Source organism: Vulpes lagopus, chromosome 2 (assembly GCF_018345385.1).
Source record: "Vulpes lagopus strain Blue_001 chromosome 2, ASM1834538v1, whole genome shotgun sequence".
In the NCBI taxonomy this organism is placed as follows: Eukaryota; Metazoa; Chordata; class Mammalia; order Carnivora; family Canidae; genus Vulpes; species Vulpes lagopus.
The window spans coordinates 176,230,004-176,301,475 of NC_054825.1; the positions used below are offsets into that span (position 1 = coordinate 176,230,004).

The 71,472-nt window shown below is 49.4% G+C and overlaps 1 long non-coding RNA gene across 1 annotated transcript; it reads left to right on the plus strand.

Moving 5' to 3' along the window:
• Window positions 1-15,543: 15,543 nt before the first annotated feature.
• On the plus strand, window positions 15,544-57,372 carry LOC121484361. The gene is made up of 3 exons (XR_005986009.1): window positions 15,544-15,663; window positions 56,376-56,460; window positions 57,166-57,372. It is a non-coding gene; the product is annotated as an uncharacterized LOC121484361 (long non-coding RNA).
• Window positions 57,373-71,472: the final 14,100 nt, after the last annotated feature.

Here is a 71,472-nt window from a genome sequence, read left to right on the forward strand (position 1 = left end):
GAGGCACAGCGCCATTGGGGCACCCTCTTCGGTAAAAAGGGAGGGATGGACGGAACCCACCCCAACTGTGATGTTTGACTCAAAGGGCCACGACACTGAGGGATGGCTCCTGCAGAGGGCGAGCTGGTCCTGAGGCAGGGCTAGAGGGGGCACGGGAGTCCTGCATGGTACTCAGAGACGCCCCCCCCACCCCCTGCCCAGAGCCCAGCTTTTCTGCAGGGCCCTTCCCCTGCTAGGACACCTGGGACAGAATTCCCCAACCAAGAAAGGGCCGAAGAAGGTTCTGGGAGTGGCTAGGCTTGTCTCCCAGGAGGTTATCTTTGGAGACCCCATGAGCAAGGGTAGGTGGCTTTGGTCCCCTCCAGCGCTGGGGCACAGGCAGGGCTGGAGGGGGGCCCTTGGTGGGAAGTCAGGTGTCTGGAGAGGGGAGAATGCAGGCTAGAGCCAGCTGGGTAAGGTGGGGGGCTCTTGCCCTCGCAATAGGACGTGGGTCGCCTGGTAGCCACCCCTTTCGAATAGATGTAGGTCCTGGATTGAGAACGTGCATGGCCTCCTCGACCAGTCCGGCTTCCTTTTCCATCTTTCTAGAACTCTGGCAGGCTCTCCCTGCAGCTCCAACAGGACCTACATGGGGTGGGGGTGGGGGGCAATGTCCAGCTCATTGCCACCCTCTGGGTCCCCCTCTCTGAGGCTTTGCTGTACCGAGATCTGAGCGCATCCGTGTGGCCCAGGCAGGTGTTTGTCATATGTAAACAGGCACGGGGTGGGGGCGGGGCGGGAAGGCCCAGAGGAAGGGGCTGCACGCCTGTGCCCGGGTGGTGTCTGGGGACCAGCCTGCAGCGGGCACCGTGCGCCGCGTCCCTGTGATCCCGGAGGAGCCCGGACGTGCCGTCCCCTTCGCGCGGGGACTCTCTGCTCCTCCTGTGGCTGAGCCTCTTCGCTTGGGGAGCCAAGCTGCTGGCGGGGTGTATGTGCATTGAGCCAGAGCTGCAGAATGGGGTCCCCCCAGCCACCCTGCTGCCCCTCACCGTGGGGGGCTCCGCGTCCCGGTGCAGAGCGGCGTCCGGCCTTGGAGCCGCTGGGCCTGCGCTCACCTTGGCGGGTCCAGGCCAGTACCACAGACCGGCCCTTAGTCCCGCGTGGTAGGTAGCGCCCTGGCTGCCTGTTCCAGCAGCAGAGGTGAGAGATTTAAGGGAATATTTTAATCTGAAATCTTAGCAGCACGGGGACGAGAGTGGCGTGGTGGCCGGGGCTGCAGCCGACGTATTTATGGTCCGGGGCTGACCATCCAACGCCTGAGTTCTGGTCGTCCCTCCCGACGGGGAGCTCATCACTCTCCCTGTTTATGATTTCAATTCCTGTCCTTCCATGGGGTTGCGGTGAATTAGCTCAGTGCCATTTTCTAAAATATCAAGCATTTTTATACATTAGGTATAGTGAATGGCAAATACTTGATGTAAAGTCTGCAGTTTTACTCCATAACCAGATTGTAAAATATGAACTGAATTAATCATAACTGCGAAGACTAATGGTACGTTTTCTCTTATTTTATCTTTAGTGCCTTTCAGATCATGTTTTAAAACCTTCCACGCCTGGCGTTGGGAACGCAGCCGCGGCTTGGTGGTGGATAGCAAGAGGCAAAGGTCAGACCGGAGGCTGCGCAAATATTGTGTGCTGGATTTATTGTTTTAATTAAGAGCGTGGCAGTTCATCATAAACTGTTTATGGCGTTTCTGCACAGTGCAGCATTTTGAAATCAGCTGTTTTAATGAAAACATAATGTCATATCTGTCAAAGTTCTAAATATTTTGAAAGTGAAATATGGAAACAAGAACTTTAATTCTGGGTTTACTGAGATTAGCTCATTGAATTGCTTTTAAATCCCTTAAGAGGGTCACATCATGGGTACCGTATGGTTTCATGTAGGTGACTGGGGAAGAAAAAAAAAATTCTAGGAGGTTCTCAGGCTGGTTATTTAATAGTGAAAATACAAGTTGAAGGTTAATGTATCGAAAAACAAGACCATTACGGTTGGCGTTGGGGTTTTAGATTAAAGATGCAATCACGGGTGTGCAGGGGTCTTGATGCCCAGTTGTTTGGGGAGACCTAATTGTGTCGAGAGGGAGCCGAGAGCCTCTCAGGGCGGGAGAGAAATGGAGGCGCCCCTGTCCCTTCGCCAGTGGTGAAGCTGCCACACTGCCGTGTTTGCAACTAATTATTTATAATGACCTCAAAGATGATGAGGTTTCATGGACTTTTCAGGCTGAGCAGTTTGCAATCCTAGTAATTCCCGCTCATGGTCGCTGGGCATCTGTGTAGACATGTCAGCCACTCCTGGTTACATTTGTTAGGGAGTCGGATAAAATATTTGTCTAATCTGGAAATTGTATTTTTAGCTGTACCCTCATTGGAAACAGAAATTAAGCTTGTCATTAGATGCCGGGCCACAGGAGTTGACTGAACAGGGTAATGTATGTTATATTCTGTGCTATACTTGGTCAAGTTTCATATATATCGTATTCCACATTATTTTATTAACTTTAATATCTGCACTTCCTATTACCAGACATGCCCCTCATTCAAAGCACAGAGGCACAGTTCTCTAATCAGAAGTGACAGGCTATATACTTTCTCTCAGCCATTACTCGGTAGCCTAGAGCAAAGAACTCTGTTTCCTTGAAAATGTTTTGAATTGGGTTATTTTTATTGAAGTATTAAAGTAATTCTTCAGATTTTAGGCTATTATTTAAGTACTTTTGGGAGAATACAATAACCTCTGGATTCTATAGGCTTTGTTACTTTAACAATCCGAGCTGCTAAATGCATCTTTTTAATGCTAGTTATATAAGTATCTTGGAACTCATCTGACCGGAGGAAGCTGAGCGCATTCAGGTAATTATAGAAAATTAGTAGGCTAAATTAGTTTAGGAAAGCACAAAAGTATAATATTTAAACTGCTTGCAAAATATAGGCCCTGCTTGCCAGATCTGCAGTGACAAATTAGCATTCCTAATTATTTTATCATTGTGTCTTTGTAATTTGTGTATCGGAATGACCGATAGACTGGTTAAGAGAGCTGAACTGGGCGCAGGTTGGTCCATTCAGATTTCTTTCTTTTTTTTTTTTTAAAGATTTTATTTATTTATTCATAAGAGACAAAGAGAGAGAGAGAGAGAGAGAGAGAGGGAGGCAGGCAGAGACACAGGCAGAGGGAGAAGAAGCAGGCTCCATGTAGGGAGCCCGATGCGGTACTAGATCCCAGGACCCCAGGATCACACTCTGGGCTGAGGGCAGGTGCTCAACCCGTGAGCCATCCAGGGATCCTGGTCCATTCAGATTTCAATAAAAATCTGATCTGCGATGTTGGAGGAGGCAACAATAGCAAAGGCAAGACTCCGACTCGGAGTGTTGGGCAGGAAAACCCATGGTTGGATGGGGAGGGCCTATTGGGTGCTGCTGGGGTCAGAGTTCAAGCCACGAGGGCATGTTTCTGGAAGTGGCTCCGTTTCACCAGCAGAGAGGTATAAAGAGGAGACGATTCACACGTATGCCCTGAACCAGCGTGCCCGTGACACACGGGGGCATTATGCACTTTGGATGTCCAGGGGTGAGTGTGTCACCAGAATTTTGAGGAAGAGAACTGGATTTCACTGAGCACTCCAAACACACCAAGCCATTGTCTTTGGCGTGTTGTCCGTGGAACCCTCCCTATATCCTCCCCTGCCAGGAGAGGCCAAAGAAAGGGCGCCATTTGCTCAAGACCAAGTTAGCAAATGGTGGAGTTAAGATTGGACCCCAAGGTCGAAGCCAAGATTCTTCCACTGTGCCATGCGGTGCCATCTCCACTGAACCAGTGAGAGAGGTTCTATGTCATCGTTTTCCTTGCATTGAGTCTCAAGGTAGTTTTGTTTGCAATTGGTCATTTCTGATGTGACCTAGAGAGGATATGGTGTCAAGAAACTTGTAGGAGAAATAGTTTATAATTCATGGCTAACCAAAAAACAAACTCCCAAAAAACCCATTGAGAAAGTCAACATTGGACTCTTGGAAAAATATCTGGGCCCCGTGTCCTTCTCACGTACCCATTAGAATTAACTTGGCCAGTGTGGGAAAAACGAACAAGATTAACCATGTGCTAAGGGCAAATCTAAGAACCCAACGGGGGATCTGAGCTGCAAGGTATCCTGGGAAAGTGTTGGAACTCATTAAAAAATGCAAAATTTTGGCCAGCAGTCTAGGCATTCTGCTATGGGATCAAGTATATGGAACCCAGAATTTCTGAATTTCAGTAGGAACTTGTATATAGAAGACCGGGGGAGGAGGTGTGAAAGCAAATGGGAATACAGAGGGCATTAAAAGCAATGTGGTTTCCAAAGCAACCAGCTAAACAGCAGATAGAACTGACTGTGTATCACCATTTGGTGACCACTCTCGGTGCCTTGGTTCTAGTCATCGAACCAGGGCACGGCCCGACATGCCAAAACGCTCACCAAAGGGCTACGGATGTTGTTTCTACTAACCTGTATGGGTGCACTCACAGTGTATAACGTAAAATTCATGAGGTCTTAGGGGTCCCTGGGTGGCTCAGTCAGTTAAGTGCCTGACGTCAGCTCAGGCCATGATCTCAGGGTCCTGGGATCAAACCCCGTGGTGCCCCCTCTGCGCTCAGCAGGGAGTCTGCTTCTCCCTCTGCCCCTCCCCCTGTTTGTACTCTTTCTCTCTCTCAAATAAATAAATAAAATTAAAAAAATTCATGAAGTCATAGATCTTTAGAATAGCCTATTAGACTGGCATCGTTACCCCCATTTTATAAATAAGGAATCTCTCAGCCCAAGGAATCCAGCTAAACCAAGCACAGTTTAGTCGGAGACAAAGGGAAAAAACAGATTTTTTAGAAAAAGTGCTTGGAATGTCCTTCATGATATGCTCTGCTTAGGAACTGTCTTCCTTCTACGATGATTGATTCTCTGTGAAATCGTTTGCTAGCGGTGGTAGAGATACCGGCGTCCACCAAATACTCCCTTCTGTTCTCCCAAATTTCCCAGCGTCCTTGCAAACCCAGAGGGTGTATCTCCTGCTTGGCCGGAGGGCTGTTTCCCCATGAAAGCATAGAAGAGCCTGTGTGTGGCTCACTATGGCCCTCTGGCTCTCTGGCTTCCTCTGCTCATACAGGCCTCATGCTGGGCTGCAGGAGCCACAAGATCAATACAGCCTGGACCACTGAGTCACGTGGAATGTAATGCAGCTGTCCTAGGAGCCTCCCAGACTCTCAGTGGAGAGCGGGAAAACCCAGTTGTTGTTAAGCCACTGAGATTCTGGGATTGTTTGTTAGAGGAGCACAAACCCATCCTATCCTGGCTTACACCTCCCTCCAGGGACTTGCGTTGGCAACTTCTCCCCTCTTTCCAGGGCCCAGAAGTGGAGGCTCCTCTTCCTCCTCCGTCTACCTGGTTGACTTCCCATCCTCTTGGGTTTAGCTCAGTGATGACTGACTCCACGAAGCCATTTGTGATCTTCATATTAGGGATGTGGTATAAAAATGAATTGTATTGTTTGTGTGGATGTCACCATTGGCTCCTCCTTGCTGAAATTGACTGTAACAAGTGGTTGGGTTTTCCACTGGAGGGTAATTTATATTTATTTGAGCTGCCACCAACTCTTATTTAGTTTGCATAAACTACCCGGGACAGAAGAGGAATCTCCCTGGACCCTGTTTATCTTGTGAGAGTGGAGCTTGCTCTAGAGAGTGGGTCACTCCTCACGTGGACCTCCCTCCATCCCTTTTAGCGATGAATAATCAGTCATCAGGAGAGGGGATTAAAAAATAGATTTATTGCTATTTCTAAAAGTCAGAACTAGAAGATGAGTAAACACAACAACAGATGTATAAGAACGTAAGTAGAAACACTATTTTACAATAACATGTACTGAAACCCATTTATGTACTGGAAACTATGAAAAATAGCTCTCTTTAAATGATTTAACATTTGCTCTTCCTTATATACAGTCGAATTTCCAGTGGGAGAACAAAGATGCTCATGGCTCTCTGGGCCTGCCTTCGTGAAAAAAACCTTCTGGAATGCTCCGTGAAAGCGAGTGTGTGGCTTAGCGGGGAATAGGGGCTGCCTTGAGTCCACACGTGTAGGCGTGTTGTCCTGCCTTCCTGACTTCCCCACACATGGGGGGTCCACTGGGGTTCAGGAGACCCCACAGACAGTCAAACAAGAAAGGCATTTGAAATAAGGCTGGTAATGAAGTTCCCTTCTGGAGAAAAAAGAGAGTGTGCCTTTTCATGAGGACACCTGCATCCTGTGTCTTTGGCTGCTCTCCTATGGGAAGTCTGTATTTAGGGTGGCTCTGGAGAAGTCATTTCTTCTGGCGATGGGGATGCAAAGCATTGGTTGACAAAAAAAAAAAAAAAAAAAAAAAAAGCTGATTTCACGGCTTTGGCCCTTTTTTTTCAGAGGCCTCATCAGATGTCCATGTGATTGGCTGGATTGATAATATAGAAAAGACTCTAATCAAAGGTGCTGACCTAAGGGCACTGGGGTGGCTCAGTCCATTAAGTGTCCGACCCTTGACTTTGGCTCAGGTCACGATCTCAGGGTCGAGATGGAGCCCTGCATCAGGCTCTACGTTGGGTGTTGGGCGTTGGGCATGGAGCCTGCCGAAGATTCTCTCTCTCTCCCTCTCCTACCTCTCTCCCCACCTCCCTCTCTTAAAAAAAGAAAGATGCTGATCTAGATATCTAGACAAAGTTCATAGTCCTTGAAAGTGGGTGATGTTTCTGGTGCCTTAAAAGTGGATTGGTGGGAAGGGGTTGGGGTTTTTGAGGACCCTAAAGACCAGTGGGGCCTGAAGCTGGCAGAGTGACCTCTGGAGTGATACGGCCCAGAGCCGGTGATGGCAACGCAGTGTCGCAACAGCGTGGAAATGGAGAGCTGGCTGACCAGTCCGACTTGGTCCACATGCTGGGGATGAGCATCTCTTTCTAGAAGGGCCCTCTTCTTTAATGGCATCAGCTGCTTGTTTTGGCATCTGGGCGGACTGTGTAGTCTCCTTTAATTTGATCCAACCCAATAAGTAGAGAACGATAAGGGAACAGAGCGGTTTGGAATAAAAGAGGACGTTGAGGCCTCGGATCTCAGATCCCTTTGATATCAACGGTGGCTCTTTTCCATTCTCTTCCGGGCAGGCTTGGATGCTGGAGGTCTGGTGTTTAGGACCCTTTTCCCTTCATCCCGTGTAACCAGCCAAACCTTCTTTCCCTGAGAAAGTGACCTGAGTGACATGTGATCACCAAAGTGCCCTCAGAAAAATAAGGACAGGATTGGCAGTATTTGGAAGTGAGGAGTAAAATGTGTGGCTCGTCATCTTTGTTTTTCTGCGTGCCAGTCACGGACCCGTGTGTGCGTGCGCGTGTGCGCGTGTGCACGTGTGTGATGCCTGAGTTTAATTGCCTGCCTCGGAAACCTGTGACAGAAAAATAAGATCACATAGGTGTGCGTTGGCTCCTTGCGTATGTTGGGTCTCTGGTTTCGGCGTTACCGACCCGGCTTCCGTCTCTCCCTCTTCTGCCGTGGCGCTGAGCAACCCCCATGCTGATGCAGTAGTAAGGACCTCGTAATTAGCCACCTTAATAAATTTTCCCAAGATGGATAGGCAATGTTTGGCTCTCTTCAGAAGAAAACACTCCTCTAATAGTATTCTGTGGGAAGCTATGCAGAGAACAATGAACAGAAATATCTGGAAATATATTAAGATATATGTGCATATATTGGACATTAGCACCATACACTAAGCATATTGGGAATATGCTTCAAAATATTTCAAACATTGTTGACCTTTGTTATATAATCCCAGGCTCGGGGAAACATATTTGCATAGACTTAGCAATATATTGTAAATAACTACGTAGGACAGTGTGTATTTTTCCTTAAGATGCAGTATTATAAGCAAGACATTAAATTATGCCTATCAGACAAAGCAGCCGGATCTCTACATTTTTTTATAGCACATTCTATTGGGAAGACATCCCTGCTTCTAAAAAGCACATGCATTAACTGCCTGATTCATGTGGTGACATGTGGCATATCCAAATGCATTATGGATCTCTCAGGAATAAAAACAACATAGCAAAACCATCACCTTGGGATGTTCATTGAGTGAATATTTTACAGACACACTCCTTTTATATTTATATAATAATTTAGTGTTATGACAATTTTTTTAGCAGAGTTGGCAGTTTTTCTTTTTTATAATGGTATTATATTTGTGAGCCTATTAAGTGCATATGGGATAAACTACAGAAAAAAGTATTTTTCATAATTCCTCAGGGTGCTTGTAGCAAAAAAAAAAAACATATTGGTTTAGAAAAATGTTAATAAAAGGTCAAGCAGAACTTTCCAGTGCTTAGCATGACAGCGATGGCAATTTTGAGGCCTTTTTTGAATTGTATATCGAGGAGACATGGGGATTTATGAGGCTTCCAGGAGGAAAATCGTACCTAGTGACCCAGCGTCCTTTCTGAAAGGGAGACTGACCCTTTGGCAGGGCTTGTGAGTCTTCAACAAAGAATCACAACCTCACAACAGCGTTGTTGCTTCTCCCTCCTGCATCCGTCCCCCGCTCAACAATGAACCAGGCTGCTTTCCGGCTTGGCTTGGGTCCCCAGAAGCCGGCAGGGCCGGGCTGCTGGCATCAGGGGCTGCGCATGGGCACCTCTCTAGCTGGGCACCTTTCCAGGAGCCAGGGGTGTGTGGATGGTGAAGATTGAGGTGCTTCTCCCCTTTTCCGTCCTCCGAGGCAGAAAAGCACAGCCGCTCCTGTGGACCAGGGGCAGAGGCAGGTGCTTGCGGCCGGCTGGGTGGCAGCGGCCACCTGCAGAGCAGCAGTGTCAGTGGGCCGGGGCGCTCGCCTTCCCAGGCTGCCCGGGTGGGACTCCCCCTTGCCCCCCTCCTCCCCCGCCTCCTGTGTCTCTTGCACCTGGGACATCAGGTAGGGACACGGAAAAAGTCTGTGTTTCTTAATCTCTCTTTTTCTTTTTCCCCCTTTTTCCTTTCAGAGAAACTTGTAAAAATGCAAAAATAGAGCATGGTTATTTGGGGATTTTTTATGTAGCAGTTGTCTGGATGTTAGCCTGTTTCAGGCAAACCTATGCACTGTGATTCCAGGCCAGCCTCAAATGGCCCTTGGTCAAAATAGAAACGTTGTCTGTGAAGACGCGGACAGAGGGGGAGTGCCTTGGGAGGGCCCAGCCTGGCTCCCCAGCGGCAGGACGCACCCTCCCACGGCCATGCGGTGGCGGTGGTCCTCGGGAAAGGTGGAGAAAAGGCTCAGGACCCACGGGACACCCGTCACGCATTTTCCCTGGATTTGCCTGATTGCTTTCCCAGCCTTCGCTTCATCCATCCCATCAGCTCTGTGTTTAGGATGTTGTTGAGCAAATGACAGCCAAGGGCTCCTGCCTTTGAGGAGAGGGGGCTTGCTGGGCCGCAGTGGCCGGTCCGGCGGCGGGACCGGGGGCGGGGGGACAGGCTGGGGAGCCTCGGGCCTCCCGGCACAGCTTCCAGGGCCGCGCCCCACCTGCGATGCTCGTTCCGGGGTTCCTGGGCACCTCTTCCCCGACGCCGGGTGCGCGAGGGCTGGAGAAGCACTTGCCCTTGCCCTTGCGGGGACAGGGACTAATGCAGCCACCACCCCAGCGGATAAACGGTCACAGCCATGGTGAGTGCCATGGGGATGCTGGGCTGTGTGAAGGGGCGGGGGGCGGGTGCGGGAGGCAGCAGGTGCAGGGGTGTGCTGCACCGGCTCAGACCCTGTCTTTATTGAAAACTTTGAGATTTCTTGCGCAGATGAATTTTTTCCCCCATCCATTGTGACTTTTAAAAATATTGCATTTCCCTTGACTGTTGAGTATTTTTGGGTGCCTCAAATTTCGAGGTGAGTGCCTCAGTTTCCCCACCCTGGACCTGTCCCTGCGAGGTGGGAGACTAGGGTCTGGGGGCAGCAGGGTGGAAGAGGTGCCCCTGAGGAAGCGGGGGCGGGTGACGATCCGCAACCCAGGGCATGACTATAACCGGGGAGAAATTTCTGGAGAGAGGGGACAGGGCGCTCGCCCAGTTGTCGATCAGGAGGAGGGCCTGGTGTGTTCCATGTTAGGTGGGAGCCGTGTGGGTGGGGAGGTGAACCCCCAGACCTAGTGACCACCCCCCCCAGCAGGATGGCCTGTCACTTCCGTCTGCGACCTGCTGCGAGCCCTGGTCTCCAGAGGCTGGAGACAGAAGGCGGCGGCCGGCGGGTGCAGCCGGCGGGTCAGAGGGCTGCACCCCCAGGGCGGCTCCGGCCCCCAAGGAGGCCCGGCTCTGTGCTTCTCAAGCTCTTTATTACCGAGGAGCGACCTGGGGGCGCCAAGCCAGCTCCCCTGGGCCGTTAGGCACCGTCCGGGTCAGCGAGTCTGCAACGAGCCCCTGTCTCTAAGGCTGCTCTTGAATCGGACCCCCGTGGGGTGAAGCGGCAGAAATGCAGGGCCTGCTCCCCCGGGCCGGGGGACAAGCCACCAGCTCCCAGACAGGCAGACAGAGCCCTGGCTTCGTCCGGGTCACCCCGCAGCCCAGCGGGCCACGGTGTCCCCGGCCAGCCCGCCTGCAAGGACAGTGGTCACGTGTCTTCTGGAAGGTGACTCCTGCTCCCCAACGGTGAGACTGAAGGCCCCGGAAGGGCCATGCTGCCTTGGGGTCCAACCTGGGGGGCCACAGGCACTTGAGGGGTGAGGTGTCCGCCTATGGCTTGGGTGGCGATCCCGGTGTCCTGGGGTCGCACCCCGCCTGGGACTCCCTGCTCCGCGGGAAGCCTGCCTCTGCTCTCTCGCTTGCTGTCCAAAAGAGCTTCCAAAACCCCGCAACGGCAGAGAAGCCAGTGGGTTGCGACTCCACGTCATCCCACTCCCTGTCGCCCATGCTCCCGAGTGGCCAGGTGGCGGCCGGTGGCGGCCCGGTGCGGCCTGCGCAGAGGGAGGCGGCCGCGGGAGTCTGCTCGCTCCTCCCTTCGCTGAAGCAGGCAGGCGGGTGTGGAGGCCTCCCGGAGGGTCCCCAGGGAGCTTTGACAGAGGCGCTGTGCCCAGAGGACTCTTTTGGGGGCGCCCTTTTCTTATCATGCATCTTACTTGGGACCGATGGAGGCTCGGTAGGCTGAGAGGGCCACACCCTGGAGTCCTCGTCCCTGCAGCCACACAGGTACCTCCTCTCTGCTGCCGTCACATCTACTAAACCAGGTTGTCCCTGGGCATTTTGGAGGCCGACTGAGCTCCCGAGCTGTCTTGCACAGAAGAACCCCTCTATCCCCCCCTCCCGAGTGCATGGTCCTCCAGGGATGCGATGAGCAGCCGGGCCTAGCTTTGGGCGAGGACGGTGGAAATCACGAATTCATCTCTGATCTATTTGCGCAGAGGTGATGGATCCTTGCCCGGGACTGACCTCACAGCGGCCCTAGGCCCCAGCTTGCGGCTCTCATATCCTCCAACACCCCAAGGGGACTTTCTGGGTACAAAAGAACAGCTTTCCCAAGCGAGGTAGCACAGAGCTCTTCAGGGCCCGGGGAAGCAGCACGCAGAGAAAATGGGAGCACGGCACCAGGAGAGGCAGCGGCCTCCTCCCACTGGGGAAGGTCGTGAACACGCACCTCGATTTAGAAGAATAATTTTGAGCAAAAATTTCGATGCATTCTTATCCTACAAATGATGATAACGACTTTTAAAATATTTACCAGGGAAACCACAGAATCCCCTCCCTCGTACGAATACAGTGGGCTCCCACCGGAGCTCGGGAGGAAAGAAGTCACGGCAAACCATTAGGGATCTCCGAACCCTGAAAAGAGGCGTAAGAGCACATATATTCCTCCTTCCATCACATGAGGCATTGGATGCAGGAAAACTTTCGATTCATATTTCGGGGAAAGTGTGATTTCTATGCTGGCCCGTGTGGCGGGCGATGGACACAAAGTAAGGGGTAGATGATTCAATGGGTCAACAATTCATGTCCCCCTTTCTTGGCTTAGCTACCAACTGGTCAACATTTAGGTTGAGCCCAAGGCCCATTTATAGGATGATTTCTGGCTGGGGAGGGGTGGCAGATGATGTAGCTTTGGTCAACCCCCTTGGCCTGGTTCTCTTCAGAAATGTCCAGATCTACGGAGGGACCAACTGCCCGAGCATCCTTGTTGTCTAGGGGCCCCGAGGAGAAACACAAAATCCAACCCCAAGATGCTCTCGTGGTTGCTTACACAATTAGCAAGTGTGGTGGCCTATCCTGGCAGCTTCTCAGGAGCGAGGCCACTCCAAGGCCACCCCAGTTCAGGCCCAGCATCTGCAGTGACCTCCGGACCCTACCCAGAGTCGCGAGGTCTGGGGAAACGAAATCCGATCGCATCCTTCTGCACAAAATCCTCCACTGGTCCCATCACAATTATACCCAGGGGAGAATCCAAACTGTCTTCCGTGGCCCAGAAGGTTCTCCGGCATGCTTCCACTCATGCCCCCAGCTCAGCGTCCCTCAGCCCACTCAGGTTTCTTTTTTTTTTTTCTTTTTTTAAATTTTTATTTATTTATTTATGATAGTCACAGAGAGAGAGGCAGAGACACAGGCAGAGGAAGAAGCAGGCTCCATGCACCGGGAGCCTGACGTGGGATTCGATCCCGGGTCTCCAGGATCGTGCCCTGGGCCAAAGGCAGGCGCCAAACCGCTGCGCCACCCAGGGATCCCCCCACTCAGGTTTCTGTCCTTTGCTCACCTCCTCAGAGTGGCCCTCTCCGCATCCCTCCCCCGGCTCTCCTTCTCCGCTGGGGAGGAGGACCAGGCCCGTGTGTCATCCCAGCCCTGCTTCCTCGCCCTGTTCTCTGTCTCTCTAACCTAGAGCTCCATGGGCGTTTATGCGTGTGGCTTAGCTTCTAGAATGTGCCCTCGCCTGAGTATGTGTTCCGAGCATATTCCACGAATATACCCACAAACACATCATGCACTGCTGGCGGGAATGATAATCAGCACATTTCTAGGAAACCACTAAAAACGAATTTTCTCATTAACAATTGATAAGAAATCATTAAATGTAGAAAGTTGGAAAATACCAATCAGCAAAAAGAATATTAAAGATTACTTATAACCTCGCACGCTATTATTATTTGGAGGTGTACCTTTGCGCTTTTTTTTTTTCCTGTGCAGGCGGAAAGCACAGTTACGTTGCTTGTAATTTGCCTTTTTTACTACTATTATGATAAATCCTTAAATGTTAATAAGTACGTTTCTGTAGCATTACTCTTGAGGACTCTGTTGGATGGAGAATTTTTATGGATGTACATGCACATCTACTCTCTGTTCACTTTTCTATTGTTGGACATAGGATTTGTTTCCAAAAGCAATGAACAACCTGAGCTAAATCTTTATACACATCCGTGAGTGATTCCTTTGGAACTAGAATCTTTGGGTCGTGCATTTTTAAGGATTTTGATACTATTACCAAATTACCCCGCATAAAGGTTACCCAACTTACCCTGTCACCGGGGGTGTCAAAGGGGTTCATTTCATCGCCCTTGACAACACTCTCTATTATCATCGTTTCTATCTTTACCAATACAGGCGCCCAAATGTGATCTCGTTTTTGTTTAAATTTGCATGTCTTTGATGACTAATAAGGTCCGGCGTCTTTTATAGGCTTATTTGTTATTTGTATTTATTCTTTGTGAATTGGGGATCCCTGGGTGGCTCAGCGGTTTCGCACCTGCCTTTGGCCCAGGGCGCCATCCTGGAGTCCCGGGATCGAGTCCCGCGTCGGGCTCCCGGTGTGGAGCCTGCTTCTCCCTCTGCCTGTGTCTCTGCATCTCTCTCTCTCTCTGTGTGTCTATCATAAATAAATAAAAATAAATCTTTAAAAAAATATTCTATTCTCTTGTGAATTGCTGGTCAGGTCCTCAGTAACAGTTTTTCCTGTTAAGATAGATTTTCGTTATTCGTTTGCTAGAAAGCTTTTTTACAGTAGGGGAATTAACCTCCTATTATATGTATTAAATTCCCCCCCCGGTTTTGGTTTACTTCTCAGTTGCAAAATCGCATTTTTCACGTGTGGATATTTTAAATTTGTACAATTCAAATTTAGCTTTTTCCCCTCTCTAGCTCCTGCCCTTGGAATTGGATTTAGGAAAAGCTTCCCCATTACAATTTACATAGGTGCTACTTTTTAAATTTCACTTAAAAATACAAATCTTTAATTCCTGTAAGATTTGCTCTAATACGTGGCATCAAGCAGGGTACTAATTTTATATTCCGGATGAGTGGCAGATTGTACTTGTATTAGTATCGGTTAGCCATCCTTCCCTCATTGATATGAAACGCCTTTGCATTAAAAATAGATATGTATGTGTATTTGGGTCTTTCTGCACTCTTTATTTTGTGCTTCACTTTTTTTTTTTTTTCACTGTAGGCTCCACACCCAGTATGGAGCCCAGCATGGGGCTTGAACCCTGAGATCAAGACCTGAACTGAGATCAAGAGTTGCATGCTTAACCACTCATAAAAAATATATATATATATATTTTTAGATTTTATTTATTTATTTGTTGTTTATTTATTTATTTATTTATTTATTTATTTATTTATTTATTTATGAGAGACACACAGAGAGAGAGGCAGAGACACAGGCAGAGGGAGAAGCAGGCTCCATGCAGGGAGCCCGACGTGGGACTCGATCCCGGGTCTCCAGGATCACGCCCTGGGCTGAAGGCGGCGCTAAACCTCTGAGCCCCCTGGGCTACCCTGCAATATGTTTTAATATCTGGTTGAACAAATCACATTTTCCTCTCTTTTCCTTTTTCAATGAAAATATTCCTTGGCTATTTTTTAAAAAAAACATATTTATCCAATAAAAAATAAATTTATTATTAAAAAATAAAATAAAAATAAAAAAACATATTTATACTTTCAAGTAGAATTTGCATTCAGTCTAACAAAACATGAACAAAGCTTTGAAGGAATTTTTTTTTTTTTTGGAGTTGCATTTGGTTGAAAGATTAGATGGGAGAAGACTGACGTGTTGACGGTGCAGAGCCTTCCTGCCCGAGACCCAGCGCATCTGCTTCCGTTATTCGTTTGAACTGTTTTGTGTCCACCCGTCATTTCTTGTAATATTCTTCATATGGGCATTACACGCCTAGAAAAGAGTAATGTCATCAAGAGCCTTAAAACTATTTTCTTAGTAATCCACCTCTAGTGGCCTAAACAACGTGAACACGAGTTTGTGCGTAAAAGCTTTCAGCTACAAGGTTGAACCTGGAACGGTCCAAATGTTAGAAACACTTAAAATGAACAGTAACTGGGGGTTTGGGGGGGCAGGAGGGTGGTGGATAAATAACTTCCGAGACAGCCACAAGCTGAACTATTAGGCAGCCCTTAAAAAGATACTCCTGGAAATCAGCTCAGCTTGAACGCCGCGTGGAAAATCGCGAGTGAACGTGTTGCACGGACATTTTTATCTTTTTTTTTCTCTTTTTTTGGCAGGCATAGCTCTGTACGCCTGGTAGAGAGCGCAGAGGATGAGCCCGGAAAGATGCAGCTCAGAGGATGAGACCAGAAAGATGCAGCTCAGAGGATGAGCCCGGAAAGATGCGCTCGATTGTAGGTAGGAGCATCAGCAAGGGGGGTGATGAGGGATGGTGCTTTGAAATTTGAGGCTTCCTCCTGCAGTTTCTCGCCTTCCCGCAGGTTGAGTGTCAGGATGCCCTGGACCTGGGCCCAGCGGGAGGTGGGCCTGCGGGCCGGGCGGTGCCGGCCGGTGCAGTCCCGCGCGCGGCCGGAGGGTGGCAGTGTCCGCTCGCAGACCCGCCGCCCGCGGCCCGCTGACCTTTGCCAGCCTCTGCAGTCTCCCGTTTATCACTGATCACGAGAGTGGAATGAACATATTTACTTGTGTTTTGCTTTCCACTTATAATATCTAGTGGCATGGGAGGGAAATGAAAACAATTGTTCATAGGGGAAATTTATGAGCTTCATCTGGCTGCGAGATTTCCGCAGTTGCCCCTCGCCGCCCAGGGACCCGGCTTGCTGTTCGCATCTCCGGGCCGGGCCCAGGGCGCGCTGCCGTCTGCCCGCGTGGCTCTACAGTGTTCCTCATTCCTGCTGCTGCTTTTTTTTTTTGTGGCAGTTGCAGACTTTCTGCAGCCGTCATCCCCTTCCCCTTGAGCCTGACAAGAGCATGCGGTCCCCCCCACCTTGGGGCTCTCGCATGAGAGCCGTCCCCCTTTCCTGCTGGACCCCTCACCCCGAGCCTGGATTAGCCAGGGTTCCCGGAGAACCCGGCGATGTCCTAAAATTTCTTCCCCTGGATGAGCTGGGGCGGGGCTCTGCTGGCCCCTGGTGAACTCCGGGAGGCCTCCTCAATGTCAGGGTTTGGGAGGGGGGTGCTGGGGGGCGTCGGCAGGTGCCTCCTCCTGGGGCCTAGCAGCGTCCTGAGACCTAGTGTCCTATTGTCTCACGTTCAGGGTTGGGGGGTTGGTGAGCCTGGGCAGAGGGCTTTGATGGAGATGCCTGCCTCGGGGCATGTGTGTATGTGTGCGTGTGTGCGCGCATGTGTGTGTGATGGCTTCCGTCCCTGTCCAGCCTGGCAGGGAGCAGGGTGTTGGGAGGGGAGCTGCTCACTGTGACCCCTGGGCCCTTGCTGTCTTCAGACCCCTGGGACCTTGGGCTCATGGAACCTGCTCCCGGGAACCTGGAACCAGCTCTGCCTGAAGCCAGCCCCTCGGTGGGAGCAGCCACGTGCCGAGCTGTTCCGTTGCCCCCGTGAAGGGCGCCCTCCCAGGGTGTGCGCGGGGCAGGGAGGTGCCAGAGGCTCCCACGGCAGGGGAAGCCTCAGGGCTGCGTGTGAGACGGGGAGGCCGGGCCGGCTGCGTGAGCGGCCCGCAGTGCCGGAAGCGGGGAAGTGGGAGATGCTAAAGCCCCGGGAGCACACGGCCAGGGCGCCTCCGTGCGGGCACCTTCCTATCACTTGACGCTCGGCAGCGTGTGGGGCTGGAGCAGGTGCGGTGGGAGCAGGTGCGGTGGGAGGAGTGGTCGGGGGATCACGGATCCCCGCGGCCGTTCTGGTTCCTTCTTGGCTTTCCATTTTTTCTTTTCTTTTCCTTTTCTTTTCTCTTCTTTCTTTCCTTTCCTTTTCTTTCTTTCTTTCTTTCTTTCTTTCTTTCTTTCTTTCTTTCTTTCTTTCTTTCTTTCTTTCTTTTCTTTCTTTCTTTCTTTTTCTTTCTCTCTTTGTCTTTCTTTCCTTTCCTTTCCTTTTCTCTTTCTCTTCTCTCTCTCCCTCCCTCCCTCTCTCCTTTCCCTCCTTCCTTCTCCCACTCTCTCTTCCTCCCTCCACCTTCCCCTCTTTCTTGCCCCCTCGCTCCTTCCTTTCTTTCCTCGGCTGGGGCAGGTTTTCCTAAAGTGACTGTGCCCTTGGGATCCCACGAAGACAAAGCACACAGGGTGCTCGCTCTCTGATGCCAGCGGCCGGCCTAGGGACCTCGTGGAGCCTCGGCCAGGAACCCCGCCCCCCCCACCGGCCTCTGCACCTGCATTTCCCACGCCCACCGTAGGACTCTGGGGACCACCTCAAGCATCACTCAGGGACCAAGTCCTAATTCAGCCAGGGCGGGGTTCCTGAGGACAGGGAGCTGGTGGGCTCTCTGTCTTGCAGTGAATATTTGAAGACCCCGTGTCATCAGCAGCGAGGTCGCCGGCTTGACATTTGCCCGAAGCCGGTGGTCTGGTCCCGTCTCAGTGTCTCTCGCCCACACGACCCTTCCTCAGCTCATTACAATCCACCGCATTTCCCCAGCAGTCTTACAATCAAATTACTCAAAATTGCACTGCTTTATTGCATATTGCTAAACTCCAAGACAAGCAAATACCCAGATAATGAACAATTATTTATGACAAATTATTACCTTTACATATAAGATTAACAGTTTTTATTAAGTTCAGTAAAGGTGACAACCCCTCCCTGAAAAATAGCACGCGGGGCTCCCGCGGAATGGAGCGGGTGTCGGCCGGGGGTCGGGTGCGGAGGGTGCTGTGTGCGCACACGCTCCTGCTGCGGGTTGCGGAGGGCACGGTTGCGGGCCGAGGGGAGGCCCCGGCCGGTGGGGCAGCCTGTCCACTCCTCCCACCTCGGGCAGCCATTCCCATCCCAAGACCTGGGCAGGTTCCACGGGCTTCCTGCTCTCTTTGTCTCCTTTGACTGTGTGAGGATGAAGGCACTCAAGGACGGGATGTGTCGCACTAATTGCTTTTGCCTTTAAGTTCAAAAATGTGTATTATTTGAAACCGAACTCAACTTTTAAAATTATTTATGGACTCGCTAACGTATGGGTTGGCGATTTCTCCCCGTCTCTGTGGTTCTTGTTGTGAACAGAAACCTCTCTCAGCTAATTATAACATACAGTATTTCCCCAGCAGTCTTACAATCAAATTATTCAAAATTGCATTTCTTTATTGCATATTGCTAAAACCCAAGACAAGCAAACATCAAGATAATAAACAATTATTTATTGCAAATTATTACCTAATATATAAGATTAACAGCTTGTAACTATTAAGATTAATACATGTGGTAAACTGTATTTATTATACTTATTTTGTAGCAAATATCTTTGTATAAAACATATGTTTATGTATTGCAATTAATGAGAAAAAGTGTAAGATTAACAATTTATGTTGGGTTTTGTTTTTAGATTTATGCACACTGTAAAACTTATTTATTGCACTTATTAAAAGTATTTAATGATGGACTTTTAGATGCTATATTTTTAATGTGCAAATATAAACTAAAGGAGTATTAAATTACAAAATGGAAAATTATAACCGAAGTCAAAGAATCTAACTATTTTCTGCTATAAATCTGCTTTAAAAAGATCATCACTGGAATTACTGAATCTTTAAATAGTGGCCTTTATAGTACATAATGAGTTCCAATGAGTTATCCTTTGAAAGGCTTTTTTCATCATTAAAACTAAACTCAACATCTTGCTCTTAAAGATAAATGTAGCTAACAGCATAAACAGCAGAATCATTTCGTTTTATGACGAGAAGTTGAAGTCACAGTGGTGAAGAGCAGGGTGCCCGGACGGGTCCCCTAGACGTGAGGGAGCAGGCCCGGCTGGCGGGAAAGGCACAGGTGCGACTCACCTGGATGACACTGAGCAGCCTGGGGGCAGAGGGCCAGGTCCTCGGCTTTGTCCCCCTGGGCTGGCATCCCCGGGTGGGGACAGCGGAGGGTGTAGCCAGAGCCATCTCTGGCAGGGAGCAGGGTGTTGCAGAAATAGAAAATGCAGAATTAGAAAATGATGCACCCCAGGGGTGGTGGTATTCAGACTATTAAAATAGAAATGAGCAATTCTTGCTCTGCCAGGGTTCAGAGGCCCTGGCTGCTTTGGTCGGACGGGAAGAGAATTCTAGAAGGCAGTCAGGGCAGAGGAGCTAAAGAAACCCCTTGAGAAAACTCGCATGAGTTTTGAGGGTCCCTAATTTTTATGAACATTTTTTTTTTTTTTAAAGAAATGAGTCCTGCAAATGAGTAATTCCTGGGTTTTTTATAGAGAAGAGGGTCTGTAGCCAGGGGCTGCTGGGAAGAGGAAGCGCCAGTCTTGAGCAGCTATGTGTCCCCTGCCGGCCTGTGGCCTGTGGCTCATACTTCACTCGGGGACATGCACGCTCTCCAGTAACTGGGCGCTGACTCCGGAGTCTGGGGTCTTGTCCCCCGCTGCCCGCGGCACTGAGGCCGAGGCCCAGGTGAGAGCACAGCTTCCGAGCTGGACGGCACAGACGTCCGAACCACGGTCCTGGGCCAGCTGCTCGGAGAGCTGGGCATGCACCTGCTCCTGCGACCGCCGGGCAAGGATTGGCCGCCCGGGGCCGTGGGGGCTGCAGTGCGGCTCAGGACCCTAAAGCTTCTTAGGAAGACCAACAGGAAAAGGTGGGAGGACGAGGCAAGCGGAGGCCGGAAGGGAGAAAGGAGCTTTTTTGGTCTTCAGCTACCCAGATTTCTGTTTATTGATGGGAATTTAGGAAATCATCACTGCTAACTCAGAACGTGGGTGCTCAGTTACCGGGCAGCGTGTGTTACCTTATTTCAGATGTTGCGAATGTCCCCTAGGTCCATTCATGTCGGTGCAAATGGCAAAGTTTTGTTTTTTTTTATGGTTGAGTAATATTCCTTTACACACACACACACACACACACACACACACACCGTCTTCCTTATCCACTCATCCACTGATGGACACTTGGGCTGCTGCTTCCATATCGTGGCTTTTGCAAATAAAGCTGCAGTAAACATAGGGGTGCGCATATCTTTTCGAACTAGGGTTTTCATTTTCTTTGGGGAGACGCCCAGTAGTGGAATGATCAGATCTTACAGAATTTCTATTTTTAATTTTTTGAGGAACCTCCGTTCGGTCTTCCACGGTGACTGCGCAAACTGCCTTCCCACCAACGGCGCACGAGAGACCCTTTTTTCCCCCACATCCTTGCCAACCCTTGTTATTTCGTGTCTTTTTGATTTTAGCCATTCTGACAGGTGTAAGGAGATATCTTATTGTGGTTTTGGTTTGCATTTCCGTGATGATTAGTGATGTTGAGCATCTTTTCACACGGCTGTTTGCCGTTTGTATGTCTTCTTTGGAAAATGTCTATTCAGGTCCTCTGCCCATTTTTAAATGTGTGTGTGTGTGTGTGTGTGTGTGTGTGCATGTGAGTGTGTTTAGTGTTGAGTTGCATAAATAATATAAATTCTTTATATTTTTTGGATATTAACTCCTTATCAGATGTATCATTTGCAGATACATTCTCTCCTTCAGTAGGTTGTTGTTTTTGTTTTCTTGGTAGCTTCCTTCACTATGCAAAAGCTTTTTTATCTTGGTGTACTCCCAGCCATTTAATTTTGCTTTTGTTTCTCTTGTCTGAGGAGACATATCTAGAAAAATATTTCTAGGATCCATGTCAGAAAAATTACTGCTTACGTTCTCTTTTAGGGATTTTTGTGTTTCAGGTCTCACGATTAGGTCTTTAATCCATATTGGGTTTATTTTTGTGTAGGGTGTAAGAAAGTGGTCCACTTTCATTCTTTCGCATGTGGCCGTCCAGTTTTCCCAACATCATTTGTTGAAGAGACTGTCTTTCCCCCCTTGGATATTCTTGCTTCCTTTCGTGTAGATTAATTGACCATAAAAGCATGGGTTGACTTCTGGGCTCTCTACCCTGTTTTGTTGACCCCCGTGTCTGTTTCTGTGTCAGCACCATACTCTTTTGATGACCACAGCTTTGTGATATATCTTGAAATCTGGGCTCGTGATACCCCCAGCTTTGTTCTTTCTCAGGCCTGCTTTGGATATTTGGGGTCTTTTGTCTTTCCGTACACATTTCAGTAGTATTCATTCTAGTTGTCTTAGCTATGTATTTATTTATTTTAAAGATTCTATTTATTTATTTGACAGAGAGAGAATGTGAGGGAGCACACAAGCAGGGGTAGCAGCAGAGGGAGAGGGAGAGGGAGAAGCAGGCTCTCCACTGAGCAAGGAGGCCAATGTGGGGCTTGATCCCAGGACCCCAGGATCATGACTTGAGCCAAAGGCAGATGCTTAACTGACTGAACCACCCAGGCGCCCCTCTTAGCTATTTATTTATTAAGCAATCCACTTACTCATTCTATTGTTTTATTTTTTTTCATTCCATTGTTTTAAAGAAAGATTTATTTATTGAGAGAGAGAGAGAGAGAGAGAATGGGGGGGCAGAGGGAGAGAGAGAGAATCTCCAGCAGACTCCTCGCTGAGCGTGGAGCCCAATTCGGGGCTTGATCCTATGACCCCAAGATCATGACCTGAGCCAAAACCAAGAGTTGGACTCTCAACTAACTGAGCCACCCAGACGCCCCTTATTTCCTCATTTGTTAATGAATTGACTCATTTGTTCATTAATGAATTCATTGGTCAGTTAATTAAGCACTTCCTTCCTTTTATCCTCGATTCAGTGGTGGCTCATTCAGGAGCTTGGTACTTATGGTTGCCTCTTGGGCAAGAGTTCCGCTGTACCCCAGCCCAGTTTTTAAGGGAAAGGGGCTGGGACAGTTGTCTCTAGGTCTGAGTCATCATAAGGGTTTCACAGTGATGCTCAGTCTTCACTCCCAGAGGCTGCTTCTAGAGGGTGTCCCTGGGACCTTCACTCCAGGTGGTTCCCCTGCAGGAGTCTGGGGCCCCACACTGGGAATCATGGCTCTTGGATGATGCGAGCTTGGGCAGTGAAGGGCTTGGCAACTGAAAACTCATTCTCCTAAGGTAAAACGCTAGACCTTATATTCCTAGGGAGCCCAAGGAACTAAACTTTCTCCTGTGCATCTGAGTTTACCACATTAGAATGTTCAACCTCCCAGTAATAAAAGATGCAGCTGTTCATAGGGAGTGGCCTAATATTAACCCAGTAAATCCGTCAGTGTTTGTTTGCAGATTTGAGGGTATCTAGCCAGAGGCAAAGAGCCAGAGTACTGCTGGCTGCAGGTGGGAGTAAAGGGGACTGATTCCAGGAGGGCAAAGTCCCTCTCCTTGTGACTGAGGGAGGCTCCTCTAAGAATTTATCTTGGGGACACAGTAATATACCACCAGCGTGTTGCTACAGCATCTTGCATAAAAGAAAGAGACCGAGCACCTATACCCGCCCACCGAGATTAGGTGAAGAAACAATTTTACAGTTACAGTTGGGTGCAAGAACCAGGCAAGTTTGAACTATGAGAAGCAGAGTTTGAGTGCTTGCTAACATTTGGATTCTTTCCTAGAGGAAGGGCTCATCTGGGCCAGGAGGAGGAGGAGAGGCAGCGTGGAAGAGGGTGAGCCCTACCTCTGAAAATGTTCCCGTCCCCCCAACCAGGAGCAGTCCTGGTTTCTTCCTGTCCCTCTACTTCACTCCAGCAGAGCATTTCAGAAACCTTACAGCGTGCACCACCCCTCAACTCCTAAATTCCACTTTTAGAAATTGCAGGGAATAATCCTAGATGAAAACAAAGAATCATGTACGATGACATTTGTTGCAGCTATAATTTTGACTTTTCACAATAGAAAACGTAGCAAATGTGCAAAAGGAACATGGGTTCAGAGAAACAGAACCCCGGGTACCTGTTGCCCAGATCCAACTCCCGGGCTCCTTCCCGTCCCCTGGTTTATTGAAGCAAATCCCAGATACCATGTTATTTCACCCATCACTACTTCAGAATGCATCTCTAAAAGATAAGGACTTCTCAAAAAAGCCTAAAGTGTGACACCTTTATCTCACTTTAAGTTACCCGAATTCCTCCATATTGTCAAATATCCAGTCGATGGTCAGTTTCCTCTGCTTGTCTCAGAACCTGACTTCTTCTTTGAAACAATTTCTTTGTTTGAATCGGATAAGGTCCATCCATTGGGATTGGGCGGCATGCCTCACCTTTTCTCACACTTTCTCTCTCTTCCCTTTGGAATTTATTCAAGGAACTGGATGATCCATACTGTTCCCCCTGGGCTTGATTTTGCTGGTTGCTCTGTTTTCATGTCACTTAACATGTTCCTATGTCTCTTGTATATCCTGTGACTTCCTCCCCTGTAGAAATTATAGAATTATATCCATTGCAGATATCTGTGTCTCAAAATACCATTTCCACTTTGAAATGATTGGACCTGCCACTAGACCTTATTATTTGATACATAAGTGAAGATCCACACATATTATTATGCCACAGGTTTGCTTTCTTTTAATAAAACATTTTGATGACTGTATTTCAATAGTTTATAACATATATATTTTATTAGATTTCATTTTTCTGAGAAGGGGTGCACACCCTGCGACCAGAGGGGCCAATGACCCCAGAAGCTGACATCTTCCAATATTTTAAGCCTGCAAAAATGGGTATGTTCTGTTTTCTCTCACATCTTCTTAATTCATTAGCTGGAATACTTTTATAAGGAGAAGTACCTATCATCCACTATTTGGTTACCTTTATTTTTAGGTATTTAAAAAAATGAAACCTTTTACTTTGAGATAATTATAAATTCACATGCAGTTATAAGAAATCATACAGAGAGATCCCATGAACTCTTTGCCGAGTTTCCCTAATCATACTGTTCTGTGAAACTATGGTGCTCTATCACAATCAGGATATTGACATTGATGTAGGCGACATACAAAGCAGTTCCATCCCCATAAGAACACCGCATGTCATCCTTGTTTTATTTCCTTCTGCTTCCCAACCACTCTTTAATTCCTAGCAACCACTAATCTGTTTCTATACTTGTGTCATTTCAAGAATGTTATATAAATGGAATTATATCTTTGGGGACTGGTTTTTTCACTCAGTGTAATATATACATCTTATATTCATTCCTGGGATTTTGATAGAAATTGCACTAAACCTGTATGTCATTTTGAGGAGAAGTAATCCTTAGCACATTGAGTCTTCTTATCCATGAACATAGTATGTCTCCTTGTTTATTTAGATCTTTTTTTAAAAAATATTTTATTTATTTATTCATGAGAGACACACAGAGAGAGGCAGAGACACAGGCAGAGGGGGAAGCAGGCTCCCTACCAGGAGCCTGATGCAGGACTTGATCCTGGGGTCCCGGGACCACGCCCTGAGCCAAAGGCAGATGCTCAACTGCTGAGCCATCCAGGTGTCCCAAAATAGAGTACACTTATAATTGTTCAGAAAAAAGAAATACTAAGATGTAAACCCTACAAAACATGTGAAAGACATATACAGACAGCTACACATGATGATTAAAGAAATCAAAGATAGGGACACCTGGGTGACTCAGTGGTTGAACATCAGCCTACAGCTCAGGGTGCATGATCCCAGAGTCCTGGGATCAAGTCCCACATCGGGCTCCCTGCAGGGAGCCTGCTTCCTCCTCTGCCTGTGTCTCTGCCTCTCTCTGTGTGTCTCTTATAAATAAGTAAATAAAAATCTTTAAAAAAATGCGCTCTATTTTAAACCTTGATGTTGACGTGTTCACTGGTAGTATATTGAGATACAATTGATTTTTGCATGTTTACCTGGTATCCTGAAAACTTACTGAACTTGCTTTTAGTCCTAGGAAGTTTTAAAAATAGATTTCTAAATAGATAATCATGGCATGGGCAAATAGCAACAATTTCATTTCTTCTCTTCTCACTTTGTGTGTCTTTTATTTCCTTTAAAAAAGTATCATACCAGCTAAAACTTCCAGCAATGTGTTGAATAAATGTGTTGATGGTGACACCTTGCCTAAACTCAGGGGAAAATCATTTAGTCTTTCACCATTAGGTGCAATGTTAGCTATAAGTTGTTTGTAGAGGCACTTTATCAAATATTTCTGCATCAATTAATATCATCATATGGTTTTTATATTTTAGTCTGTTACTATGGTGGATTGCATTGGTTGATTTTCTGATATTGAACCAGACTTGCATTGGAGGAACACATGCCATTTGTAATTGTGTGTAGTAGTTTTTTTTATATATTGCTGAATCCTATTTGTCAATATTTGTGAAGGAGTTTTTTTTTTTATCTATATTCATGTAGTTTCCTTTTCTCTTCTCTCCCTTCCTCCTTTTCCCCATCTCTCCCTCCCTCAGTCTCTCTCACCCTCTCTCTTTCCTTCCTTCCCTGGTCCCCTCCACCCCTCCCTTCCTGGCTTCCACAGTCTTTGTCTGGTTTTCATATCAGGATAATACAAGTGTCATAATATGAATTGGTAAGTGTTCTTCTATTTATTTTCTGGAAGAGATTATGTGGAATGGTGTTAATTCTTCTTTAAACATTTGATAGGATTCACCAGTGACACCATCTGGGTCTAGAGATTTCCTTTTTTGGGAGTTCAAAAATTACAAATTCAAATTTCTTAATCATTATAGGGCTATTCACATTATCTTTTTCATGTTGGGCGAGTTATGGTTATGTACAAAGAATGTAATACCTAGAGCAGCCACTAAAAAGCCATACTAAGAGATACACTAAAAAAAACCCCCCAGATATCTACTGGTGTCATTACTGCACTAGTTTGAATGAAGCATAGAAACATGATCTCCGTCTAAGTAACTTTATCTTCCCCAGTTATAACACCATTTTTTCCCCAAATATTTTCTCTATGTACATTTAGAATCACATCAAACAGTGTTATGATTTTTGCTTCAACCATCAAACATGATTTGGAAAACTCAAGAGAAGAGAGGCCTATTTATTTTACCTGGAGTTTTGCTTATTGAATTCTCTCTTCCTTCTTGATGTTCCACATTTTTTTTTCTTTTGGGGTATCCTTTCTTTTAGGGTATCTTATAGCTAAGAACTTACCTTAGCTATTCTTTTAGGGTTGGTTTGCTTTGGACAAATTCTAAGTTTTCCCTCACTGGAGAATGTCTTAATTTCTCCTTAATTACTGGTGGGTATTTTTGCTGGGTATAGAATTCTGGGTAGGCAATTCTTTTCTTTTCAGTACTTGAAGAACATTGTGCCTCTTCTACTGACCTCTGTGGTTTCTGATGGAAAATTACTATTATTTTAATTGCTTTTACCCCTATATTAAGATGAGATTTTTTTTTCTAGTTGTTTTTAAGATTTTGTTTTATCTTTAGTTTTAAGAAGTTTGATTATGGTGGTTTTTTTTTTTTGGTTTGTTTGTTTTCATATATATACTGTTTGGGTAAACTTAGCTCTTTGACTCTGTAGGTTTATGTCTTTTGTCAAATCTTGTATCAAATTTCTTCCTGTGAGCACTATCTAGTCCCATCCTCTTTCTTCTCTCCTTCCAGGGCTCTGATGAAATGAATGTTGTTAGGCCTTTTGTTATAATCTCACAGGTCTCTGAGGCTCTATTATTTTTCTGAGTATATTTTTTCTCTCTGTTGTTCAGAATGTTTGATGTCAATTGTTCTCTCTTCCAGTTCACTGATTCTTTCCTCTTTCCCCTCCATTCTCCTCTTTGGCTCACTGACTTAGCTTCTTACTTTGGTTATTATGATTTTCAGTTCCAAAATTTCCATTTGGTTCTTCTTGATGCCTTTTTTTTCTTTGTTGAGATTCTTTTTTCCCCCATTCATTTCAAAGTGTGTTTGCAATTGCTCACTGGAACATTTTTTAAACGACAAATGCTTTAAAATCTTTGTCAAATAATTATAACACTTCTCTAGTATTGGTATTGGCATCTGATTGCCTTTTTTATTCACTTTAAGACCTTTGTTTTCTGTGTATGCTGATGATTTTTAAAAATGATACCTGGGGGATCCCTGGGTGGCGCAGCGGTTTGGCGCCTGCCTTTGGCCCAGGGCGCGATCCTGGAGACCCGGGATCGAATCCCACATCAGGCTCCCAGTGCATGGAGCCTGCTTCTCCCTCTGCCTGTGTCTCTGCCTCTCTCTCTCTCTCTGTGACTATCATAAATAAATAAAAATTTAAAAAAAAATGATACCTGGGAATTTGTGTTTTGAGCCTCTGAATCTTACTTAAAACTTTTGTTTTGGATGGTTTTGTCATCACTTTGGTAGAGGAGTGTGGGATGCCAACAGTTTTGGCTTTAGATATTTTGCAGCTGTGTTATTTGGTGCACACAGATTTAGGATTATGTCTTTTAGGTGGATTAACCCTCTTATTATTATACAATGTCCCTCCCTGTCTCTGGTAATTTTCTTTGCTCTGAAGTCTCTTTTATCTGATATAAATATAATTTACCTCAAGGCTTCCCACTTGTTTCTGTTGACATTGGAGGGAATAGGATCCTTACTACTTTGGGTGTGGGTAATAGTAGCTCCCCATGTAGGCGCCATGACATGGTGATGGGGGTGGTCTTGTTTGTGCTGGATGATGGTGAAAGTCTTGATCTTTAGCTATGCCTACTCTGACTCCCTCAGAGATTGGAGGCATGTTTTGCTGCTGCCAAGTGAGAGGTGAAATTTAGGCTCCTCATGATGTCTACTGACAGTTTGGAGAGACAGCCCTTGCCCCAGTGGGGATATTGGGGTTCCTTGTTACGGCCTCCCGAGAGTGGAAGCCTAGACTTCCTTTCTGGCCTTTGCCGGTGCGGATGTGGATAGGACCACTTTTTAACCCCCTGTAGTGTTTGGCTGGAGGAGAGCAGTTATTGTCTAAAAGTTTTCTGCCTTACTTGGCTTCCCCTCTCCCTGTCCTTTGGCTAGAGAGATCAGGCTTTCACTGGGAGCTTGTTTTCTGTGACTGTTGTTATTTCCAGATTTCTGGTTTCCTCAGTTCCACATCTAGCACATATGAAACAGAAAGAAAAGCAGAGGAACTGACTGCTATGTCATTTCTTAGATTTTAGGTCTTAGCCAGTCTGCCTTTTTTTTTTCCTACCTCCTCTGGGACCAGTGAACACCCTCTCTTCCCTGATCACTTTTTCCTGGGGTTTGTTCTATGCTGCTTAGCACATGGCCTTTGGGTCTCATTCATTTATTCATTCATTTCTTCTCTCATCCAACAAAATTGGTTTTGTGCCTACTCCTGTGGATACAGTGGTTAAAGACCTGGAGTTACGGTTAGTGGAAGAAACCAACAATAATCATAGGGTCTGGAAAGACAGTCTCCCCTGAGCTGGCTTTGCATTGTCCTGGTGAAGGAGACTCAGTAGGTTGGGGCTTGGGTCTGGCTTCCCTGCCCAGGATGAGACAGGGCTCCTGCTCATAGCCTTGGTGGGAGGCACCTGGGCACTTGGCTCCTTCAGGATGCACTTGCTCATCTACTGAGCTCCTGCTACTACAGAGCCTGCGCTGTGATGCAGTATAAGACAGGTGGAGCCAGCTCTTGACAGCTCTAGGCCAGGGTGGGATGAGACTGTAGGAATAGTCAGTACCTGGAAAGCTCACCCTTGAATGGAGGGTGAGGGTACCAGTGGTGGCAGGGGATGAGGATATGGTTTCGTTTAAAAGGAAGTTTCTGAGCTAGACCTGAGCACTGATTGGAAAAAAAAAACCCTGGTAGAGAGATGAGCAAGAGCCCAGTTTCTGCTCCCATGAGGTGGAATAGCTGAAACAGTGACCTGGGTGACCCAGGTTCTCACCTGGGCCCCATCCTGGTACTGTCTCCGTCCTCCCCATGGGCATTGTCTTTCTCCTAGCATGATGCTCCATCCGGGTCCCCACCTGGCTTGCTCCCCCCGCTCCCATGGGCACTGCTCTTCTGCCCACGATGCCCGTCCAGGTCCTGCATTGTGTCAGGAAGATGTGGCTCACCCGCATGGGTTATTATTAGCCTGCAATGAAGTGAAAGGCCCTGAATGGGGCATGCCGAGCTCCTGCCTGACACCGTGGCCGAGGCAAGAAGGGAATGATTCATTATGGCTACAAGGCGTGCTCTAATTTCATATAACGAAATAAATGACAGTCGTATTTTGGGCGCCACCACGCGCAGATAGCATTGTTCCCTGACTGCCTCTCACCCGGGCTGCAAGGAGAATTAGAGCAGCCTTTGTGCAGGGAGATGAGAGGCTGGGGGCGCCTGGGGGCTGGCAGGTGCCGTGACCCTGGGAGGCTGTGTAAAAGTTGCTGTCTGGTGGCTGGGGTGGCCAGGGAAGGGGCCCCAGGACCCCACCCTCCCACTTAAGGCCCTCCAGCCTGCTGACCCCTCAGCTTCCTGTGTTCCACATATTCCCCTTCCATCCTCACAGCTTCTTCAGACCCTGAATCCCATCCAATTCCCAATCGAGGTCAGCCGAGCCCTGGGCCCCCACCTCCAGGAAGCCAGCAACACCAATCCTAGGCTCTTCTAGTTCTATGTGAGTGCCTCCCTCCCTCCCTGCAGGCTCTTGGGCTTTCCACCAGCCTCCTGGCCAGACTGGGCACCCTGCAGCCACATGTAAACAGCTTTAGATGAGGCTTCTTTGGCTGTGACGATGGCTTCAAGTGTGAGGCAGTGAGCCTTCCCCTGGGGTCTCCTGGGTGGAGAGTTCTCTCACAGGTTGAGCCCCACAATGCTGTAGCTGTTGGGGTATGAGCCTTCGAGGGCAGGGCTGCTGTAGGGTTTGTGGGGCCTAGGGTCAAATAAAAAAACAGGGCCACTTGTTACAAAATTAGGAAAGAATTTCAAGACACAGTAGTAAAGCCTTAAGCCCAGGGCAGGGCCCTTCTGAGTGAGGGAATCTGAGCACTGAGCACGTGGCAGGTGCATGAAGCCATCCCTATCCAGTGTCGGAGACAAAAGAGCCAAGGTTGGAGCCTGGAGTCCCCCTCGGGACAACATGGGGTCACCCCACCTGCCCTGTAGCCAGGCAGGCTGGCAGGGCCACAGCGGAGGACACTGGACCAGCTGGACGCAAGCACGTTGGCAGGTTCTGGAAGCGGCTACAGAATTGGGTTTCCCCAACACGCTTCATTTATGCTCTGGACCCCAAGATAAAAATAATAGAGGACTAGGATAACATTCAAGGGCAATTTCATCCTTGGGCGTCTAACCAGGGAAGGAAGCCTTGGGATCACTGGACCAAGGAATTCATATTCCTGCAATATTTGCACACAAAATGGTCTCATGTTTAAAAATGCACATTAAGAGTCGTGTCAATCACAGGCCCTCGGAAATGGTGCTGACTTGACAGGGAGACAGAACTTTTTCGAGGAGTTTAATTTGTTCGAGCGCTTTTTACGATTGGGGTGACAGCAGGACCAAGGACCAGGGGACCCACACCCTCCCCGGCCTGCTGCCACTGCACGGGGCTGGGTCACTGCATGAAGCGTGTCCGCAGCGAGCCGCGGGAGGCCGCGTGGAAGGGCCCTGGGCAGGCACACGCCGGACCGGGCCTCTGTCCCTGGGCTCTCCAGGTCTCCGAGGTCAGGTCCGGGCGTCAGCTACAGAGCAGAAGTAGGGGACTGGGCAGGCGGGCTCCTGCGAGGGCGGACCCCCGGACGCAGTCGGCCCTGGCCTCGGCCCATGGGGGCTCCTTCAGCTAAGAGCTGTCCCTCGGCACTGCAGGTGACAGACAGATGTTCCATAGGCTGTCTTCAGGCCCAGTAGCTTTTTGGGGGGGTTGGGGGGGGTCATGCATTGTTTTAACAAAACCTAAATTAGATGCCAGCCTGTAAATAGAAGATGGTGCAGAAAAATCCAAATATCTAGCTTCTCTTGGAAAAATCTGGAGGTTCCTCCATGACCATGATGGAGGTGCCGAGTAGGGCTGCTTCCTTTTTTTTTTTTTTTTTTTAATGTTTATTTATTTATTCATGAGACACAAAGAGAGAGGCAGAGACACAGGCAGAGGGAGAAGCAGGCTCCATGCAGGGAGCCCGATGCGGGACTCGATCCCGGGTCCTCGGGGTCACACCCTGGGCTGAAGGCAGATGCTCAACTGCTGAGCCACCCATGTGACCCCCCTCCCCCATTTTTAAAGATTTGTCCAATTTGAGAGAGAGAGAGAGAGAGAGAGAGAGAGAGAGAGCGAGCCGGTGTGAGCAGGGGGAGGAGCAGAGGGAGAGACTCTCCGGCAGGACTCCAGGCCGAGCACAGAGCCTGACGTGGGGCTCGATCCCACGACCCCAAGATCGTGACCTGAGCTGAAACCCAGAGTCAGAGGCTTAACCGACTGAGCCCCTCAGGCGCCCCGAGGGCTGCTCCTTGTAAGCGAGGCCACGCTCTGTAGTGCCCGTGGGCCCCCAGCCCTGCGGGGTGGCTATGCCCCGAGATGTGCAATGGCCCCTTGTGCTTCTTACACCTGCCTGGCATCGCTCATTCAGGCACCGCCTGCCCCCTTAGGCTTTTTTTTTTTTTTAAGATTTTATTTATTTATTCATGAGACATACAGAGAGAGGCAGAGACACAGGCAGAGGGACTCGATCCCAGGACCCCGGGATCACACTCTGGGCCGAAGGTGGGGCTAAACCACTGAGCCACCCGGGCTGCCCCCCCTTAGGCGTTTTGCCTCTTTTCTCCTCCTGTAGAAGTTTCCTGTGGTGATCGGGGTACGGGGCTGGAGGTTTCTGGCGGCTTCTCGAGTCTCACGATGGGCAGAGGGACGGGGGTGGGGGAGCGGGGCTGCGGGCGGGAGGAAGGAGCGCACAGGCCTTGCCATTTGCCCTCTGCTCCTCTTGCTGACGCCCTAGGACCTCACCCCTGAAAAGCACGCCCCCTGCACCGTGTTGTTCTCCTCTGTGCCCATGATCGACCAGCTTGTGACCGGGCACCCCGAGCCCCTCAGCAGGGACGAGGTCTCAGCCCCGCACAGCGGCCGCCTCCTGGGGTCCGGCCCGCACTGTGCCCGCGGCCCCCTCCCTGCCCGGGTGGAGGAGGCGGCAGGGCCCCACTGCTGAGGCTCCTCGGGAAGGGAGGCCGGTGGGCCGGGGATGCTTCCCGTGACCTCCCCTGAGGAGGCTCCGCCGAGCCGGCCGCTGCGACGTCCACGAGGCACCCCCTGTCCTCAGGGACACCCATAGGCCCAAGGGTGGAGGGACAGAGTCAAGTTTGCAGGTCGCCCAGGTGGCTCCCGCACGTGGCTGCTTCTCGTCCTTGGGCCCTTGGAGAAGGCCGTGCTTCCCACTGGTTCACTTTGTCTCCGCAGCTTTCTACGGGGCACGGTCCCAGGTCCCCAAAGATGGTGACTTGCTTGACGTTCTAGTGAGTTCTCTTATCGATAGAAAACTGGCAAATGCAAGGAGGGGGTGCGGGCAGCCGCCCCAGGGTCCGGCCAGGGGAACAACCAGCCTTGCAACAACGCTGCCCTGGTAGTTGGACGTGCGGTGGACAATCGGTGCCCCGTTGAGCTACATCGAGGGTAACGTCTGTAGTAGTGGGAACGTGGCATCCTGTCGCCGCAGCTTGGATATTCCTTCTGGTCTGGCTGATGGACTTCGTGGCTTTCCAGAAAGGCCCCTGGCCGTGCGGCGGACTGGACTTTCGCTATATGACTTGCGGAGGCTTCTTTTTGCTGAGGGTTTCCAGAGTTGGGTTACGCAACACGACGGCCTGTCTGGGGGGTGAATGATGGTGCCCTGGTTTCGGGGGCCCGCTCCGGCCCTCGGTGGGGAGAGGCGGGTCTGAGGAGCGTAACCGTCCAACCCACACAGGCCTCGGTTGCCCACCTTGGTGCTTACCGTGGGCGTATCCCGTATCATGCAAGCTTTTGGGGTCCTCAGCTGGAAAATGGAGTCGAACCCTGGAAGGGTCCCCCGTCTCCCTGGGGAAGAGTTCTCCTGGGCCCTTAATGTCATCCTCTTCAGAAGACCTTTTCTGATTCTCAGAAACGTGGCCATAGAGGAAACCAGGCCCACGTGAAAAGCCATTCCGTCTGGAGGGCGAGTGGTCTGGGGAGACGGGAGGTGGGTCACCTGCCACTGAAGGCCAGGCCTCGGCCTTGACAGCACAGCCACCTGGATCCCGGAGCCTTCCCACCCAGGCTATGGGGCCAATGGCTTTTGTTCATGGCCAGGGCTTGAGTTTCCAAGAGCAAACAGTGTCTCCGACGGGCCCGGGGGTCTCGCATGCCTTTCCTCCCCGGAGACCTCGGAGCTGTGGCTTCTGTCCTCCGAACACTTGGAGCAGAGCGGGTGGGAATCCAGCCCGGTGGGCAGCACAGGCCTGCCGCCCCGCTGTTGTGGCCTGTTTCCCTCTGGGAAGTGAGCCTTTGCCCATTTGAGCACCTTTCCAGCAAGAAAGGCGTCCTGAGGGAGTCCGAGAAATCCCGTGAGGTTGGAAATCAGCTCTGCAGGGCGCGCTTGGCTCTGAGGGTGGACAGGCCCTCACCGCCGGGCGGCCTCCTCCGCTCCGTCCTGCGGGCCCCCGGGGTTCGGGGGCTGGGCTGTTCCTCTACTGGGGCCCTGGACAGTCTTGTCCCCGTTGGCTCAGGACCTTCCCGGTTCTGGCACTTTGGGAGGCCACATCCTGGGAACGCCCTCGGGCCTGGCGACCCTGGTGGCTGCTCCCCGTCCTGGGCAGCCAGCACGTAAAATCCAGGCTGGGGTGAGGGTGGTCGGGCGTGAGGAGCAAGCCCCTGGACGAGGCCGCCACCCTTTGGCCGGCGTGTCGTGCACTGCCTAGGCTTCCCCAGCGGAGGTGTGCGTGGAGCTCCTAACACGCCCCCCGTGGAATCCTAGCGGCCCCTCCGATCCCAGCGGCGCCCACGCTGAGCGCGCAGTGTGCCAGCCACCACGCTCGCCAGTTTGCCCTGTTCGCTAAAGTCGACGCTCTCATCTCCCAGGGGTGGGGGGCCCCCACGCCCCTCGCTTCCCGGGGGAGGAAGCTGGCCTGCACCTTGCCCGGAGCTGGGGTTTGGAGCTGGGCTCTCACGATAACCTTTCCACCCGGTGGGAAATTGGTGGCAGGTGCCGCTGTTGGAGACCCTGGTCTGTGGGGCAGCTCGTCTTCCTGTTCCAGGACCTTGTGCCCCTGCAGCGCCCTCTGCTCACCCCAACTTTAGGGGTGTGACTGGGATAGGCCTGTGCCCCCATCCCGCCCACCCTGGGAAAGAGGCGGCGCCCAGGGCACGTGTGCTGGATGAATGTCAGCCTCTGCCTACGGAGCCCGTCCGGCCTCTCCTCCTCACCGGATGCCTGAAAGCAGGGGGAGCGGAAGGTCAAATAGAGACTCGGACACCTGAGAGCTGTGTGACCTCTGGAGGATTTATGGTGTCCTTCTGAGCCACGATTCTCTCCTGGCAAAATGGGGGAAATACAGCCGCACCTGCCTCCTCGAGGCTCCTGGACCACGGAGCTCTAGGACCCTGAGGGCTCCACCCCAGAGTCGCCCACGGCCACCTCTGTCCACCGGCCGCCCAGCGCTGTCCTCTCCCTCGGGCGGCCTGGGGGGCAGCCTGCAGTCCCCACTCCCTCTCTTGACTGTGTCTCCTTCCGGGACAGCAGAGGGACGGACCACAGTCTCACACGTAGACAGGGCGCCCCAGGCCCTCTGGGTGTGCCTGGTGGAGCGAGCCTGGCCCGGGTACCTCCAAGCACGGGCGCTGAGACGAGTACCCAGAAGGCCGCAGCCGCTCTCCGTCGGGCGGACCAGGAGCTGTCCAGGCGGTGAGGGAAGAAACGGGGCCACGAATAGGGACAGAAGATAGTTCTCTGCCTGCAGAGACGCAGCTTGGTCTTCAAGAGCCAGCATGCGAGCGGTGGCCTCCGAGAGGCCTTCTTGCTCTTGTTCCCCAGGCAGGTCTTTCTTCTTTTGGGTCCCTTCTTGCTCATGTTTTCATCTTGCCCTCTGCCCCTCTCACAGCTGCCCTCCTCGGAGGCAAGGCAGTGGCCGGGTCAGCTGAGGTTCTTGCTCTCGGGAGCCGGCGAGGACTCAGGGCCGGGGGTCGTGGGGGGAGACAGATGAGGTGTCGCTCCTCGGGGACAGCTGGCCACCTGTTCCTCTTCACGCACCTTGCGGCCTCCCCACGTGCCCAGCTGGGACAAGGTTATCAGAGACCCGAGTAGCGGGATATAGCGAAGCTCTGCACGGCGAGGGAATTCCAGGGTGTTACCCCGGAACTGTGGGCCGGCCTGAGGTAGGACCACCTTTCAGAGCCTTGCGCGGGGGCCCACTGGCTTTGCTCCACGGTTGTGTTGTCTTTCTCCTTGGAGGCTCTTTGCACACACGGGTAGGGTTGTTGGTGGATTGCGAGGGTCAAGAGACACAAACAACAGCCCGGCGGTCTGCACGTTGCACACGGTCCGGATCACATGAGGATGCAAAGTTGCAGGCGTGACGGTCTCGGTGCCTCCCCGCCTGAGCTTGTTCGGAGTACCTGGGACGGCTGCTAGCTTCCTCGGGGGTCCCCGGGGCGGGGGGCGGGGGGCGTTTTATTTTCTTCCTCTTTTCTCTGTTTGGAGAAGATGCTTGTGGGAGCTTTGGAGCCTTTGTGACCGCATCGATGGGGATTATAAGGAAACACTTGCGAGCTGGCGTGGAGCCAGCAGGGGTGAGGAGGTCGCCTCTGCAGGGTGCAGGCCGTGCGCCAGGGCTGTCGCCTTCTGCAGAGTTTAACGCTCTATTACGGTTTGACTTCCCTCTGCCCCCGGTGCCCGGGGCCGTGCTTCAGCAGAAGGCAGAGCAGCGCAGAGTGCGACGCGGCGGGACGACCCCTGCCTCCGTGGGCTGGAGCCACCGTAACCAGATCGCGCGGGCTGAGTGGCCTACGCCGGCTCCGGAGGCTGGAAGCTGAGATGACGCGGTCGTGCTGTGAGCTCTCCTCGTGGCTTGCTGACGGCCACCTTCTCACTGGCCCCTGCCCGGAACCTTCCAACGGTTCCCCATTGTGTTAAACTAACCCCCGGGTGGCCCAGCGGTATAGTGTCTGCCTTCAGCCCAGGGCGTGACCCTGGGGTCCCAGGCTCGAGTCCCACGTCGGGCTCCCTGCATGGAGCCTGCTTCTCCCTCTGCCTGTGTCTCTGCTTCTCTCTCTGTCTCTCATGAATAAATAAATAAAATCTTAAAAAAAATCCCCTGACTTCTCCTCATAGCCCCCAAGGCCCTCCGTGGTGCGGGGCCAGCCTGAACTCTACCCCAGGCCACTGTCCCTGGTGCCCGGGAGCCGCCGACCTCTGGGTTCCTTACCGTTGGGCCTTAGCATCTGCTGTTCCCTTTGTGAGCAAAATGCCCTTCATCATCTGGGTCTCGGACTCCTGATGGCACAGCTTCCGTGGGTCTTGGGGTCGCTGCGTCACGTCACAGCATCCATACGAGAGCTATAAGGACTCGTGGGCCGCGGGCTTGGCCTTCGGTTGGAGCGTGAGCTCCTCTCGCTGCTCACCGTTGCGGCGCCAGGCCCACAGGAAGCGCTCGGTCGCTGTTTGGCGGTTGAGCCTTTTTCTTGGGGAGAGCGTGGGGACGCTCGGAAGAAGGTCTTCGGAGGCCTGCCTCCCGCCGCTGCAGCGCGCAGGGAGTCCGCTCTGCCCCTGGGCCTCCCCGACCTCCCCCGACCCCTTCGGGGCCCACGCCGTGTGGCCAGTGGCTCCGCTTACACGGGACCGCTGTGCGGGCTACAAGCACAGCCAGGGGCTTAGCCCTATGCAACCTTCCCAACTCCCTGAAACATCCAAATCAGGATCTTCTAGATGGTTCTGGAAGTCCTGTTGCCAGAACCTGTGTCCCTCCGTTCGCCCGCCTACCCACGACCTCGCAAGGTGGCATCTGTCTTCTGAGCAATTTTGCTGTGTCGTCACTTTGCCCTGCGGCTGGGTGGAGAGGCCAGTGCCCTCTCTAGCGGTTCTCAGAGTCTGCTCGGTTGTCCATATTCATTCATTCATTCATTCATTCATTCATTCATTCATTCACACACAAAAGCATCCATGATGTTGCATGGCCCGTGATGATAGCCAGGGAGGCAGGGAGGACATGCCTGCTGCCCACAAGCGGGGGAGACGGGTCCCGTGTGTCTGGAAGGCAGCACCCACAGGGAGCCTGGTGCCCAGGACCCAGTTGATGACATGTCACAGTCGTGCGCACTGATTTTCATTTTTAGAGTTTTTATTTATTTAATTAATTAATTAATTAATTAATTTATCAAGATTTTGTTTATTTATTCATGAGACACACACAGAGAGAGGCAGAGACACAGGCAGAGGGAGAAGCAGGCTCCCTGCGGGGACCCCGATGCGGGACTCGATCCCGTGACCCTAGGATCATGACCTGAGGCAGACGCTCAACCGCTGAGCCACCGGGGCGTCCCATCATTTGCAGAGTTTTTAAAAAGCACGCGGCCCACTGCCACGGGAAGAAGTATTACTTCCAAGGCAAATTTTGTTTTGAGAAGTTTATGAAAATGGAGCATTTGCAGATGATTTAAAAACCCTGCAAAAACAAGGGCGGGACGTCACGGCCCCGGCGTGGGGCCATTTCCCTGGAGCCCTTTGGCCGGAACACACAGGCCGCTGAACACAGTGTGTGGGCCCAGCTGAGGGCCCGGCTCGCTCGAGGCCACGTGGGGAAGCTGAGAGCAAAATTCTAGGTGGGGGGTGGAGGGGGACACACACGCAAGCACTCATGGGAGGGGCGAGCCAGGGCTGAGCACCAGCTGTCGCCCCCGCACTTGTGAGTGCCTGCTGTATGCTCCCCCTGCCACTGGGGCACGGATGCTTCAGGGTCCTCCGTGCAGTCCAGTTCCAGTTGTTTTTTGGAAACTTCCGCAGATGTTGTCTTTCCTTCTTGGGACAATGTTTTACTTTCTCCTTTCCTTTTTTTTTTTTTTTAAATTTAAAATGTTTTTTAAAAATTTATTTTTATTATTTTTTATTTTTTTTTACTTTCTCCTTTCCTTGAAGCTTATCTGCTCTTCAAGAAGCGTCTCCCGACATTCCCCCCTCCCTCTGGTGCTCCCTGTCCCTGCCGTCATTACTCTTCCAGGCTGCTGGGTGCACGCAGGAGGGGCTTGGGGGCCGGGGGAGGACCAGGGCTCCAGCTTCCATCGAGGGTCCCCACAGCCGCTCCTCTCAGCTGTGGAGCTTCTGGATCCTGCTCCATGCAAACGGGGGATCGGGGCCTGTTTAAAGGTTGTTAACTACTCTCGTGCATTCCCTTGGAGTCACATGGAGCCCAGGACTGTGCTTCAACATCCCAGCTGTTAATAAATATTTGTGTGGGATTCGGGAAGAAGATAGATGTGAAGATGATTTGAGAAGTACTTTCCCCCCCAACCCCCCCGAATTTAACTTTTGGGAAAGTTCATTGGGGTGATTAAATGAGTGACAACAGGCACGGAGATTTGGCTGGGGAGGGGTGTGTGGGGGAGAGCGTGAGCCGGAGAACTTGTATTAGGTATTAAAATGCCTTTCAAAGCCGCAAAACAGCTTGAGATAACAAAACACAGATCCAGAAGCAGACGTGCGCCCCAGCCCAGACTCTTTGGGAAACAGAGTCTGAGGCAGGGCTCGAAGGCCTGGCGCTGCCTTTGGGAGGGGTGAGCCGTGGGCCGGGAGAGTGGGGGCGAGGGGAGCGGGGCAGGGAGGGAAGGGAGGCCGCGCTGAGCTGGACCAGGAGACGCAGCAGGTGGCTCAGCAGGTGGCGGCGCTTGGCTGGTGGTCTTCTCCAGATGGGCCGCGCGCAGAAACCCTGTCTCGGCGCCGTCGGTGGGTGAGAGGGAAGAGGGAGTTTGTGCGCCTGGCTCCCTCCCGCGCGGCTTCCCACCGGTCACGCTTCACCCCGTGGGTGGCGTCTCCTCCTTGCGTCTGCATTGTGACTTCTGGGCCGCCCCCCTGGCAGCTTCTCGCGGTGCCCCCCTCCCCCCGATGTGAGGGTTTTCTGGCCAGACCACAAGGGCTCAGGGAGTCTAGGGGCGGGAGGTGGGTGGCGAGGCTGCCGGTGGGCCCCGCGCTGGTGGTCAAGGTGGGAGGGCTCGGGAGGCCGGGCTCAGGCCAGGGAGGCCCTCATCTCAGGTGCAAACCTCAAGGCCGTGCCAGCAAACCGTGTCACAGGCTAAGTCACATCTCAGCGCCGTATTTACAAAGTCAACGTTAATGCAAAGGCTCCTGGTGAAGGGAACGTGGCAACTGGGAATAAAGACTAGAGCAGAAGAGGTGGGGGACTCAGGTGAGGCGAGCAGGGTGCTGGCGCAGGGCTGGGTCCCCCCCTTGGAGGCCTGGAGGGGTGTTTGTGGAGTGTGAGACGGGCTGGGCCTCCAAGGGGGGCGGCTGGGCCGTGGGGGTCCGTCCCTGCAGCTGGGGCGGGAGGCAGAGCCGAGCCGGGCCGTCGCAGCACACAGCTGGGGCCTCGAGCCGTGGGGCTGCACGGAGCACCAAGGGTGTGTGTGGGGAGGTCGGGGTGGCTGGAGAGGGGATGAGGCCGGAGGACTGAGCCCCAGGCACCCCCCACACAGGAGCCTGCTGAGAAGGAGACGGTGAAGAGCCGCAGACGACGATGAGAGCGTGGTGGGGTCAAACCAAAGTGCCAACAGCGGCGTGGCCCGGTGGCTGGAGGGCTCGTGGGTGGTTGCTCTTGCTCATCCCTTTGTGCACAAGCCTCAAGGTCGAGCATCTATGACCCGTGCGAGGGGTCCAGGTGGCACAGACAGAAGGAAGCAGCTTCTGAGGAGGGGCTCACCGTGGCCTCGCTGGGGCCCATGATGGGCTCCAGGGCCGCGCTGCCGACTGTCTGGACCCCACGGGATCTTTGAAGCTCGGGGGGTTGCTGGTGCTGGGCTCCGAGGACCAGGGTTTAAACTGGATTAGGTTTGGCCTCTGGTGGGCTCTACTCTGGGGATGGAGGCTGTCAGGGAGAGGAGCTAAATGCATTCCTTGGGGAGGGGCAGGGCTGTCTTTCTAGAAAATACCAACCCTTATGTGGAGCCTGCTGGATGCCTGAGTAGGGGGTCCTGGTACAAGACAGACAAGCACATATAATAAAAATCCCAATTTGCATGTGGCCAGTTTTCACATTGCTTCAACATAAATGCTTGAGCGAATACACGTGCCTGGCTCTGTCTCACGCAAGCATGTATTGAGTGCCTATTGTATACAGGCCCCAGGCAAACTAGGGATTACTGCTCACTGCCGCTGTGAAGCCTGAAGGGAGAAGGGACACCTTAGGTCAATTCTCGCACAGAATGTTTATTGATCGGAATCGTGATGAACGTCCCGAAGAAAGAGAACGGATGGCCAGAGACTCACCTGTCCCGGTGGCCAGGGCAGGCTTCCCTGAGTGAGTGGCATTTAAGCAGGTGGGTGACGAGGGAGAGATGAGTGGGACGCGGCGGGCCGGGAGCGGTGGCTTTTCTCCCTGAGCGAGCCCTACGAAGGTTTTAAGGGTCCTGTGTGGAAATGGTGCGGCTATGCTGCAGAAGTTAAGGGAAGGCTGCAAAAACGCCCTGACAAGGTGCGCAAGGAAGGCTGACGGCGCTGTGGGTACAGGCGCCTCCCCTCCTGTCCAGCTGGCCTTCGCTCTCACCTGTCCTAGGGGCCCCGCGGGGGAGTGGGGGGAGGAGGTAGAGAAACTGGCTGCCTGAGTCTGAGTCCCCCCCACCACCCCCGCCCCGCCGGGTGGGCATGTGCTGCGGGTGCGAGTGGGAGGCTGGGCGGGACTTGGCTACGTGATGGCCGGTCTCACGGAGGTGTGGACGCGAGTCCCCCGGGGCGAGGCAGGAAAGCTAGGAAGGTTGCGGTCAGCTTCTCCGGGGATTTTTCTGTTTTGAGGGCCTGGAAGGGATTGTCGGGGGGGGGGTGCAGGGTGAAGAGGGGAGCCCGCAACTCCAAAGGGAAGACGCACTGAGATGACCAGGCGCTGGGGGGAGCCTTGGAGGGGGGACAAAAGGACAGGGGGGCCCTAGTGGGTGGTTCGTGGGCCTTCCTTTTCCCTGCGGCCTGGAGCAGTTCTGGGGAGGCCCACGGGGCTGCACCCAGCAGAGCGCACGTGCGACAGGTTTGTTCTCCTCCTGCCGTGGCACTGGGGGGACACGGGGGAGCACCCCCAGACAGTGGGAGCTGGGGCGGCAGGCCCGGCGTCCTCCCCGGGATCTCTGGTCGGGGCGGACGTGGACTTGGCCCTTCTGGGAGGAAGGGACACTGGGACTCCGCGCACCAGGCCGAAGCCCCGCCAGGTGAGTCTGCCTCACCCGTAGGGCAGCTGGAATGTCCGCTCTCCCTGCTTCCCGTGGTGCCCTGCTGCCGCCCTGTCCTCAAGGCACCCCCTGTCCTGGCCACGCACTCCCCCGGCAGCCGCGGGGTCACCTCCTGGGAGACACGCTGTTCAGCGTCCTTGGCGGTGGCAGGAGAGTGAAGGTGGACGGAGCGGTGGGTGGTGGGACGAGCTCTTGGCCCACCGAGTCACCGAGGAGGCGGGACACGTTGCAACTTCATGTTTCTGTAGACACTGTGCGGGCCGCATCAGCTCCCACATGTCCCCTCATGCCCGGGCGGAGGGGCCCGGCCTTCAGTGCTGCTGCCCAGCAGTTCCCACTGGTCTGCGACGTGCCCGCCCCTGCGAGTGCCTCATCCTGCAGCGGGGCCTCGGGCTCTGCGGGCTTTGTCTCCTGGCTGACTGCACCCCTGCCCAGGGGCGTGGGGAGCGTTGCTGGTCTTTTCCATGCCGCCGCTGGGGGCCTCGGAGCTGGGGGGCCGGGTGGCCAGAGGGGACCTCCCAGCCTCAGCCCCGCACCCCGTCTCTGTCCCGTCGTCCTTGGCGGGTGGTGCCGGGAGCTCCGCAGGGTGTTGGAGAGCTCGCACACCCACGTGGGCCACGTGCTCTGCACGCTTGTCCGCTCTCTTTCCTCTTCCTTAGACCGGCTTGGACTAGGTGATGGGAACACCTGGATTGCACGTCACTCCTCCTTTCTTCCCACCTATTGCTCGCCTTTTGAAAGACAAAAGCAAAAAACATGACTCCACTGTGCTCTTGTTTTTAGCGGCAGAGGGATTGCAGCGAGCGGTCTGCGCCCTGGCAGGTGGTATGAGGCCCGGACCTCATGGTGCTGGTGCATCACCGTCACGGGTGGCCACGGCTCCTGCTCCTGGCTTCCCCCGTGGTCCTCGGGCCCTGTGAGCACATGCCTCCAAGCCGCAGCCACGTCATGCTACGGCAGGGCTGCCAAGAGCAGCAGCAAGTGTGTGTGCAGGCGAGAGCACGCGTCAGGTCCAGAACAATCGCCCTCTGTGAGTTTGGGTCTGGAAGGGTAAGCAGCATGTGCACGAAGCAGAAGGATCACAAAGAGGGAAGTAGTTTCCCTGCCTTCCTGGCTGGGTGAACCTTCTGGGGTCAGCAGGTGTTCCTCCTGGTAGCCTCGGTGGACCTAAGGAAACCCTCAGTTGGGGGCGGGGGGTTGCATCAGAAGAGGGTCTCAAGATGAGTGATTCGTCAAGGGTCGAAGAAGAGACCGGTGTTCACAGTGGGCTTGGGCTCCATCACTACATGCATCCAGCAAGATTTGAGGCCCAGAACCCGGAGGATGCCGTGACGCCAGGTGGTGAAAGGGACACGGGGTTCTGCTGAGGACGTACCGTGCACCAGCACTGCAGATGGAGGGATGGAGGTGTCTCTACAGTCCTGCTGCCCTCGGTGGCTCAGCGTCCACATAGGTGGCTGCATCTGCCGCAAAGTCTGGTGCTTACGTAGCCTGTCCCAGTGGGTGGCTGGTAGGACGTCGAGAGAAATGGGAACAAGGCATGGAAGTCCAGACAAAGGAGGGACAGGGTGGAGTGGCAGATGGTTCCAGGGAGTGGGACGCTGAGGACGTCCAGGCTCGGCATCTGGCCCTGGACGGCCCTGGGCACACCCCTCGAGCCTCGGAAGCCACCCCCAGTCCCCGGGTCATATTTTTGCCGAGTCTCCTATTGACTAGACCAGGGGCCGTGGACCCAGATGCCTCCGGGGGGCCAGGTTGGTAAAATATCTGGGTGCAGCGTGCCGGGAGGGGCCGGTCAACCCAAGCGAGCACCCGCCCGAATAGGGCACCTGCAATCCCGTCCTGACCCCTTCCTGTGCCAAGGGGCAGTATGGGCCCTAGTTCGGGGAGATCTTTCCACTTTCCAGGGAAGCTGGGAATTTGTGTTTTTTTTAAAAAGATTTATTTATTTATTTATGATAGACATAGAGAGAGGCAGAGACACAGGAGGAGGGAGAAGCAGGCTCCATGCAGGGAGCCCGATGTGGGACCCGATCCCAGGACTCCAGGATCACACCCTGAGCCAAAGGCAGGTGCCAAACCGCTGAGCCACCCAGGGATCCCCGAAGCTGGGAATTTGAACTTTGGGGAGAAATCTCTGACCTTGATGTGGCAAAGATTTCAAATAAAAGAAGAACAGCACAGTATGGGACCAAAAAAAAAAAAATCCGTGGGTCAGATTTGGCCCTTGTTCCTCTAATTCTTGGCCTGGGGACCAGGTGCTCTCCGGGGCTTTTCCCCACTTTGTTGGTGGGGCCGTGATTTTCCGTGGCGCAGAAACCCTGCCAATGAGGTCAGAGTACGCCGTGAGGTGCCCTCCGCGGGCTGGACGTACGTGGCCACCACACCCTCCAGAAAACCCAACGACGGTCTTGGGCACCTGGACCCACCCCGTCCCACGGCCTACCCTCACTCGTTCATTTCCTCAGCAAATCATTTCTAAAGCCTCTTTGTGCCCGATGCATCAAGAGTACAACCACTTTTCAGAATTTTCCAAGGTTCTCCATATAAATGGACTCACAGACCAGGAGAGCAAAAGCCCATGGTCGTATTGCACGCTCCCCTTCTGGCTGGGGAACCTTAGGGCTGTGGCACCAACCCACGGGGGCCCCGGCGGCGGGGGGCAGGGGGCGCTGGCCTGGAGCCCAGCGGGCACGCCGAGCCCCGGCCTGCGGCTTTGACAGCGTGCACCCTGGCTCCGCTCGCCCTGGCTCCGCTCGGGGGTCTGGCCCGGCTTTCCCGGCTGTGCTCGGGGCTGGGCCAAGTGTGGGCAGAGCCTCCCGCTGCCGCCGAGCAACCAGCGCCTGGGAGGTGCACCTGGCCAGGCTGCGCCTCTGGAGTGGCCACTTGCAGGCTGCAATAATTCATCACAGGCGGGCTCACAGATGTACTTAAGAAAGAAGGGATGATCTATTTTGTACATGCTCCTTAAAGGGATTCCATTTTAGCTCCAATTGTAATTTTTACCTTTTTCAGGGGAATTTATTGACACAGTGCCTAGCTCAGCCCTAGTTTTTTTGCCATCATCCTTTTGTCTGCAAGCACACTCACCAGCGCTTAATTTGTCATAGCCCTGGAGGTATCAGAACTAATGAGCTTTGTTTGAATAGACTTTTTCCAGTTCATCTAGCACACTTTGGGGTAATCACTCAGTTTCTGTTTGCTTCGGATCCGAGGCATTGTGGGAAATATACGGAAATAATGGTTAAAAAAGCAGTATAAATTGGTAACAGCCACATTTTCTGCAAAGCCCTGAAGATGTTATTTTTTTAATTTCCCCACTTATTGAAGTATCGAGAGTGCTCTAAGTACGACCATTACAATATAATATCAGAGGAGAATCTGATAAAATGCTATTTTTCAATTAGCCAGGAGTTTAGACTTTGCCTTCTTTGAGCAGTTCATAGCTAACAAATCTTTAAACAATCTAACCTCTTAAGGTTTGGAAGTGGACAGATAATAACCATGCACACATAACAGTGTGTCAGCGCCGAGAATTTAAAAATCTATTACAGGGATTACATACAGGAATGCTTTTTATTGGCCGGACAATTGCATTTCCATTTTTTTTTTTTTCCCGAGGCAGGGCCTCACAGTTCCTGTGACACCGCCGAGCACGTGGTGGCAGGGCTAGGACGTGAAGCTGGGGAGACGGTACTGCAACGCGGTGCAGGCGGGGCTGGGGCGTCAGCCTCGAACCTCCGCCTTCTAGGGAGTGTTGTCATCACCTGTGCCGCCCGGATCGGCCTCCTGGGTCTAGGGTAGACCTTCCTTTTTTAAGGGTTGTGATGCACGTTCCCGATGACTAGAGAGGCGCTTTTAAGGATTGCTTAGATCCATGCAATGGGTCAGGTTGGATCTGATTGCCCCAGATCCCTGCTTGGGGGTGGGGGGAGGCAGGGTGGAGGTGGAGGAGGGCATTTTCCCAAAATGTTCGGGGGGCGGGGAAGAGAAGATGCCTCCATTCTGCAGGTTTCTGAGGTTGAATCAAAGAAGCAGAGAGCAACAGTGGCTTCCCCTCCCCAGAGATGCTGGGGTGGCCTTTCCCCGCTGGAAGAGGGCGAGAGGGAGAGGATGGGGGCAGGCGGCACCTGGATACCTGCCTTGCGAGCTGCCCAGCGACAGTGGAGGAGGAGGCTCTGGGCGGGTCGAGGAGGGCAGTAGTGAGCACGCTAAGCCGTGGCTGGCCAGGCTAGCTGTGGTATAGACGAGCCTGCCGTTACTTCCAGCTCTCCCCGTGTCCCCCGGGGATCAGGCAAGATGCGTCAGCTCCCTTTTGCAAACGAGGAAACGGGGAGTCTGAGCTTGGAGGCAACCTGCCCCTCGATCCCAGGGCTGCAAGCCAAAGGAGCATGACCTGCACCCAGTGCTTTCCATGTCGTTGCACGTTCCCCACCCTCCCTGCGTTACGCCTATGGGGTTATCATCACCAGCAGCCACAGCCGACTCCCACCAGTGCTCCTGGAACCTGAGACCCCACACCACAGCCAGGCTGTGTGGGGTGGTTCTAAGGTGAGGAAGGGGCCCTGATCTCTGGGGACTGAATTCCAGTGACCGAGCAGAGGCTGGGTGACAGCACAGGAAGCAGGGGGAGCCGGGCGGGGAGGGGGCGGGGCATGGAGGGTCAGCATCTCAGTCCGAGGAGAGGGCAGGGGCCACCCCGAAGTTGGGGCCGTGGCCTTGGTGTCTCCAGGAGCTTTGCTCCCCTCAGCCCCGGGCGTGGGGGTCTCCATCCTTGGAGAACCGCTGACTGTGCTGCAGAATTCATCTGGGAAGGCAGGGGTGCAAGGTCAGGCCCAGGGCTGCCAGGGGAGGAGGAGTTTGGGCAATTCTGGGATGCCGAGGAGCCATGCAGGGTCCCCGGGAGGAAGAGGCATGGCAAGGTTTGCATTTGGAAGGGGGGAGGGTGAGAGGGGCTGAGGCTGCTCAGGGGAGCAGGGGAAGGCTTTCCGGCCCCGTCTCTTCATCTGCACGATGAGGCTGCTCAATTGGTGTCTCAGCTGCTGCTGCGTAACAAACAAGCTCGAACCTGTGCCTTAAAGAAACCGCCATTCTGGGGGTTGCCGGGCTGGCCCAGCGGTTTCTGCTGGGCTTGCTCTCACGCGTGCAGGGAGCTGGAGGGCTCCAGGCAGCTCACGGTCTAGGGGGGCCTCGCCTGCATGTCTGGGGATTGTCGGGCTGTCAGCAGGGACACCCCGCGTCTCCCCCCGGGTGCGCTCTCCTCTAGCAGCGCCCGAGAGGGCGGCGGACCAGATGGTGCCTACTGGCCCTCCCCTTCCTCCACTTCTGCTGTGGCCGGTCCTCCGATCTGACCCTGCGATTCGCGCTGACCTGCAGAAGCTGCCTCTCTCCGCGTGTGGGCTGGGGGACAGCTCTGTGCTGTCAGTAGTAGCTATTCTGATGATCGAAACCACGGTGATTCACATGGTTCCTATTTTAAAGGATAAAAGAAGGAACACAGGGAAACATTGTACACTGTGAATATTCTTAAGTTTCTTCCGAAAATAAGTGTCAAAAATCACAGTACGAGGGATCAGCGCTGTAATTCTGCTGGTCCCCAAGCCCAGCGTGTCAGCAGGAACTCTTGATGCCCGTGCGCTGCCTCAGGCTTTCCAAGTGCTGTCATCGGGGTTTTATCTGTCGAGCACCCAAACCAACCTTGAGAGGACGGCGGGGGGGGAGGGATACTATTTAAGTCCCGTCTTATGGCTGAAAAACTGGAGACCTAGGGGCACCTGGTGGCTCAGCAGTGGAGCATCTGCCTTTGGCCCAGGGTGTGATCCCGGGGTCCTGGGATCGAGTCCTGCATCGGGCTCCCTGCACGGAGCCTGCTTCTCCCTCTGCTGTGTCTCTGCCTCTCTCTCTGCGTCTCTCATGAATAAATAAATAAAATATTAAAAAAAAAAAAACAACCCCAAACCTGGAGACCAGCAGAGAGGATTGTCCAAGGCTGGTTGCTGAGCAGGGACTTGGACTCTAGGGCTGATCGTGTTTCCACTTTGCCTCGCAGTCCTGACTCATCATCAGTAGTGGCCCACTGTGACCCCTGGATCGTTCCCTTTTCTAATGAAACTGATTTGGCTCTTATTGAACAACATGATGCATTGCTTCTGGCAACACACGTCCTCCTAGAAGACTAAGCCTCGGGTTGTGAGGGCTCCAATAGCTAATTTGAAATGAAAATCACCCTATTTGCATTGTCATTTCGAGAGGCTCCCTAAGGTGCATTGCCAAGGACGGGGCCCATAAAAACACCCTGCGGACTTGATCTCTGAGCATCCCTTTCTAATTTCACTGGGGTCTTCCTTCTTCTGGAGTTTTTCAGAAATGACCGCACAGGCACCCTCTAAAACAGCTCGGGCACAGCGTCCTGTAAGTTGGGGTTTGCTTCCCCCATGTTTCCCGAAGGCCTTGAGAACTTTCTGCTTGAGCGTCCCGTTGTAGCCCTGGCTCGGCGGGCCTCTGAGTGTGGGTTCCTCCGACACGCCCAACTCATGGGGAGCCTGGCGGGGGGGGCATCGGGCAGGGGACTGCGCTCCGGCCTGAGGACGGCTGACCTGCCCCTCGTCCGAGGTCGCGTAGAGAGGCTCTTCCACCGCGGGGAGCAGAGGCTAAGCCCTCGATGGGCACTCTGGGCTCAGGTTGGCCACTAACTTGCTGTGAGACTTCCTGTAAATCACTCCACCTCTCTGATCCTTCGGGTCCTCATTGTAAGGCCACACCCTGATTCTTTTTTTTTCTTTTTTAAAGATTTTATGTATTTATTCATGAGAGACACAGAGAGAGAGAGAGAGACCCAGGCAGAGGGAGAAGCAGGCTCCATGCAGGGATCCCAACACGGGACTCGATCCTGGGACCCCAGGGTCATACCCTGGGCCCAAGGCAGACGCTCAACCGCTGAGCCCCCCAGATGCCCCACACCCCCTGATTCTGAATCTACTATCGCTCGAGAGGGCGAACCGGGTGCCGCTGTCTTCTGCAGCCGGGGAGAGAGGTTGTCTTTTCCTGCCTGAAGGAGAATTTGCTTATATTCGACTTCGCTCGCAGCATCCTGGCCTGTCAGGGGTGGTAGTTTGGAGGTATTAACGTGGATGCGGATGGTTCCAATTTTGTGGGATCCACAGCAAGACAGACATTCTGTTAATTTCACATAGTGAATTCTTGCAGCTTAAACCATGATGCAGAGTGAAAAAAATGCTGTAGATAAATATTGCCTGAACTCACCCAAACTTGTGATATCATAAAAAATGATTTCTTAAGTTGTTAAACCCTGAGCTCTCTGATTCATAGATTCCCAAAGCCAACCCTTCCTTCTGTTTTCTCTCTGGTGCTCTGAGCTTTGTAGGATATAATCCCCTGGATGAGGACAAAACCAGAATAGTCGGTAAGGCTGTGATCATCTGCAAGGCCCTTTCTCAGATGTCATCTCATTTGGTGGGTGCAACAGCCCTGGGGCCGTGGAGCCCGAAGCCACTGGGGTCCCTTCTGCACGGAGCCACCTGGGAAGGCAGGGCTGGAAGTGGCCTGCGCCTGGGCCTCTCCCTGCCTCATCGTGGGTTTATTTTCAGGAGCTTCAAAGGACAGAAGCATCTAAAGTAATAGCTCCTCCTTTTGGGGTTTCTTTCCCAGGAGCTGGGGCAGGAAGGGCCCGCTGCCCTCGCCTGGGGGCCTGGCCTTGCGGTGCCTGGACTTCGCGGCCCTGCATCCCCCCCCCCCCCCCGCTGTCCCCGTCCCCGCACTGCAAAGACCACAAGCTCCTGAGGGGAGGAACCAGCCATTCTAATTTTCTCAGGTTCCTCCTCCCCCGCCGCCGCCGGGGCCTACGAAATGCATCTCGAGACTCCTGCAGAGTGAGTTTCTTTCTTTTTTTTAATTATTGCTATTATTCTTAAATTTTTCATTGATTTTATTTTTTAAAAAAGATTTATTTATTTAGGAGGGACAGAGGGAGAATCTTTTCTTTTTTTTTTAAGATTTTATTTATTCATTTGAGAAAGAGAGCGAGCGAGCATGAGCAGGGGGACGAGGCAGAGGCAGAGGCAGAGGGAGAAGCAGACGCCCCGCTGAGCAGGGCGCCTGACGTGGGGGCTGCATCCCAGGACCTCTGGGATCATGAGCTGAGCCGAAGGCAGATGCTTCACCGACTGAGCCCCCCAAGTGCCCCAAAGGGGAGAGAATCTTAAGCAGGCTCCACGTTGAGTGTAGAGCCCGACGTGAAACTTGATCTCAGGACCTCGAGAGCACAACCTGAGCTGAAACCAAGAGCTGGAGGCTTAGCCGACTGCACTACCCACCCCCCGCCCAGGTGACCAATTTCACTGCAAAAGGGCCTTGTGTTGTCCTGAGACGGGAGGTTTGTGCCTCAAGGCTGCTGACCCCAGTCTCCGTGCACCGTCCAAACGGCCGCATGGTTATTTATATGGTTATTGGACATCAATGAGCAGCAGACCGAATTCTCCAGCACCTGTCAGGCAGGTGGTGTAAACTTTCTTTCTAGCTTGCCAACGGTAGCCCCGAGCTCCCGTGACTTGCCCGAGGCGCTACGGCGACTGTGTGCTGCTGGTTCCACATTCAGGCCTCAGGTCCTCAGCCCAGGGTGGAGCGTCACAGGGTCGGGGCGTGAACAGGGTGCCATTCAGAGACTCAGGGGTTCTGGTGACTGCTGTCGTGGCCGCCTGGGGGTCGGGAGAGCCCGGACGGGGAGCAGCCAGGGCGTGGGAGCTGAGTGTTTGCACGGCTCCCAATCAGCAGTGAGTTATCTGTCGCTTTGGGGAGACATTTGGTTGAGGACCCGGCTTGGCACCCCCCCGCTGCCCCTCCTCCCTCTGGAAGGGTTCCTGATGGGCACCAGCGGGAGGCGGCTTGAGGGCACCCACAGTTGCTGAGCACATCTTTCTCTCTAATACACGCCGCTGAGCTGCTGCGGGCAGCGGGCGAGTCCGTCTGGGGAGGGAGCGAGGCCCGGCCGGCCGGCAGGAGCAGGTGTGGAGGGCGGGCTTGCACGCGATGGAGTCGTGCCCGCCCGGAGCAGCAGGGCACGGGGGTGGTCACGGCCTGCACACTTGAGTGCGAATCTTAGACTCACAGCTTTTAGGAGCGTATCTAACTTCTCCTTAAGTCGGATTAGGACAAAAGGAAGGTGGTTCTAGAACCTGCAAGCAGTGTGGGATTAGATCCTGAGCTGGGCCATAGCCCACAGGACCTCCTAGGTCATGAGCACTCGAGGTCACTCTTTTGGGCTGCGGGGGGGTGGCCGGTGCAAGGGAGGGAGGAATTCGGGCCCTCCTGGTCCAGTGTCCCTCTGACTGTCAGGGGGCGAGGGGGTGGTCTGCCCTTTGGAGCCCTCAGATGTGTGCTTTACACCTGTGCAGCGATGAAAATGCTTACACCCATCCTGCGTGTGGGCTTGAAGTCGCAAGCTGGGGGCGCTGGGCTGGATTTGGCCACCGCGAGTGTTTTTTTTTTTTTGTCTCGCCAGCAGAGAGGTTCACTTGTTTACTTTAAAAATGAGAATCAACATTTAAAAAAGGGAGATATTCTCAGAAACGATCCAGATTTCCAGCTCTCATCAAAAATTCAGACGACTTGGTGGCCCCTGGGTGGCTCAGCAGTTGAGCGTCTGCTTTCGGCTCAGGGCGTGATCCCGAGGTCCTGGGATCGAGTCCTATGTCGGGCTCCCTGCATGGGGCCTGCTTCTCCCTCTGCCTGTGTCTCTCTCTCTCTCTCTGTGTCTCTCATGAATAATAATAATAAAAAAATCAGACTATCTGGCCACATGGGGCCGCCTTTCTTTGCAGTACTGTCTACTTGAACAGACGTACAGATGCCCCCTTCAAAGGGATCAGGTGTTTAAAGTTAGCCACAGTCCCCACCACCCCCTAACGCCCCTGACATGGGGGAACCGAGTCAGTTGCTGTGTATGCTGACCTCGCGTTGGTCGCATTTTCCCACAGGAAGGGAGGGACAGTCCGTTTCCATGTCCCTCCCCAAAGGGGGAGCAGGAGGTGGTGTCTTTCCCTAAGCAGTCTTTCTGCTTCTGCGACCTTCCCGGGCCCAGCACTCATTTGCACCCGAGACCATTGGGAGAAACAGACTTGCTCAGACGAGACTGGGGAGAGGAGAAGCTTCCGGAGAAGCCGACAGCTCCAGATGTGTTTGAGAAACCTCCAGGGGGAGGGCTGGGGGAGCAGGGAGCAGGAGGAGCGCTTGGGGGGGGCAGTAGGCCAGTGAGGACCTGGCCCAAGTCAGGCCCAGCTCGGTGAGGCCGAGCTGCTGGAGGGCAGCCAGGGCATCACCGGGACCTCGAGCCAATTGCTCGGAACCCAAGAGTTCGGTAGGTGAGGCTCAAATTTGCAGATCTTAAAACGACAGTTTCTCACTTGGCAATCTCTGGTGTTAATAAGTCGGTTACAAATGCAGGGTTAAACGAAGCAGGCACCCAGCTTGTGCGCGTGTGCGTGTGTGTGTGTGACACACCATGTGTGGTTTCTTGGAGTCGGGAAAAATCTGTCAGCCTTTCTAATACTGACTTAGTTTTGACAACAGAATAAGATGTATTTTGAACACATGCACGTCCTGCCTTTTCCAAAGGGGGGCTAATGAGTGTGGGCCCCCGGAGGAGGGCGGGTGGGGAGGGGGCGTCTGGGTTTCCTTCTGGGGTGTTTGCTCCTGGAGCTGCTCCTGGGGACAAAGGCTCTGGGAGTCTGTGGGCCACATGGACTCCGACGGCTCGGACTGGTCCTGAGCGCCAGGGCCAGGGAAGGCGGGGGACCTCCCTTTGGGCGCTGAGCTTCCCCCTGTGCAAGGTGATTGCAAAAGCCAAATCTCCACCCCCACCTTCCCGAGACGGGGTTCCGCAAGTCCACGTGAAACGGGAGGCAATCTGGTCGGAGCGGCCTAGAGACCCGAATAAATCCTTTCCACCAATTGTATAAAAATGCAAATTTAAGGCAAGCAATTAAAAACACATAGAAATTAGAGATTTGGATTTTGCAGAGCCAGCTTTCTGCAGCCACCGTCAGATCCCTGCGCAATTTATCTGGATTCCGTCCGTGGTGGCCAGACTGGATTTTGATAAAGAGCCACAAATCTATCCCTCTCCAGCTTCTGTGACTTGCCACACACTCCATTCAAGCCGGAGCGTCCGCACAATCCCTTGCATAATTTGGAGTTAATCATTTGTACTTCACAGCCTCTGAGAGGCCTCAGACTTGGGAGGTGGGGACAGATTTGGCTTTTTAATCGCCTTGTATATTGTGTAGCTTGAGATAAATGACACCGACTGTCTGAAATCTACATTCTTGCTTCTGATGCAAAACTGTAATTAATTTTGTGCAGTGTTTCAGAATTGATCGTGGTCACTTGAATTTCTAATTTTTCATTCACTTCAAAGACCCTGGGTTTTTTTTTTTTTTTTCATTTTTCTTTCTTTTTTTTTTTTTTTTCCCCTCCTCGCTCCCCTTTCCTTAAAGGAATGTGCTCTGGGTTCCGGGCGCTCTGACGCTGGTGTGCTAAATGATTCTCTGCCGCCTCTTTTTCAAGAAGGTGAAACAGAGGTCAAGGCCTATGGCTCGTGTTTATCTCTTAGCTTGTACTGCGACGTATTTCCTGACCTATAGGGAATGCTATCAAAACTTACTAAATTATAACGAAATAGTTTGGCGGTACTTATGTGTTGTAAAAGGCTCAAAAAGCTTCATTCACACATCCTATTCACTATAAGACAATTAAGCACAATTTAGGCAATAATTACCCTAATTAACTACACTATAATGTTTGTATTCGAGATTATGGCAACGTTGTATCACTTCGCTCTTTAAATAATAACAAGGTTTCCTAATTTCTCTGTATTGATAGTTGTTGTATGTGATTCTTTGTTTGGTGTATTTCACTGTAAAAATATTTGTCAGTGAAAGATTGAACAATATGAATGAATTTGATTATGCCATTGTCAAAAGCCCCATGCATCACAATCCCTTGTTTTTAATCACTACTGTAAACCTTGCAGCCGGAGGGCATAGTTTTAATTTGGGTGTCTTACTAATGAAAAGAAAAAAATAATTGTTTTGCCAGGATTTAATAATAAGCAATAAAATCAGCCAACCAGATTTTACCTCTGCATTCAATCTCTTTTTTATTATAAAACATTTTTGTCCTTTTTTTAGATTACAGGCGTAGATACTGAACATTTTACTAATAAATATTTCAGTTTGCTTATGGAGGCTAATGCTGTCATCTGAATATGGAATTATATTTCTTTCATGCTTCATTATCATTTCATGGTAGTAATGACAGTGAGGGAATGGAATATTTACAGGCTTTTCAGAAGACATTTATCCAATACATTCCCTGAAGGGCACCTAGGCTTAAAGATACATTATCCTTTTGTAAAGCTCTGCCCAGAATCCCAATTCCTGAATCAGCCAATCAGAACTTTTTTTTTTTCCCCCTTCAGCACTTAACCCAGTGATGAAACTTTCCTCCCTTGCACCCCCACTGATGGGCCATCTATCCGGGAAGTTTCGAGAAACAGTCAGGGGGAAATGGGCCCGTGGCCTCAGTTTACACAGTCTGTGAAATGGGCGTGTAGCTCCCTGTGACCTTGGGCCTCGGGCGGAACTTTGTTCCAGTTTTGTCTAAAGTGTTTCTCTTGCTTCAGTTATTTCCTAGATGGTTTTTCCAAGACTCTGGAGTCGCTTGTCTTATTAACTGACGCTGCCGGCAGGGCCGTAGGTGGTAAACCTCAGGTCACGGGGACCTAAAGGGGAAGCTGACCTGGGATTATGGTTTAGCACGACGGTTCTTCTGACGGAGGGCAGAAGTTGCCTGTGCTCCTGCTGTGGTCCTGGGGACCAAGGTCAGGGCCTCCCTGGTGCCCCTCAGGGCAGGCATCACACCCAAGGCAGTTTGGGGACCACAGCCCACTGGCAAGCGTGTGCCCTGTCTGAGTCGGTGGCTCTTCCTAGGCTCCTCTAACAGCTGGATGGATGCAGAGGATCCTCTGTTTGTTTTTTTATTTTTTATTTTCTGATTTAATTAATTAATTAATTTTATTTATTTATTTATTTATTTTGCAGAGAAACTAGAGATCTGGATTTTTCCTGTGAAATTTCCAGAGTGTTCTAAATATTGGCAATGATTTCAAATGTTCTCAAACCACTGTGCAAATGAGATAAGACCGTGGGCCGTGTTAGGGGCCGGGAGCTGCTAGGTTTGGGCCTGCGGTCGAGGGTCCTGAGTTGAGTGCGCAACAGGGTGACAGGGAGATGGAGGGGGGTGGCCGTCGTCCTGCCCCCGCTCACCTGGCTCTGGGGCCCGTGGGCCCTGCTGCCTCGCCCTGGTCCCACAGTCCTCACCCCTTAACTTGTGGGGTGTGCTTTGCAAAGGCACTTAGCGGGTCACCTGTGGGACTTTGGTCTGTCCTGGAGACGTTTCCCGTGGACGCGCAGGGGCTTTTCTGGCGCTGTCGATGCCCGTCTCCCCCTCCTCCGCCCTCTGTTTCTCAGCCACATAGCTGTTTGCTCTTGACCCTGGGCTTTCAGGGCCCTGGGGCCCAGCCACCCCTCCTGGGGGGCCCTGAGCTGTTCCCCAGCACAGGGTGTCTTTGGAGCTGTTTCCCAGGCACCGCTGCGGAGATTGTGGGAGAACAGTAGGTGCAGGGCCCGCGGGATCCCAGGTGCTGGGCTGGGGGGAAGCTCCCCCGGGCCCTGCAGCGCGGGGCTCATCCCCAAGGGCAGGCGCCGGCGACACGCTGCCGCGGTGCAGCCACTCCGGCCCTGTCGTGTCGCGGTGGGAGCTGGAGATCTGCCCCGATGGGACCGAGTGGTGTGTGTGGGACCCCGGGCCCCGAGTGAGCTCCGCTGTGGCTCCGATGGGTGCCCGGCCTGTCCCCCAGGGGCCAGTCCCGAACCTCCTCTTGCTGGCAGCCCCGCGCTCCCAATTCAGAGGCGAAGAGTGAGGCTCAGGCTTTCCCCGGGGAGAGCGAGGACTGTTCCCCAGGCCTGTCCTTCTGCAGACATGTCTATATTTAGGTTTCCATATGATTAAGAGGCAACAAGATGCGAGACTCTCTGGTCTATGGAGAAGATGAGTCAGTCTGGCCATAATTGATTTGAAAAAGGAAGCAGGGCTGGCTCCCCCCCACCCCACCGAGTGCATTATGTTGTTCTGTTCCGGGATTGCCGCCAGGCCAGGTGGGAGAGGAGGGCTCCCCAAACGTGCACCATCTTCTAGAAAAAGCCCCAGCCAGGCCGTGCTGAGGTGCTGAGGTTCTGGGCTCTGGGAGCAGGAAGGGATTTGTCAAGGAGCCCCTGACCCGGCCTTGGTATCCAGCCTGAGAACACCCCCAGCTTCCGATGTAGATGTGGACCCTCCTCGACTCCAGTGATTTGGGCTGTGAGCTCAGGGGGCGGCAGAGGGTGAGGGGAGACCAGGTGGAGGACGCTGGGGGGCCCCTGCATGTGGGGGTCCTGAGCGCAGGGCCCGGGTTACTCTTCTCTCCCTGGTCACGCCCGGCTTCTGTGCAGAGCACTTTTGCAGAAACACCGTGGGTGGGGTCGCCGGATGAATTCTGGGGCGTCCAGGTAAATCTGAATTTCAGGTAACGCATCGTTTTGTGTTTCAGACACCCGTGGGACCTCCTAACACTGAATGTTTCCCTCCCCCCTTCCGCATATTTAGTATTTACTAACGGTACTTTCGCATTTGCCAACAGTCCTTTAAATATATGAGTGCGTGTCGTGCGTCTTTGGGACCTATCTATGCTGAGAACTTATTTGTTGTTGACCTGAAACTGAAATTTCACCAGGCATCCCTGAACTTTTATTTGCTAAACCGTGCGAACCCCGAGACCGTGCACCTGAGCTACGTGGGCTCCGCCCAAGGCTGCTCGGGTAAGGAGACTTGACCCTCTTTGCGGAGCTTACCGCTGTCTGTTTGGAAGCAGGGTGGCAGCTATGCTGGGCACCAATTGCCGCCCCCTCCCCTGCACCCCCAAATGCTTAAGGCAGTCGTCCACGTTGCTCATTGAAAATCTCACTGGATTTTTGTGAGCTGCTGAATTTCTGCTTCATCCATTCCTATCCCCGTAGAATAAAGGAAGGGGCCACGCAGGACACCGGTGCTAACATCCCCCCCTCCCCCCACCTCCTGTGCATCCCGGCTCTCCCCCAGGATCCGCAGACATCCTATAGACCCTGCATCTGCGCCTCCCCCCACCCCCACCCCCTGCAGCATCCAGGCTCAGGCCTGCTGTTTCCCAGGGGATGCCTGGCAGGGGAGGGTGGGAGCGGGGCTTCCTCACAGGTGGAGAGGAGGAGGGGAGGCTCCTTCCTCTCAACTCTCTCGTCCTCCTGTATGTGCCGGCCTCAGCCCCCATGACACCCTCTGGGCGCAGGCTGGGGTGTAGGGAAAGATCCCAAGGGACGCACGCTGGCTCCTCAGCCCTGGGTGTCTTCCGCGAGTGGCCTGGGAGGGTGCTTGTAGAATTATTACCTTCGTTATTTCGTTCCCTCCCATAGTCTTTGAATTTGCCGCAAAACCCGTCTGTTATTTTAATTTTATTTTATTATTATTTTTTTTCTGTCTGTTATTTTTAGAACATAAACACCAGCCCTGAGGAAGAGGACAGTCAATGTGCTAGGATCCTAGTGGGTCACCAGGGAAATCCGGACTTTGACATTCAAAATGTATCTCCAGGGCCGCCTGGGGGGCTCAGCGGTTGAGCACCTGCCTTCAGCCCAGGGCGTGACCCCGGGGTCCCAGGATCGAGTCCTGCATCGGGCTCCCTGCATGGAGCCTGCTTCTCCTCCCTCTGCCTCTGTCTCTGCCTCTCTCTGTTCATCTTTCATGAATAAATAAATAAAATCTTAAAAAAAAAAAACCCCTGTATCTCCAAACCATTATCCACTCCAGGACGAGGCAGAGGACAACAATCAGGGCATAAGAACCAAACCACGATGATAAACGCACACGGTGAACCCCGGTCCTCTTGGCCGGGATCTGGACTCGTTCCATTTGGGTCGGAGGGAGTAAGTCCCGGAGTAGGTGCATCTTACCTGGAATGCCCCGAGCGGCCGCAGGGCAACCTGCCTCCGTCCTGTGTGTTTTATCCCCTCGGGGATGCCTTCTTGGCCTGCGTGTCCTGGTGCCAAGTGGGGACGGGCAGGGCCTTGTCCGGCAGGACTCCAACCCCAGGGGTGGCCTGCGGGTTGCCGCTGTTTCAGCAAATGGCTCTTGCCCTTGTGTGTGGGGAGGTGGAACTTGGAGGTGCTCTGCGTCCCCCCCCGCCCCTGCCCACCGAGGAAGGCCCAGGACGCCAGCGGAGGCCGAGGTTTGCAGCCCGGGGTCCCCTCCAGCGTCCGCCCCGCCGCGCCGGCTTCTCCCAGGCCGGGAAGGAGAGGCAGCTTTGGGAAGACACATCATATTTTTGACATAGGGCTCCAATCACAAAAAGCAGTGATGGCTACTGCAAATGTATCGATTTGTTTTTCCTCCATAGACCCGTGTGCTGTTTGTAGGTAGAGGGGGAGAAAGCCGGCGAACACAGTGGAATCTACTCCTTAGAAGCCTGGGTTATCAAACTCATTAATCTACATGTCAAGAGGCTAGGAATGAATAATTGTGTGTAGAATTTATCTGCCAACATGATAGCTACTTTTCAGTGTTCTTCTCAGAGCTCCTTCATTGCGGTGCCCCTTATTATACGCTTTGTCTTCCCCGCGAGCTGCTGGGGCGGCGCAGGGACCGGCCCGGGGCCCCTCCGAGGGCAGGAGGCCGGGGTGGTGGCTGGGACCCGCTGCGTCCCCAGCCCGGGCGCAGGGAGGTGTGGCCTGGTGAGGCCAGGCCGTGGCCACCCCATCGGGGACCTGTGGCTGATTGGAAGCAAATGCAAAGCTGGCTGGGCCCTGGCAATGCAGGATCCTCCTCCAGTGGAGTGGAAGTCTGCTCGCTGCCTGAGTGGGGGTGTCCCTGGCTCCTTTGCTGCCCTTTGTCCCCCGTTAGAGCTGAGTGCTTTGAGTTGCGGAGGGTGGGAGTGTGCCGGGGTCAGTGGGTGGGCTGGGGTGGGCCTCCTGGACCCCTGCAGTCGGGGCTGGAGGCTCGCCCCCTTCACCCTGTTTACCCCTGACGGGCTGGCAAATGGTGAGAGACACACGGATGAGCTAGGCCCAGGTCCTCTTGGGCCCAGGTCCTTACCTGGGGCTACGTGGACGGGAGACAACACGCGGCCCTGGGTTTGTAAGACCATGTGGCCCATGCAGCTTAAAGTTAGAGACCCCCCCGCCCCTCCGAGGACCGAGCATCACAAGCATCACCCCCCAGGAGCTCGTCGCCAGCGGCCGGCGGCAGAAAGCGGCAGAGGGACAGCGTGGACAAGTGGTCTTGGCCTCTCCCTGTCGTCGGGCGCGTCAAGTCAGTACTTTGCGCAGCGACCCCCTTGCCAGGAGCATCCCCGGGCAGGCTCTGCGTTGTCAGCTACATTTATGATGTGCTCATAATTAAATGTCCGCCAAGCTCACGGCGTGCTGACCACAGAGGGGCCATAAGCAGTAAGATAAATGAGGCCGGGAGATGTAATATTGCTTCACTCGTGGGCTTCAGCTGATGTTAAAGATTGTCAGTGATAATTATTAATATGTGACCTGGTTGAGTCTTTACGTGAACAATCACAATTTTAATAAAGTGGTAAACTCCGTGCTCACCCCGGGCTCGCACATCCTGCACCTGACACCCTCAGTCTACACGTGTGGATTTTAGAAGTGCCCTGCTTTCCTCTGTTTCGCAGGTAGCACGATAACCCATTTATGGCAACTTCCACCCAAATGCAAATTGATGCAAAGTTTGGCACTGATGTTAGTGGAGTGCACTCTTCAGCGGCCTTGGCCTTGGCTTTCTCCTTGAAGCCTGGCCCAAGGGCAGGTGGGGAGGGTGGGGCCAGGTGTTGCCAGCTGCAGGCATGACTGGTTCCTTCACCTGGTCAGGCTGGAGGACCTGGGGGCCCCCCACTCCTGCCTGCTGCTTGCACTGGTGTTGGTGTAGCTGACACCATCGGTGTGCCACCCAGACCCCTCTCGTCTTTTCTCAGCTTCTGTGTACTTTGCTCTTAGCAATCCCACACATGAGCTTTCTCAGAAGGGTGCCATTGAGGTGCTAGAGCCATTTGACCTGAATGGAAAACTGACACCACATGGGAGGGAATTCCATCTTTCTGCTGGTATCCAGAGTGGCCTGTGGCCAAGGACTGTGCAGGAGGAGGAAGGCTCAGTTCCTTGTCCGGGAGAGGCAGCACAAACTTCAAGGTATCATTTATGATTTAGGAAATGCTGGTCTAAATAATTGAGACGTTATTTGAAAAACTTAATTCAAATGTTGAAAAATGACTTTTGAAGACAAGGGATGTTTTCAAGTATATATGTCATGCAAAAATTAATACAAATCCAAATACATAATTTCAGATTATTTAATCACGGTCTAAGGAGCATTTGGGGAAGAAACAATCGCATGGGGTCTGGAGGAAAAGAAAAAAAGTGTTAGCTACCATGTATTAAAAAGGAGAACTGAAAGATTCAGTTTCTCTTCTGACTTTAAAAATTAGGACAAGGTGGGGGTTAAATATAGAGATTAAATAATACTTTCGAGACCCTTAAAACCACATAGTACTTGAATTCTAAACTGGATCACTGCTTATTGAATGCAAAGATAATAGATTTCATAGATCAAGGATAGGACAGGAAAGGAAACAAAAAGGCAAAAAAAAAAAAGAGAGGCTAAAACAAGATATACAACATTGGGCAAAACAAAGTAAGAGAATATAGGGACAGAATATTGGCATCGGACAAAATAGAATTGAAGCTAAAAATGTTAGTTAGAGCAGAGAAACTATTTTTATTGATGGATGATGTATATAATTCATCATGAGTGATGAACAATGCTCCGTCACTTGTAAATTCTTTTCTTAGGTTTGTTCAATAAATACTGAGTCAGGGCTGGATTCAGTGCTAAGCAAGGCAGGTATGGTTCTTGTCTCCAGTGGGCTTACAGTCTAGTAGACTGAACTGGTCATGGATCCTAATATGTCAAGCGGCACCAGAGTGAAATATGGTAAGTAAATCGTTAAGAGTAGAAGAAGTGTAAAGATTCACAGTTGTAGCAGGAGTCCTTAAGACATCTTTTTTGGTATTTGGCAGATTTTGTAGGCAAAGACTCTTTGGATTTAGATGGTTTCAAATAATAAAGTTGTTTCTTAAATTGGGATGTTTCTTAAAATAAGACATTACATCAGAGCCCACGAAATAGTCACAAAACATTGTATTGGCTAGAAAGAGAATCTAATAATTCTAAGTAGGTGTAAATGACAAAAGGAACAAAAAAGCATAACTGAAAATCTTAATTAGCAATTTTTAAAAATTATTAAAACCTCTCTGAGATCACTTTTAGTTCAAAGAGGAAATCAAAGATTTATCTAGGGTCCAATAGGAAATAAGGACAATGAGAATACCGTCAATCAGAACTCATGGTATTTGGTCAAAGCTACACTCAGAGGAAAATACATAGCCTTAACTACCAATACTCATTAACATAGAGTAAAAATATGTGAATTAAGCATTAAGCTACAATAAATTAGAAAGACAACAACGAGATAAACCTAGAAAGATATTGATAAAGACAAAACATGTGGGTGAGCCAAAACGCAGAAGATTGTCAAAGAATGAGAATAGGAGAGAGACATTTGAGAAGTTATTCAAGTGAAACAGAGCGAGAAAACACATGTGACAGCATTAGAAATAAAAGAGAAATATTCATGTATTCCAAAAAGTTAAAAGATGGTAGGAAATATAGTATATAGTATATATTAACATAGAAATGTTGAAAGGGATGATTTTCTAGGAAATTTTATGTGATGAATTTTAATAGTAGAATAGTTGAATAACAAAGGAAGGAAGTGAAAAAGTGTTAAAACAGATGCTTGAATAGGAAATTCATTTAAATCTCTTAAGGGGAAAGGATGATCATGCAATAATTATAGACGGAAAGCTTCCCAATTTGCTTTATAAAGCAAGCATAATCTTACACTGAACCTAACAAAAGTGGTGAACAAACAGAGCCTACAGGTCAACCTCTTGTAAACATAAGTGTAAAAGTCATAAAAATTAACCCTGTGTCTGTATGTCTAAGTCTTACTGTATCTAAGCTTTATTGAGGTGTAATTGATATGCAAAAAACCCCACACACATGTGATATATACATCTTGATGAGATTAGCCATATGCATATACCCATGACACTATCACCACAACCAGAGTACTGTCAGTACTATCTATCGGCTCCAAACGTTTGCTAGTATTCTTTTGGGCGTGTGTATTTAGTGGTAAAAACACTTAATGCGGCATCTATCCTCTTAAGAACTTTAAATACACAATACAGTATTGTGAACCACAAGTACTATATTGTTCAGCAGATCTCTAGAACCTGCTCATCTTGTATGACTGAAATTTCACACCCATTGAATGACAGTTCCTTGTTTCCTCCTCCCCCTAGCCTCTGGCAAACATTATTATATTTTCTGCTTCTGTGAATTTGACGATTTTAGATTCCTCATAGAAATGGAACCTTGTCGTATTTGTCTTCCTGTGACCGGCATGCTCCACTATAATGTCCTCTACATTCATCCATGTTGTCATAAATGGCAAGGTTTCTCTTTTTAAAGGGCTGAATAATATCCCATTTTATGTATATTTTCTTTCTCCATTCACTTGTTGATGAATGGTTGGGTTGTTTCCATATCTTGGAGTAGTTGTGAATGATGCTACCATGAACATGGGGGTGCAGGTATGTCTTCAAGATCTGAATTTCAATTATTTTGGTCATAGACCCAGAAGTGAGATCATATGGTAGTTCCGTTTTTAATTTTTTGAGAACCCTCCATACTGTTTTCCATAGTGGCCTCACCATTCCACATTCTCACCAATAGTGTAAAAGATTTCCAATTTCTCCACATCCTTGCCAACAGGTTTTCTTGTTCTTCTCCTTCTCCTTTCCCTCCTTCTTTCTCTCCTCCTCCTCCTCCTCTTGTTGTTGCTGCTGTTCTTCTTCTTCCTTCTTCTTTTTCTAATAGCCATCTTAACAAATGTGGGGTGATATGTTATTGTTATTTTGATCCACATTTCCCTGATGATTAGCGATGTTGTCTCTAATACCTGTTGGACATTTTTATTTATTCTTTGAAGAAATGTTTATTCAACCTCTTTGCCCATTTTTAGTTTATTTGTTTTGGTTTTTGTTTTGCTATTGAACTGTAGTAGATTCTTATATATTTTGGATATTAAACTCTTACCTGATAGATGGCTTGCAGTTTTTTCTCCTTTTCTACAGGCCACCTTTTAATTTTGTTGATGGTTTCCTTAGATGTGCAGAATCTTTTTAGTTTGGTGTAGTCCACTTGTCTGTTTTCGCTTTTGTGGTCTGTGCCTTTGGTTTCAAATCCAAGAAATCATTGTCAAGACCAATGTCAAGAAACGTTTCCCCTATGTTTTCATTGAGAAGTTTTGCGGTTTCAAATCTTATGTTTGTCTTTAATCCATTTTGAGTTGTTTTTTGTGTGTGAGGTAGGAAAGGGGTCACATTTCATTCTTGTGCATGTGAACATCCAATTTTTCTCAGCACTATTTGTTGAAGAGACCTTCCTTTCCCCATTGTGTATTCTTGGCACCTTTCTCAAAGATCAGTTGACTCTATATGTGTGAGTTTATTTCTGGGCTCTCTGTTTTGTTCCATTGGTCTATATATCTGCTGTAATCTCAGTATCATACTGTTTTAATTACTGTAGCTTTGCAGTATATTTTGAAGTCAGGCAGTGTAATGCCTCCATCATTTACAGGTCAATATCCATAATTAAATAGATGCAAAATTTCTCAACAAAATTCTAGCAAACCAAATTCGATAGCACAGTAAAAGCATCACATACCATGATCAAGTGGGATTTGTCCCTGGAAAGTGGGATGGTTCAACATATGCAAATCAATCAATGTGACAGACCACATTAACAAAATTAAGGGTAAAAATTTATCATCATTTCATTAGATGCATAAAAAACATTTGACAAAATTCATTACCATGTCATAATAAAAAACACTAAAAAATTAGGGTTGAGGAATGTACTTCAATGTAATAAAGGCCATATATGATAAGCCTACAGCTTACATGACACTTAATGAAAAACTGAAAGCTTTTCCTGTAAGATCTGGAACAAGACAAAGCTTTCTACTCTTGTCATCACTATCCAATATAGTACTGGAAATCCTAGCCAGAGCAATTAGACAAGAAAAATAAAATAAAAGGGATCTAAATCAGAAAAGAAGAACTAAAATTGTTCCTGTATGTAGATGATATGATCTTACATGTAGAAAACCCTAAAGACTCCACAAAAACCTGTTAGAACTAATAAACAAATACAGCAAAATTGCATAATATATATTTTAATAAGTATTTTTAATATATTAAAAATCAACATAAAATTAGTTGTAATACTATATGCTAAAAATGAATTACCTAAAAAGGAAGTTAAGAAGACACTTCCTTTTTCAGCAACATCAAAAGGACAAAATATTTAGAAATAAATTTAAGGAGATGAAAGATATACATTGAAAACTGTAAAAAAAAAAAAAAAAAAAAGAAAACTGTAAAATATTGATGAAAGGAATTAAAACAGATGTAAATAAATGGAAAGACATCTTATGTTCATGGATTGGAAGAATTAATTTTGTTAAAATGTCCATACTACTCAAAGCCATCTGTAGATACAATGCAATTGCTTTAAAAATTCCAATGACATTTTTTACAGAATTAGAAAAACAATCCTAAAATTCATATGGAACCACCAAGGACCCCAAATAGCCAAAAGCAATCTTGAGAAAGAAGAATACTAAACTTATATTAAAAAGTAATATACCTTGACTAATAAGGCTTTATTCCAATGTTGTATTGATGGTACCAAATTAGGATATATCTTTTTTTTTTAATTTATAATAGTCACACAGAGAGAGAGAGAGAGAGAGGCAGAGACATAGGCAGAGGGAGAAGCAGGCTCCATGCACTGGGAGCCCGATGTGGGATTCGATCCCAGGTCTCCAGGATCGCTCCCTGGGCCAAAGGCAGGCGAGAAACCGCTGTGCCACCCAGGGATCCCCCAAATTAGGATATATCTAATTAAAAATTTATCACATCTGTAGGTCAATGGAAAAAATATGTAATCATATGCCAAGATGATATTTGCTCAAGTTCAACATCCTGCTAAATCCTGCCAATCCTGTCAAAAGTTTTGATTAAAATAGAAATAGAAATAGAGGGATAATTCATTGCATTAATGTTTTTTAAGTAGAGACAATTTCCCACTCAGGAAATGCTTAGCAATGTCTTGACACATTTTTGACTATCTTGATTTGGGGGTAGTGCTGTTAGTATCTAGTGGGTACAGGTGAGGGATGCTATTAAACATCCCACAATGCACAGGATGGCCCCTTCCCCCTCAACAAAGGATTATATGGTTTAGAATATCAGTAGTGCCAATATTGAGAAATCCTAGTTACATGAAAAATATAGCCTATACTATATTTAAATGGAAAACTTGGAGAAATTCTCGTTATAGTAACAAAACAAAGTCAAATAATTAGGTCATTATAATCAAAGTAATAAAAATAATTGGAAAATAAATATTCGAATGGTCAAATCAAAATTATTGATATTTTATGATGAACATAAAGTACATTATTAAACAATAATGAACATAAAGAACATTATTTAAAACTACTCTTATACCATATAAAGGGATTCAGTAAGATGTCCAAGTATAAAACTGATACACAGAAATCACTAGATGTCTTGTATAGTAAGCCAATAATAACAGAGATAAAAGGGAAAGAAAAATACTCTATTTATACAGATGACAAAAAATGAAATTAAAAGAGATAGTAGTCTACAACTTAAGTAGACTAGACATATATGAAAGAAAGAAAAAATTTCTGAGGCTTATGTAAAATCACTTAAATACAGAGCTCTCCCCAAATTGATTTATAAATCATTCTATTCGAGAACAAGTTTTAAATTGCATTTTCTTGGAATTTTACAAAGAAAAACTGAAGTTAATATGGATGAATTAATATGCTATAGCAACCAATATTTATCTATCACAAATTAATGTATAAAGCCACAATGGACAAAAGTGTGATGCTGACTCTGAAATAAGATAAATGGGGAGAAATAGTGAGTCAAGAAATAAGCCTATCTGTATTAAAAGTTTGTGATGTGATTCAGGGTCCATTTAAGCCAGAGGGGACACATTAAAGAGTCCACAGAGGAATTCACATTATTGAAAAAAAATCTAAGATGATGTAACAGTTGTGCACCTTGTGCCCTTAAATGTAGCATTGGAAAATATAAAACAAAAAAAAAATAGAAATACAAGGATAAAATGACAATCTGCAATTAAAGTAGGACAAGGTTCACACTCTTTAAAAAATATTTTTATTTATTTATTCATGAGAGACACACACATAGGGAGAGGCAGAGACACAGGCAGAGGGAGAAGCAGGCTCCATGCAGGGAACCCAACATGGGAGTCGATCCCGGTACTCCAGGACCACGCCCTGGGCCAAAGGTGGCACTAAACCGCTGAGCCACCTGGGCTGCCCAAAGTTCATACTTTTTAAAAGAGATGATTCTTTCAAGTAAAAAATAACACACAGAATTTAGGTGACAGAATGAACACCTAGCACCAAGAAACTTACAGAAACCACTCAAATTAATAATATATTGGATGACAATGGAAATCTCAGGAAATTACAAAATGTAGAGTTCTTACAGGCTTCATTCTCTGACCAAATGAGAGAATAACAACTAAGGGAGAGATGAAATAAGTCTCTGTACTCATAAATATAAGAACACTTATAAAAAGCCCGATGTTAATAAGGAAATAAAAAGTGGAAATTACCAACTATTTAGATATAAGCAATGGAGCATTAAGTATTAAAACCTGTGAGATGTGGCCAAAGCAGCCATCAGAGGAAAATTTATGGACTTAAATGCATAAATTAGAAAGTGAGGGAAATTGAAACCAAATGGACCAAGCATAATATTCAGAATCCTAGAAAAAGAACAAAAAAAAAAAAATCAAATCTCCAGAAAGTAGAAGGAAATAATAAAGATAAAAATCGACATTAATAAAATAAACAAGAACAAAAAGCCATTAGTATTGATCAATAAAATCTCCTTCAAATTTTATTAAGAAAAAGAGTATAAATAAACAGCATCATGAATGAAATAAGGAGATTTAATTATGGATACAGGGAATTAAATTTTATAAGATACTTTATATTAATAACTTTGGATAAGTAGATGAAATGCATAAATTTATAAAAAAATAAAGTACCAACATTAGCTCAAGAAGTCATAGAAAATCTAAATATGCTAATTTCTATTGAAAAGATTTGAAAGCTAGTTAAAGATATACTATTTACAGAGAACATCAAACACAGAAGATTTTACTCTTTAGTTCTACCATATGTTCAAGAAGTAGATAATTCTTATGTTATAAATTGGGAAGATACTAAACTAATTTTATAAACCCAATGTATCTTTGATATTAAAATTCTAACGGAGGTCAGTGTATTTAAAAAATTCTTTATGATAAACAAGCAGCCATTTCCCAATATTCCTGTGTGCGATAAGTCTAAGAAAACTTCCACCGTCAAGGTAAAGACATTTTCCGCAAATCTACAGCTATGGTGAAATTGTCAGAAATACTTCTGTTTAAAACATGAGAAAAAGAAGGATTTTTAACACTTCCATATTCAATATTATGTTGGAGGTCCTAGCCAATGCTATATAATAAGAAAAAATTTAAAAAACATGTGAATATCAGAAAAGAAGAGATAATAGTGTCATTTTGGGTTTTTGCAGCCAAGTTCTCCAGGAAGTACAAGATAAGCAGTTGGGAAACCATTAGAACTAATAAGAAAGTATTACAGAGTGGTCTAATACAAAATAAACAGATAAAAACCAATTGCTTTTATACACTAGTATAACAAAGTAATAGAAAAATTTACCCAATTCTCATAGCAGGGAAAACTATAAAACTATAAAACTATAAAATATAGAAATATATACCAGATTATTAAGGTGAATAATGGAAGTGAATAAATAGAAACATGTATATTATTTTTTGGATGAGAATGCTTAATATTGTAAAGGCATTTATTGTCCCCAAATTAATCTATAGATTCAATGCCCAACATTTTTATGGAACTTGCCAAGCTGATTATAAAATTCATTTGAAAGACTAAATGTGTGAGAAAAGCCAAGATAACACAGAAAAAATATAACAGGTGTACTTGCCTTGTTAAATATCAAGACATACTGTAAAGCCAGTAAGCAATGAGATCTGGGGCACCTGGGTGGCTCAGTCGGTTAGGCATCCTCTTCTTTCAGCTCAGGTCACAATCTCCGGGATCAAGCCTGTGTCAGGCTCCCTGCTCAGTGGAGGGTCTGCTTCTCCCTTTCTCTCTGAGCCTCCACCCATACTCTCTTTTTTTCTCAGATAAATAAAATCTTTTTAAAAATGCAGTGAGATCAGTGCCAAAGATTTAGCTAGAAGAGTGGAATAAGAGTCCAGGAACAGATCCCTGGTATACAGGTATTCATTTGTGGAAAATTGGCATTTCATAATAGTGAGGGGAAAGATAGACTTTTGATAAATTGTTTTGTTAAAAGATTTTATTTATTTATTCATAAGATAAAAAGAGAGTGAGAGGCAGAGACACAGGGAGAGGGAGAATTAGGCTCCCTGTGGGGAGCCTGGTGCAGGACTCAATCCTGGGACCCCAGGATCACACCCTGAGCCGGAGGCAGACAACTCAACCCCTGAGCCACCCAGGTGTCCCAACATTTAATAAATTGTGGGAAAAAATGCGATACTACTTGGAAAAAATAAAATCACATTTTTAACATTACCCTATTCACTGAAATAAATGCCAGGTATATTAAAGAGCTAAAGGTTATACAAAAACAAAATGTAGAAATGTACTGAAATTTAAGAAGCACATAATATACAAAGGAAAATTTTGCAAGTCTGTACAGATAAAATTAAAGGCTCCTATATGATAAAAGTCACCATAAACAAATGAAAAAAAGCATATGCTGGTGGAAAATATTGGCAACATTTATAATAGACAAAGGATTAATACCCCAAATAAATGTAAAAATTTACAATTCAATAAGTAAAAACCGTTAAACCAAAAGGAAAAATATAAAAAAAAAATACCAATGGATAATTCATAGAAGGGGAACTGAAAAGGAAACTATAAAAAGTTACTCGGTTTCACTAGTAATGAGGCACATCCAAAATAATTCCAAGGAGATATTACTTTTCACCTATTATATTGAAAAAAGAATTGTATTATCAACTGTGGTGATAATATGAAGAGCCAAATATTCTCATGCTTCCTTCAGTGTAAATTGGTCCAGATATTTTGAAGGGCGATTTGGTAATATCCGTTGAAATTAAGAATGCATGGACCACGTGACTGAGAAAAACCAAGAGAAACTCACAAAAATGTGTAGGAAATTGTATTAGAGATATTTTTTGCAGTCTTGTCAATGATGAAAGGCTGGAAACCACCAAAATATACATTGATAGAAGAGTTAAATAAACTGTGGGAAATCATACTGTATCACAGTTTTTAAAAACTTGAGGTTGATTTATATGGATTAATGTGGAAAAACAACCAGAATATATTGACATTTGAAAAAAAAATAGGTTGCAGCTTAATATGTATCATATGATAGGAAAGCCCCAAGCCCTTTTTAAAAAGAAAATAATGCTGTGATTTTTTTAAAAAAATTTTATTTATTTATTTATTTATTTATTTATTTATTTATTTATGTATTTATTTATTTTTTACTGATGTGCATATAGGCACATTGTGAGACAGTCTGGTCTCAGGTTTTTCTCTGTTTCTGTTTTATTTTGTTTTGTTTTGGTAAAATGTAAGATGGAGTTAGCAGTGGTGCATATGTTGTAGGCTGTTGGGAAAATTATATAAATTAATACATGGGAAGCACAGAGCACTGCCTGGCATGTGGTAAGCACTCATAAGTGTTAGCTACTTTTTATTATGGAAAAAAATATCTGGATTTCTACATGTCAGACTGATAGTAACAGTTACTTCTGATGAAAGAATGCAGCTGGAGATTGATTGAATGTCTGGTCAAGGAGAATTTTTGCTTTGTCTGGATTGTTTGATTTTTTTTTTACTGTAAGGATGTATTATAATATTTCTTGGGGCATTAAATGGAAATAAATGGGAAAAGTAGAAATGGTATTGGGACCATCATTTAATCATTTGAAAAAAATAAAGATAGAACCTTACCATAAAACTAGATAGTCACAGAAGTATTAAAGATTCAATTGCAAAAATGAAACCACCAAAGAACAGGAACAAAGGCAAATGTTGATGTAATAGTGAGGGCAGCCTTTAAAACCTGACCCCAAAGGGAGAGAACACAAGGGAAAAAACAGGTGTATTATATGGCATAAAAATAAAAATTGTTTTTTCAAATGACATCACAGGTGAAATAAAAGAAGTTGTGAAAATAATTTAAAATTTACATAGCAAATGGATAATGCCATCCTTTATTAATTTTACAGGTTAATGAGAAATGGAAAAATGCTCAAGGAGAATAGACACACAATTACCAAAATTAGAAATGTAAATGGCCAATAAATACGTATAAAGATTGCTTGATGCTAATAGTAATACAAAATAGGCAGATATGAACAGCCTTTACTTATTGGTTGGCAAATATCAAAAAAAATAAGTATCGGTGCTGAAGGAAGTTTGACAAAGATAGTTTTTACTCAGTAAGACAGTTTTGCAATGAAAATTAAGTGTCTTAAAAATGCATATATTCTTTGACCCAGTGATGCATTTCCCAGTTAATTGGTCAGGTGAGATAAGCGCACGCACACACATGTATGTACAACGATGTTCGTTGTGGCGTGGTTTAGATGAGTAAAAAATTGAAAGCTACTTAAATACCTAATAGTAAATTGTTCAATAAGTCACGGCGCATACAAATATGGAATACTACTCAACCATTAACAATAATGCTGGGGCGCCTGGGTGTCTGCCTTCAGCTCAGGTCATGATCCCAGGGTCCCAGGATCAAGCCCCACATCGGGCTCCCTGCTCCATGTAGAGTCTGCTCCTTTGTCTGCCCCTCTCCCCGCTCTTGCTCCCCCTCTTCCTCACTCTTTCTCTCAAATAAATAGAGTCTATGGGGCACCTGTGTGGTGCACTCAGTTGAGTGTGGGACTCTGGGTTTCGGCTCTGGTTGTGATCTCAGGGTCACAAGACAAGCCCCGTGTTGCGCTCCACGTGGAGTCTGCTTGGTATTCTCTTCTCTCTCCCTCTGCCCTTCCTGCGTGTGCTCCCTCTTTAAAATCAATCCATAAATCTTAAACAAAAATAATGCTGTTGAAGACTATCTACTGGTATGGAAATATGTTACGAGCATGTAGGTTTTGGAAAAAAAAAAACCCCAAGAATACATGTGAATACATATAAAGCTAACCTTATGTCTATCTCTATCTTTATCTCTGTATCTCTCTATCTATGGATGTGAGTAAATACAACCAGATATAAATGCAGCACAGTGTTAAATGCATTATTTCTGGGCAATGATGACATTTTTCATTCTCTCTGTGCATTATATGATTTAGTTAGTTAAATATCACACCAGAACATGAAGACATTCTTGTAAAAATGAGCGTGGTCCAGATAAAGCTCAAGCCCCTTAGGCCAACCCCTCCTCACTCCTCCCCTATGCCCTTCCCTTCCCACATGGATTCATTTT